The sequence below is a fragment of the Leucopleurus acutus genome, assembly GCF_964270905.1.
Source record: "Leucopleurus acutus genome assembly, chromosome: 1".
Taxonomy (NCBI): Eukaryota; Metazoa; Chordata; class Mammalia; order Artiodactyla; family Delphinidae; genus Leucopleurus; species Leucopleurus acutus.
In genome coordinates this window covers 181,955,950-182,028,038 of record NC_139142.1, presented here as the reverse complement: position 1 = coordinate 182,028,038, position 72,089 = coordinate 181,955,950, and positions in this window count along the sequence as shown.

Sequence of the window (72,089 nt, the reverse complement as noted above, 5' to 3'; positions counted from 1 at the left end):
CACATGCACTGCAGGCCAGAGGTGCCAGGGAACTGGGAATAGCCAGTTCCCACATACCCTGGGAATAGCCCTCAATTAACCACTAATGGGAATTGCTATATAAACTCCCAGCTCACACACCTATGAGTATATATCCAAAGAAAATGAAAACAACTAGAAATGACATATATATATATATATATATCCCTTGCTCAATGCAGCACTATTTACAATAGCTAAGATATGGAAAAAACTAAGTGTCCATTGATGGATGAGAGGAAAAGGATCAAGAAGATGTGATTATATTTATACAGAGACACACATATACATAAAGAATGAAATAGGGCTTCCCTGGTGGTGCAGTGGTTGAGAGTCTGCCTGCCGACCCACGGGACACAGGTTCGTGCCCCGGACTGGGAAGATTCCACATTCCGCGGAGCAGCTGGCCCGTGAGCCATGGCCGCTGAGCCTGCACGTCCGGAGCCTGTGCTCTGCAACGGGAGAGGCCACAACAGTGAGAGGCCTGCAAACGCCCGCCAAAAAATGAATGAAATAGATTAAATTAAAAAATAGTAAATAAAATTAATAATAATACTCATAAAGCATTTGGTAAAAAGAATAATTAAGTCCAAATGAAGCAGAAGAAAAAATAATAAAAATTAAAGCTAAAATGATTGAAACTGAAAATCAATAAAACTTTTAAAAACTTAAAGCTGATTTTTTGAAAAGATCAATAAAATATATAAGCCTGTAGTCATGCTAAGAAAAATAGAAGACACAAAATACTAATACCAGAAATGAAAGAGGGACATCACTACAGATGCCAGGGACATGAAAAGAATAAGGGAATATTATGAAAAACATTTTGCCCACAAATTTGATCACCTAGGAGAAATGGACCAATTCCTTGAAGGACACAATTTCCCTAAACTCGCACAAGAAAAAATAATCTAAAGAGACATTTATCCTTTAAAGAAACTGAATCAATAATTCAATAAATAATAACCTTCCAAGATAGAAAGCAGCAGGCCTAGATGCATTCACCAGAGAATTGTACCAAACTTTTATGGAAGAAACTCTATTGATTCTCTAAAATCTCTTTCATAAAATAGAATTAGAGGAAATCTCACCTAACTCATTCTGTGAGGCCAGGATTACCCTAATAACAAAACCAGACATAGACATTAGAAGAAAACTACAGACTAATATCCTTCATGAACATATATACAAAAATCCACAGAAGAAATGAGCAACTTGAATCCAAAAAGATATACAAAGAATCATACTCAACAATCAAGTGAGATTTATCACAGGTACACAGGCTGGTTCAACACTGTAAAACCAATTAATGCAATCCATCACATCAACAGATTAAAAAGGAAAAATGGCATGATCTTAAGTGGTATATTTATTGACTGAGAAGGAAGAAATAAATTATTTTTGTTCATATTTACAAATCCATGAATAAAACCTTAAAGAGTTGACAAAAAGAAATGCCTAGAACTAATAAGCAATTATAACAAGGTTGCAGGATAAAAGGTTAATATAAAAAAGTCAATCATTTTACTATACAGCAGCAATGAACAAGTGGAATTTGAGATTAAAAACACAACACCGTTTACTTTGGCATCTCCAAAATTAAATGACTAGCTATAAATCTAACAAAATGTGTACAAGAGCTTTTTGAGAAGAACTACAAAACTCTGATGAAAGGTATCAAAATCGAACCAAATAAATGGAGAAATATTCCATGTTTATGGATTGGGAGACTCAGGACTGTCAAGATATCAGTTCTTCCCAACTCAGTCTATAGATTCAATGCAATTCCAGTTTGAATTCCACCAAGTTATTTTGTGGCAATTGAGAATTCTAAAGTTTGTAAGGAGAGATGAAAAACCCAGAATAGGCAACCCAATATTGAAGGAGAAGAACAAAATCAGAGGACTGACACTACCTGACTTTAAGACTGACTATAAAGCTTCAGTAATAAGACAGCGTGGTATTGGGAAAAGAATAGGTAAGTCCACCTATGGAACAAAGTACAGAACTCAGAAATAACCCATATAAATATAGTCAACTCATCCTTGACAAAGGAACAAAAGCAATTCAATGGAGAAATGAAGACTGTATTTTCAATAAATGGCGCTTAAACAACTGGACATCAACATGCAAAAAAAGAAAGAAAGAAAGAAAGAAAGAAAGAATCTAGACACAGACCTTATACCCTTTATAAAAATTAACTCAAATTAAATCATAATGTAAAATGCAGAACTATAAAACTCATAGTAGATAACATAAGAGAAAATCTAGATGACATTGGGTATGGTGAAGATTTTTTAGATACAACACCAAAAACAAAGTTCAAGAAAGACATAGTTGATAAGCTGGACTTATTAAAATAAAGAATTCTGCTCTGTGAAAGACAATATTAAGAGAATGAGACAAGGACAAACTATAAGATGGGAGGAAATATTTGCAAAAGACACATCTAATAAAGGACTGTTATCCACAATATACAAAGAACTCTTAAAACTCAACAATAAGGGGGACCTTCAAGATGGCAGAGGAGTAAGACGTGGATATCACCTTCCTCCCCAAAAATACATCAAAATTACGTCTACATGTGGAACAACTCCTAAAGAACATCTACTGAACGCTGGCAGAAGACCTCAGACTTCCCAAAAGGCAAGAAAATCCCCACGTAACTGGGTACGACAAAAGAAAAAGACAAAACAGAGACAAAAGAGTAGAGATGGGACCTGCTCCTCGGGGAGGTAGCTGAGAAGGAGGAAAAGTTTCCACAAACTAGGAAGCTTCACTGGCAGAGACAGGGGTGGCGTGGGGGCGGGGGCGGGGGAGCTTCGGAGCCACAGAGGAGAGTGCAGCAACAGGGGTGCAGAGGGCAAAGTGGAGAGATTCCCACACAGCGGATCCATGCAGACCAGGATTCACCAGTCCCAGAGGCTTCTCTGCTCACCCGCTGGCCAGGACATGTGGGGGATGGGACCTGAGGCTCCGGCTTCATCGGAGGTCACATCCCACAGAGACGACTGGGGTTGGCTGCGTGAACACAGCCTAAAGGGGGGTAATGCACCACAGCTAGCCAGGAGGGAGTCCGGGAAAAAGTCTGGACCTGCCTAAAAGGCAAGAGACCTTTGTTTCAGAGTGCACGAGGAGAGGGGATTCAGAGCACCGCCTAAAGGAGTTCCAGAGATGGGCGTGAGCCGTGGGTATCAGCGCAGACACCAGAGACGGGCATGAGACGCTAAGGCTGCTGCTGCAGCCACCAAGAAGCTTGTGTACAAGCACAGGTCACTATCCACACCTCTCCTCCTGGGAGGCTGTGCAGCCCGCCACTGCCAGGGTCCCGTGATCCAGGCACAACTTCCCCAGGAGAACACACAGTGCACCTCAGGCTGTTGCAACGTCACTTTGGCCTATGCCACTGCAGGCTCGCCCTGCATTCTGTACCCCTCCCTGCCGCCAGCCTGAGTGATCCAGAGCCCCCTAATAAGCTGCTCCTTCAACTCCGTACTATCTGAGTGAAAAAGAGATGACCTCAGGTGACCTACATGCAGGGGCGGGGCCAAATCCAAAGCTGAACCCCAGGAGCTGGGCGAACAAAGAAGAGAAAGGGAAATCTCTCCAACCAGCCTAAGGAGCAGCTGATTAAACCTCCCCAATCAACTTGATGTACCCTGCATCTATATAATACCTCAATAGACAATGAATCATCCCAAAATTTGGGAGCAACAATATATGTTTTTTTCCTTTTTCTCTTTTTGTGAGTGTGTATGCGTATGCTTCTTTGTGTGATTTTGTCTCTATAGCTTTGCTTTTACTATTTGTACTAAGGTTCTGTCTGAACTATAGTTTTTAGTGCTTGGTATTTGGTATGATTGGTGGATTTGCTTTTTGATTTGGTTGCTCTCTTCTTCCTATCTTTTTTAAATTACTTTTCAATTTTTTTTATTTTTAATAATAATTTTTTTTATTTTAATAACTCTCTTCCTTCCTCCCTCCCTCCATCCCTCTCTCTCTCTTTCTTTCTTTCTTTCTTTCTCCCTTATCTTCTAAGCCATGTGGCTGACAGGGTCTTGGTGCTCCGGCCGAGTGTCAGGCCTGTGCCTCTGAGGTGGGAGAGCCGAATTCAGGACAATGATCAAACAAAGACCTCCCAGCTCCACATTAAATGGCGAAAGCTCTCCCAGAGGTCTCCATCTCAACACTAAGACGCATCACCACTCCACGACGAGCAAGCTATAGTTCTGGACACCCTATGACAAACAACTAGCAAGACAGGAACACAACACGACCCATTAGCAGAGAGGCTGCCTAAATTCATAATAAGATCACAGACAGCCCAAAACATCAGAAAGAAAAGATCCAGCCTCATCCACCAGAACACAGGCACTAGTCCCCTCCACCAGGAACCCTACACAACCCACTGAACCAAATTTAGGCACTGGTGGCAGACACGAAAAACAATGGGAACTACGAACCTACAGCCTGCGAAAAGCGGACCACAAAAACAGTAAATTAAGCACAATGAGAAAACAGAGAAACACACAGGAGATGAAGGAGCAAGGTAAAAATCCACCAGACCAAACAAATGAAGAGGAAAGAGGCAGTCTCCCTGAAAAAGAATTCAGAGTAATGACAGAAAAGATGATCCAAAATCTTGGAAATAGAATGGAGAAAATATAAGAAACGTTTAATAAGGACCTAGAAGAAATAAATAGAAAACAAACAATGATGAACAACACCATAAATGAAATTTAAAATTCTCTAGAAGGAATCAATAGCAGAATAACTGAGGCAGAAGAACGGATAAGTGAAGATATAAAAGTGGAAATAACTGCTGCAGAGCAGAATAAAGAAAAAAGAATGAAAAGAATTGAAGATAGTCTCAGAGACCTCTGGGACAATATTAAATACACCAGCATTCGTATTATAGAGGTCCCAGAAGAAGAAGAGAAAAAGAAAGGGACTGAGAAAATATTTGAAGAGATTATAGTTGAAAACTTCCCTAATGTGGGAAAGGAAAGAGTTAAGCAAGTCCAGGAAGCGCAAGAGTCCCATACAGGATAAACCCAAGGAGAAATATGCCAAGACACATGTTAAACTATCAGAAATTAAATACAAAGAAAAAATATTAAAAGCAGCAAGGGAAATACAACAAATAACACACAAGGGAACCCCCATAAGGTTAACAGCGGATCTTTCAGCAGAAGCTCTGCAAGCCAGAAGGGAGTGGCAGGCCATATGTAAAGTGACGAAAGGGAAAACCCTACAATGAAGATTACTCTACCCACCAAGGATCTCATTCAGATTCAATGGAGATATTAAAACCTTTACAGACAAGCAAAAGCTAAGAGAATTCAGCACCACCAAACAAGCTTTACAACAACTGCTAAAGGAACTTCTCTAGGCAGGAAACACAAGAGAAGGAAAAGACCTACAATAGCAAACCCAAAACAATTAAGAAAATGGTAATAGGAACATACCTATCAATAATTACTTTAAATGTAAATGGATTAAATGCTCCCACCAAAAGACGCAGACTGGCTGAATGGATACAAAAACAATACCCATATATATGCTGTCTGCAGGAGTCCCACCTCAGACATGGGATACGTACAGACTGAAAGTGAGGGGACGGAAAAAAATACCCCATGCAAATGGAAATCAAAGGAAAGCTGGAGTAGCAATTCTCGTATCAGACAAAACAGACTTTAAAATAAAGACTATTACAAAAGAAAGGACACTACATAATGATCAAGGGATCAATCCAAGAAGAAGATATAACAATTGTAAATATTTATGCACCCAACACAGGAGCACCTCAGGACATAAGGCAAATGCTAACAGCCATAAAAGGGGAAATCAACAGTAACACAATAATAGGAGGGGATTTTAACACCCCACGTTCACCAATGGACAGATCATCCAAAATAAAAATAAATAACACAAGCTTTAAAGGATACATGAAACAAGATGGACTTAATTGATATTTATAGGACATTCCATCCAAAAACAACAGAATACACTTTCTTCTCAAGTGGTCATAGAACACTCTCCAGGATAGATCATATCGTGGGTCACAAATCAAGCCTTGGTAAATTTAAGAAAATTGAAATCATATCAAGTATCTTTCCAAACACAATGCTATCAGACTAGATATCATTAACAGGAAAAAAATCTGTAAAAAATACAAACACATGGAGGATAAATAATATACTACTTAATAACCAAGAGATCACTGAAGAAATCAAAGAGGAAATCAGAAAATTCCTAGAAACAAATGACAATGAAAACACGACAACCCAAAACCTACAGGATGCAGCAAAAGCAGTTCTAAGAGGCAAGTTTACAGCAATACAATCCTACCTCAAGAAACAAGAAAAATCTCAAGTAAACAATCTAAACTTACACCTAAAAGAACCAGAGAAAGAAGAACAAACAAAACCCAAAGTTAGCAGGAGGAAAAAAATCATAAAGATCAGAGCAGAAATAAATGAAATAGAAACACAGAAAACAATAGCAAAGATCAATAAAACTAAAAGCTGTTTTTTTGAGAAGATACACAAAATTGATAAACCACTAGTGAGACTCATCAAGAAAAAAATGGAGAAGACACAAATCAATAGAAATGAAAAAGAAGTAACAATGGACACTGCAGAAATACAAAGGATCATGAGAGATTACTGCAAGCAACTATATGCCAATAAAATGGACAACTGGGAGAAATGGACAAATTCTTAGAAAAGCACAACCTTCCAAGACTGAAACAGGAAGAAATAGAAAATATGAACAGACCAATCACAAGCACTGAAACTGAAACTGTGATTAAAAATCTTCCAACAAACAAAAGCCCAAGACCAGATGCCTTCACAGCTGAATTCTATCAAACATTTAGAGAAGAGCTAACACCTATCCTTCTCAACTCTTCCAAAATATAGCAGAGGGAGGAACACTCCCAGACTCATTCTACGAGACCACCATCACCATGATACCAAAACCAGACAAAGTTGTCACAAAAAAAGAAAACTACAGGCTAACATCACTGATGAATACAGATGCAAAAACCTTCATCAAAATACTAGCAAACAGAATCTAACAGCACATTAAAAGGATCATATACCGGGGCTTCCCTGGTGGCGCAGTAGTTGAGAGTCCACCTGCTGATGCAGGGGACATGGGTTCATGCCCCGGTCCGGGAAGATCCCACGTGCCACGGAGAGGCTGGGCCCATGAGCCACGGCTGCTGAGCCTGCGCGTCCAGAGCCTGTGCTCCACAACAGGAGAGGCCACACCAGTGAGAGGCCCGCGTACAGCAAAAAAAAAAAAAAAAAAGGATCATATACCATGATCAAGTAGGGTTTATCCCAGCAATGCAAGGATTCTTTAATAGAGTCAAATCAATCAATGTGATACACCATATTAACAAACTGAAGGATAGAAACCATATGATCATCTCAATAAATGCATGAAAAGCTTTTGACAAAATTCAGTCCCCTTAATGATAAAAACCCTCCAGAAAGTAGGCATAGAGGGAATTTACCTCAATATAATAAACACCATATATGACAAACCCACAGACAACACCATTCTCAATGGTGAAAAACTAAAACCATTTTCACTAAGATCAGAAACAAGATAAGGCTGTTCACTCTCATTACTATTATTCAACGTAGTTTTGGAAGTTTTAGTCAGAGCAATCAGAGAAGAAAAAGGAATCCAAATCGGAAAAGAAGAAGTAAAGCTGTCACTGTTTGCAGATGATAAGATACTATACATAGAGAATCGTAAAGATGCTACCAGAAACTACTAGCACTAATCAATGAATTTGGTAAAGTAGCAGGATACAAAATTAATACAAAGAAATCTCTTGCATTCCTATACACTAATGATGAAAAATCTGAAAGAGAAATTAAGGAAACACTCCCATTTACCATTGCAACAAAAAGAATAAAATACCTAGGAATAATCCTACCTAAGGAGACAAAAGACCTGTATGCAGAAAACTATAAGACACTGATGAAAGAAATTAAAAATGATACAAACAAATGGAGAGATACACCATGTTCTTGGATTGGAAGAATCGACATCGTGAAAATGAATATACTACCCAAAGCAATCTACAGATTCAGTGAAATCCCTATCAAACTACCAATGGCATTTTTCACAAAAGTAAAATAAAAAATTTCACAACTTGTATGGAAACACAAAGGACCCCAAATAGCCAAAGCAATCTTGAGAAAGAAAAACGGAGCCGGAGGAATCAAGCTCCCAGACTTCAGAGTATACAACAAAGCTACAGTAATCAATACAGTATGGTACTGGCACAAAAATATAAATAGAGATCAATGTAACAGGATAGAAAGTCCAGAGATAAACCCACTCAAATTTGGTTACCTTATCTTTGATAAAGGAAGCAAGAATACACAATGGAGAAAAGACCATCTCTTCAATAAATGGTGCTGGGAAAACTGGACAGCTACATGTAAAAGAATGAAATTAGAATACTACCCAACACCATATACAGAAATAAACCCCAAATGGATTAAAAACCTAAATGTAAGTTCAGACACTATAAAACTCTTCGAGGAAAACATAGGAAGAACACTCAATGAAATAAATCACAGCAAGATCCTTTTTGACCACCTCCTACAGAAATGGAGATAAAAAAAAACAAATGGGACCTAATGAAACTTAAAAGCTTTTGCACAGCAAAGGAAACCATAAACAAGACAAAAAGACAACCCTCAGAATGGGTGAAAATATTGCAAATGAAGCAACTGACAAAGGATTAATCTCCAAAATATACAAGCAGCTCATGCAGCTCAATATCAAAAAAACAAACAACCCAACCCATGGGCAGAAGACCTAAATAGACATTTCATCAAAGAAGATACACAGACTGCTAACAAACACATGAAAAGATGTTCAACATCACTCATCATTAGAGAAATGCATATCAAAACTAAAATGAGGTATCACCTCACACTGGTCAGAATGGCCATTACCAAAATATCTACAAACAATAAATGCTGGAGAGGGTGATGGAGAAAAGGGAACCCTCTTGCACTGTTGGTGGGAATGTACATTGATATAGCCACTACGGAGAACAGGATGGAGGTTCCTTAAAAAATTAAAAATAGAATTACCATGTCATGAAGAACCTAGGGGTAAGATGGGAATAAAGACACAGACCTACTAGAGAATGGACTTGAGGATATGGGGAGGGGGAAGGGTAAGCTGTGACAAAGTGAGAGAGTGGCATGGTCATATATACACTACCAAATGTAAAATAGATAGCTAGTGGGAAGCAGCCACATAGCACAGGGAGATCAGCTCGGTGATTTGTGACCACCTAGAGGGGTGAGATAGGGAGGGTGGAAGGGAGGGAGATGCAAGAGGGAAGAGATATGGGAACATATGTATATGTATAACTGAGTCACTTTGTTATAAAGGAGAAACTAACACACCATTTTGAAGAAATTATACTCCAATAAAGATGTAAAAAAATAAAGAAATAAAGAAAAATTAAAAAAAAAAAGAATTACCATATGACCCAGCAGCCTACAACTGGGCATATACTCTGAGAAAACCATAATTCAAAAATACTCATGTACCACAATGTTCATTGCAGCACTATTTACAATAGCCAGGACATGGAAGCAACCTATTGTCCATCAACAGATAAATGGATAAAGAAGATGTGGCACATATACACAGTGGAATATTACTCAGCCATAAACAGAAACGAAATTGAGTTATTGGTAGTGAGGTGGATAGACCTAGAGTCTGTCATACAGAGTGAAGTAAGTCAGAAAAAGAAAAAGAAATACCGTATGCTAACACATATATATGGAATCTAAAAAAAAAAAAATGGTTCTGAAGAACCTAGGGGCAGGACAGGAATAAAGATGCAGATGTAGAGAATAGACTTGAGGACATGGGAAGGGGGAAAGTCAAGCTGGGACGAAGTGAGAGAGTAGCACTGACGTATATACACTACCAAATGTAAAACAGATTGCTAGTGGGAAGCAGGTGCATCACACAGGGAGATCAGCTCAGTGCTTTATGACCACTTAGAGGTGTGGGGGGATAGGGAGGGTGGGAGGGAGAAGCAAGAGAGAGGGGATATGGAGATATATGTATACATATAGCTGATTCACTTTGTTATAAAGCAGAAACTAACACAACATTGTAAAGCAGTTATACTCCAATAAAGATGTTAAAATAAAAAACGCATCCATAAGAACACAACCTAAAAAATGGACAGAAGTGCTGAAAAGACACCTCACCACAGAAGATACAGAGATGGAAGTAAGCATATAAAGATATGTTCAACACCATAGGTCATTAGGGAACTGCAAATCAAAACAATAATGAGATACCACTATATATGTATTAGAATTGCCCAAATCCAAAAACTACCACCACCAAATGCTGTTGAGGAATCAGAACAACAGGAACTCTCATTTACTACTGGTGGGAATGTAAAATGGTACAGCTACTTTGGATGACAGTTTGGTGGTTTCTTATAAAACTAAGCATACTCTTACTATATGATCTAGCAACCATCCTCCTTTGTATTTACTCAAGTGAGTTGAAAACAAAAAACCTGAACACAGATGTTTATAGCAGCTTTATTTATCTTTGCTAAACTTGGAAGCAATCAAGAGGTCCCTTGGTAGGTGAATGGATAAATAAACTGTGGTATGTTCATACAAGAGAATATTATTTAGCGCTAAAAAGAAATGAACTTTCAAGCCATAAAAATACATGGAAGACATTTAAATGAATACGGTAATTGAAAGAAGCTAATTTGGAAAGCTAAATACTGTACGATTCAACTATTTGACATTCTGGAAAAGGCAAAACTATGGGGACATTACAAAGGTTATAAGTTGCCAATATTTAGGAGGGAAAGGAGGATAAACAGACAGAGCACAGAGGATTTTTGGGGCAGTGAAACTATTTTATACAACAATGGTGACAGTGTGTCATTATACATTTGTCAAAACCCGTAGAATACACAACACTAAGAGAGAACCCTAATGCAAACTATGGACTTTGGGTGATTATGATGTATCACTGTAGGTTCACTGATTATAACAAATGTACTACTCTGGTGTGGGATGTTGATAATGAGGGAAGTTGTGCATGTGTGGTGGACAGGGCATATTATGGAAACTCTATACCTCCCAATCAATTTTACCATGACCTTCCTTAAAACTGCTCTATTATATTAATTTAAAAAAACATTCTTACATACAAAATTATTGCCATTAGTGATGAAACTAATTCCTTTGGTTTAAGTCTTTATACCTTCAAAATCTCTTAATAAAATGAAAACATATTTTCTGAGGTAAAAGTTACATCATAAAACAAACAACCTTCAACCTATAAACATATATATTTTTTATTACAGCATATGATTTAACTCCTAGATTTAAAATATTAGGGATAATAACCAATAAAAAAATGAACTCTAGTTTCTCCAACTGACAGAAGGAAGAACAGATAACAATTATAAGATTGCAATACAAGGCTGTCCAAACTTAAATTAGTAGTATTAACTAAAATTTTAAAAGTTATATAGAAAGTTTATGAAAATCCATAAATTCTCCATATTTAGAATTCTATGTATCTCTTAGAGAGTGGGTGCTTTTAGTCTGATTATACACTGTTAAGTGACACGTCATGGTTTTAAATGTTACATATTTTAGCACAAGTCACTGAATAAAGGTGTTCGGAATCCACACTTCATATTTTCAAGTGTTAAAATGAGTTATTGTCTTAGTTGTTCCAACAGTTCTATTAGGCTTCTTTTACATCAAAGGAGTGGAATTAGTTAAAATCAAAAATGGTTTCTAAGAAAAAGTCGTTCTTCTTCTACAGCTTAACTGGGATTGGACAATGGAATGATTCAAAGCAAATTTTTAAAATAAATGCTTTCATTTAAAATTTTCATTTCAGTGTGTGGTAGATTCACAGCTTCTTTAAAGTATGCATTTTCAGATGACCCTGCTTATAGGTATATACCTAATATGTATATCAGGTATAATTTTTTATGTGTACACTAAAATAGTATGATATTTTAAATGTGTTCAAATATTCAGTAAACAGATAAGCCTGTGCTGCTTTTATTATGTATAATTTTTTTTATTATTCAAAGAATGCTGAACATAATTCACAGTTGTGGGTTTAAAGGACTGAAAAGTATGCCAGCAAAGAAATATTACTTTTAGAGTAGTATTTAAAAGGTTACCACCTGAGAAATCCCATGATATTTACATTGTCTAATACTGAAAATAAAGAATCCATTTCATTTCTCATCCAGCGAAAATTTAAGCTATACTATTGACCAAAAGGGCAGAATTTTTTCAAGATAACTTGACACATCAACATATCCTCTTTACTGATAACATGTTAGTGACTGAAAAAGTGAAGCTGTTTACTTAATTAGTGGAAGAAACAGAGGTGTTAGACGTAAGTCCAAAAAGTGTTGAAAGCCTGAGAAAACACATTCTTTTGAGGGAAAAATCAAAGTATGAGAAATCTGGTATGCAAAGGAGTCGAAAATAAAGTGGAAGAATACTAGAACATGATAAAAATAGTAAAGAAAGCAAAAAAAAAAAAAAAAAGTCTAAGATGCTACAAAGAACCTGACCCCAATTTCCTCTCAAATTACTGAATTGGTTCTTCCCTGGTGCAGCAGTGGTTAAGAATCCGCTTGCCAGTGCAGGGGACATGGGTTTGATCCCTGGTTCGGGAAGATCCCACATACCGCAGAGCAACCAAGCCCGTGTGCCACAGCTGCTAAGCCTGCACTCTAGAGCCTGTGAGCCACAACTACTGAGCCCGCATGCCACAACTACTGAAGCCCGTGCTCCATAACAACAGAAGCCACCGCAATGAGAAGCCTGTGCACCACAACGAAGAGTAGCCCCCGCTCTCTGCAACTAGACAAAGCCTGCGTGCAGCAATGAAGACCCAATGCAGCCAAAAATAAATAAATAAAATATAAATTTATTTTTAAAAAATAAAACAAATTTTAAAAAATTACTGAATTGTATCATTTCTGTAGCTCTGGATGACATACCCTAGGGTGTTAAGGGATTAAATAATGAAGTTACTGGAACACCAGCAATTGTTTCTGAGAAGTCTTCCAGAATTGGGAAGGTGATATGTTGAAGGACTACACAAAAAATAGAAGCGATTTTATTTCTGGTATTCAGAAAGCACAAAAGCAATAATCCATAAACTCACTGGCTAGTTAGTCCAACCTCAATCTTATATATAAAAAAGAAACAAAGAAAAACCTTCCACCATGTATATTATTCTGCAACTTAAAAAAGAAAAACAAATTCTGACAGTCAGCAATCTGGGTTCATGCAAGGAATTTTGTTTCCAAGTAAAAAGATAAGAACTTAATGATGTCAGAGTAGGGTCATGGGGAGGGATACTGAGCAGATGATATTTTATTATTATAATTTAAGGAGGATCTGGTGTCTTGACAGTATTGAAGTATTTAGAGTTCACATGTGTTTAGGTATGATCCTTGCTTCATGAGTCTAGAATTGGCAAGGCGTTTAGGATAAAGAAACATTATAAATGACATGACATCATTTCAAGTGGGGAGGGACCAGAGGGACTGTAAAGTTTGGTGTGAGGTCTTCTAGAATGTGATATATTTTCAAATGATCCAACAGTGTGTAGAAGCCAAATATCAATAACATCTGCAGATAATATATGAGAGGAAGGTGTTATAAACCCCAGTCAGAACTAAGGCAAAATAATAATTCTTTTAAGGACCACAGAGAATTGGAAAATAGGCAGGATATAACTAATGAGGTCCAACTTGGAAAATATGAGCTGATATATCAGGGGGAAAATATTCTTAAGCAGATACCTGCAGGAAGAAGTTAGAGTCAGAGCTATAGAAAGGTATTTCCTCTAAAGAACATTTTAAAAAGCTACATAGTTAGCTTCTAGTTAGCCCAGTGGGAAAATCCCACTTTGTGTGCAGCCCATCTTATTCAAAACTTGACATTTTAACAGTTATTTCCAGAAGGGTTAAGAGGAAAGAGGTTAATCTTCATATTAAAGGTGAAGGTATTGTGCACAAATAATTGAATTGTTTGTTTTAGGGTTTGACCCCTCCCTTTCTGTTACCTGAAAGATGCCCTATGCTGTTAAGAACAATACATAACTAAAGAGTGGATGAGGTAACCCATCCAACACATAGCTAATGGAGTACATGTTATGTGACATGCACCATTCTAGTTGCTGACGACAGTAGATTACAACACAGTCCCTAACCACGACAGCTAAACAATCTACTAGTATGTAGTGGGAATGAGGATGGAAGTAGAGGGCAGATATCAGAGACATTCATCAACCTATAGCATCTCTTTGCCAATTGGTGGCTGACTCTTCAAACTTAGATCCATGAATATGAAAGATCCTTACTGTATAGATGCATGAGTCAATTTATGCAATCTGTGAGCATGGAGTTAACTAAATACACAGTCCAAATTTAAACCAAAGCAGATAGTTCCATGTGACAATAAAACAGGTTAGGGTGAATATGTGCAGATCAGTCAAGGTAAAAAAAAAAAAAACGGGCTTTATTCCCAACTCCAAGTACCTTTAAAGTTTCTACAAATAGTTTCTACATATGATCACGAGTACCTTGGAAAGAATCATTATATATTCAATTTTCTTAAAACGGATTAAATGAAGAGGAAGTATTCAAAGCTCTACTCCTTGATAAGCTGTTGAGTAGTGAAAAGACAGGCAGACACCGTAAGAGTCTTGTGTTTGAAGTTAAGAGGTTCCCTATGCAAAAGGGAGTCACTTGTGTTCATTTTTCCAGGCTCATGATTCTTCCTCTGCAAATAATTCTTGGGAATTTCCTGGAGGCAAAATCGCAAACTCTGGAAATCTGGCATTATCCAAACTATAGCAGACAAAAAGGGTATCCCTTATTTTGTCAGCAAACTCCCCTTCCTTCTCAGGTCTGTTGAAACATATGTTTAGGTGGTGAATTTCTGCTTTCATTAAATTAACTCCTGACCATTTGGAAGTCAGGGTCAGATGACTCCATGGGGCAACCAGGCATTTTCCAGCAGTCAGCTGGGAACATTTCATGTGCTCAATCAAGCACAGAATGGATTTTGTATGTGTAAGTGTTCCTCGATTTCTGTACTATTAACAGAAGACATTGTGGGGAAACAGGTGTGAAGGGAATTAAGCCTTGGATATGTGTAGAGCCAGTATAATATGGTGTGTATGAAATCAGAATGGTTAAGTACTGAACTTATGTCTCAACACTAGCAATGGTATGTTCAGTTTTCATGGATGTTATCAATTTGACTATTTTGACAAATGGTCAATTGACAATTAAACCATGTGCATTGTGGGACTACTTTATTGTGTTGACATATATCTTTGAGGGTATCATTGTGAAAGCAGCTCTGTGTTAGGATGGAGAGGAAAAAATTGAAGACAAATAGAAACAGTCTATTTCTTAAGCTCTTCATGCAGTGGGTAAGGTAGGCATTACAAATAACAACAAGAGTAATAATAATAATAGTAATAACCATATTTCTCTTAAGATGCATGACAGCTATTAGCAAAGTGTTACAGGTATACAGAGGAAGCAGGAATGCATCCAGCTGTGGATGCTGGAAGTGGAAGCATCTTAGCTGGACCCTTTCAGTAGTCAGGGTCCAAACAGGAGACAGAGACTGCTTATTATCTGAAAAGGAAAAGTTTAGTATAAAGAAATATTAAGTATAAAGAAATACAATAATAATATTATATATATTAAATATATATAAATAATATAGTAAAAAAAGAAATATTATCTAAGGCATAAAGAAAAATCCGAAGAATACGGGAATAACACATATAGGGAGCAGTCATTATCTCTGGGGCTCCAACAAATTACCTAAGACCGGAAGGAACACATCTATGAGAACCCCTCCCCCTGCCTTCCTTGTTGCCCCTGGACTGAGATACAGACCTTCTTCAAGAGGGTGCAGCTGTGGCCCTATGGGTGGCAGAGAAGTTCCCTGAGGTGCCACACGAGCAGGGATCATTGAAAAGCTGCCTCATGGAGTGCCAGGGTAAGCCATCCATGGGGAGATGCTGTGCATTGGATGTCATGGGAAAGCTGAAATGGATCTGAAATGCTACCACTGTTTCTATGTACAGAATGTAATCATAATGAAACTAGCACAGGGTTTGAAGTCACATTCACTCCCTAGTGACAAGAAGATGTTGCGTCCCCATTTACTAGCCCTTCTGTTCATTTCAGGAAGATCTCACTGCTTCCTGACTCGCTTCTCGCCCACCTCAGGGAGCCTCACACAGACTGTACAGCCACACCTGAGAAGTGGATCAATATTTCCCTGAGCTACATCCAATCTGAGAAGAAGCTCACAGCGGGTACTGGTCCTCCCATATGAGCAATAGTAGCTAGCATTTATTCAGCACTCACTACGTGTCATGAACTCTTATCTGTATTCTCTGTTTTTACAGATTTAATAATCACAAGAACCCTTGAAGAGAAGTATCACAGTCAGATTTGACTTCAGAGACCATGGCCTTCAACTGCCCCCAAACATGTCTCTCACATCCACTGTGAACCTGGCATACTCTCACTGACCTGTTTGCCTGTATCCTTGAACCTTGGACAGTTTTCTTGAGACATCCCCCAGCCCGTTAAAGCCAGACAATAGCTGACTACCTCCACAGGAGAAGTCACTCCATGCTGAGAGACTTGAATTTGTGCAGAGGTCAAACCTACGCCAGGAAGCCTCACTGTCCCCTACAAAACTTGAGGGCTATTTCTACAGTTCCAGTCTCCCAGGGACTTGATGTGATTGGGTATATCTTTAAGAGTGTTAAGTACAGCATGCCAGCATCTTTGTACTCTGGCCCAGTACATAAGGCAGCAACCCAGGATCCTCTGCCCAATCTCAAATTATTATCTCCACTGTGTTGTGTGTTTCTCCTCAATTCACTCAAACCTCCACTATTCTTCTCCCTTTCCAGCTTTTCTTCTCCTGTGTTACATGGAATCTTCACTACATTCAATACATTCCTTTCCATCCTCTCTGCAAAGGGAGATTTTATATATATATATATATATATTTATATATATCTGAAGGTCTGGCTTAAGGATTTCTCCCTTTCTGCCTCCATTTCCAGATCATGTCTCCTCAATCCTCATGTAAAATTCCCTGCTCCTTTTCAGTACACATCTTTGATCCACGGTCCCCCATCCCTTTTGACTGCTACAATTTGAAGACTTTGGGCAATATTCCTGATTTTTAAAGACTTTGGTACCGGACTCTGGTTTCCCTTCTACCCTAAAGACTATCATTATCCCAAGACTGTCCAATGTCTATCCAATGCTTAGGGTCTTCAACAATGATCTCTTGCATTTGCTGTGGCCACTCTCTCCTACGGCCACATCTGCACTCACCTGAACGCAGTCATTACCTAGTACAGCCACATCTCCCAAGTCAGTGATTACTTCCACTGTGGAATGCTTAGCATCAAACATGAAAAGAAAAATAACTTCGGCACAATAGAACAGATGTTTCTTTCTTTGGAAGAAAGAAAATCTAATTGTCAAATAAAGGGTTACTAGAACATAGAAAGCTTTTCCCTTCTACCCAGTAACTTACTGGGAAGAGATTAAAGGAGTAGCATAATTATACCATTATACTGTCCCTTAAACAGGAAATTCAAAACAGCAACAACTTCTTACACTTACCAGGTTAAGTTTAAGCCTGCTTAGAAACATAGGCTTTCTAGAGCAAGCGCTCTCAAAGAATGGGAGATAACTTAAGATTCCATGTTTATGGGTATTATGCACAATGACCATGCCTTTTTCATTTAATCTGGGACAATTCTGAAACAGGGAGAGGATGCTAAGGATAGTTAATCTTCGACTACAGGTGTAAACTGGGAGTGTCCTAAAAAAATTGGGATATAAGGGCTAGGTGATTTTTTTTAAACGATAATAGTTTATATATGATGTCCCTGAAACGTCCCAAGGTGTGCACCCCTCCCAATTGGGCCTCACTGGGACTGTGAACTTTGAAAATTTCTGTCACAATTGATTGGTCCATCTGAAAAATGCTCACATTATTCCCTTACTACAAATCAATCATGTTACTGCTTTCTTTAAAATCTTTCAATAGTTTCTCATTATCCCAGTAGTTAACATGGCTTACAAGGCCCCTCCCTAAATCCTAGGATTTATTAATATTATTATTATTATTACCCACAGCTTGACATACTCTACTCAATCCATACTAAACAGCCTTAATTTCTACAACCTTTATTCTCCTCTTTACCTCTTAGTTTATTTTCCATGTTTTTCCATCTACTTGGGACTCTCATAATTTCATCTTCTTCACTTGGTCAATTCACTATCTACCCAATCTCACGGTAAACATCCTTTCTGCCAGGAACTGCTCCTAGACCCCCATGTGAACTGCCCATTGCCCTGTCAATCATCCCCCCTACCCCCAGCACTGTGTGTCTTCTCTCAGAGAACCCAGAACTCTTTATTGATATTGCATACTTAAGGTTTTGTTGTCTTCTTCATTACAAAGAAAACTCCATTAGCTAAAGTTTGTTTCTCCAGCACCAGGTACCAGGAGGCGGCTAGTGACAGACTGATTATGTAGATGGAACATACATTAGCTGAGCATTTACTATGTGTCAGGCATTTAATCCTCTAACTGGCTCAATAAAAGAAGTACTCTTATTATACCTATTTTAGAAGTGAGGAAATTAGAGTCAGAGTAATTTTTTAAAAATTACCCAACTTCACACAGCTAGTAAGCAGCAGAGCCAAAATTCAAACCCCAGAATGTCTTCAAATATTTGAGGGTTTCTATGTGCACTGAAGGTTTCTATGTGCATATGTATGTATTGCCTTAAATTGTGTCTGAAGAGGTTTAATTAGAACTCTAAGATACAACCAGTTTGGTGAGAGGCATAAGTAAACTAAGTTCAGTATAAAGCAGAATTTTCAAAAGGCTGATTGAAAAAGATTACTTGCCTTGTGAAGTAGTGAGCTCCCCATTACTTGGAAGAGTTTAAACAAAGACTGGTTAGCCTTTGTCAGGGATATTTAGAAGGCATTCCAGCACTTGTTAGAAAGACAGCAAGTTGACCTGGTAGGACTCTAAGAGTCCATGAAAATAACTCTGTGACACTTAAAGGGCAATTGAATGGCTACTCAGCTCAGAGATAAAGCCATCTCAGAGATGACCTGCAATTTTAGCACTTATCAAGAAATCTTCAGCCACTGTAAATCCTACCCAATCGACTGGCATCATAGAACTTCTTCCCAGTTAGTTTTGCCGACATCCAAACTTAATTGGACCCTAAATGTTTTCCCTGCAGAGCTCTTATCTTGTGAACCAACTGCTTAATCTATTTTGGCAGATTCAGGATTCATAGCTCTTCAGGGAGCTGTAAAATATCTTTTTCAAAAAAGTCAGCCTAGTCCAGTGGGACAGCCAAGTGACAGACTTCATTTTCTATTCTGAATTTTTCCTCTTGCATGGTTATTATATTATCGGGCAATACTTTATGTCTTGCAGTTTTAATGCCATTTTACGATGTTTGAATACTCAGGATATTTTGGTAATTGTCTAATTAGTCCAATCAACAAAGAGAGTATTAATGGCTCTTAAAAACTATACAATATAATACAACTGTAATTTTTTTTCAAATGAGATGAAAAATGTTAAGCCTTCAGCCTTGTGGGCTAATGGTAAAATTCCAGAGTGAGAAAAGACTTTCCTTAAATCTCACTTCCTGTCACAGATTCATTGGCTGGAAAGAAATTCTTGGCAGGCCAAAGACTCTGTACTCTTCAGTGTGCCAGGACTGATTTCGCTAGAAATAACTTATTGCTCATCTGATAACATTTCTGCTTAGATTTAGTACTTTTTGTAAAGGAAGAGTTGTTTTTGTTATTCTTTGAGTTATGACTTTGGGATAGGAAACATATTCTTCTCTCCAGGTACTTAAATCTGTAGGGAGAGTATCATTCAGAGTTGAGTAGCTTTCGCTTTCAGAAAGAAACCACAAAAAGTTCAAACCTATGGGCAGGAAGTATGGAAAGTAACAAGAATTTGACACAAAACAAATGAAATAAGATGAATTTTTTTAAAGGTTAGAAATTATACATATTTTTCTTGCTTTATTTATAAAAGCACTCATAAATTAGGAGTATGGAATTAACAGATACAAACTATTATATACAAAATAGATAAGCAACAAGGATTTACTGAATAGTACAGGGAACTATATTCAACATCTTATAATAACCTATAACAGAAAATAATCTGAAAAAATGTATATAAAACTGAATCACTTTGGTGTTCTCCTAAAACTAACACAGTATTGTAAATCAACTATACTTCAATTTAAAAAATAATTTTTTTTAAAGAAGCACTTCATGATATGACTAAATGTGTGGTATTGATAAATAGTATAAACTATATCTGAAATGCTAAGTTCATATAGCAAAATTATGATATAATCTACATTAAATACTTCTAATTAACCCTAGATTGGATCATACTTTACTGTTTACTAGTACTTCAGAAATAATTGGTGAATGAACAAATGATTGTCCTGTGTACTGAACATCAATCCCTTTGCTTTCGTCAGCATCTCAGATTTTAAAGATAGTAGTGCTTAAGCATAATATAAATGTATTCCATAAAACAAAATATATGCAATTTTTATAAAATTTAGTGGTCACATATAGTTTCCAAAATAATTCCTCTGTTCTTCCTATTAGCATTGCTTATAAGAATAAGTTAAGGAGATAACTGAATAATGAAAAATAACTAAATATGGGGGAAAAGTATAATAGAATAAAAGTTGAATCAAGCATATTCTTACTATAATTATTAGTTAAAAAGAAAAACAGAGAAAAGTAATTAATCTGGACTCAGAGGTTTGTTCCTCCCAGCATCCAAACACAAACAAAAAAAAAATGTGCTATTTGAATCCCAGGAGAGAAGTTCATATATTTATTTTCTCTCATTCTCCCAAACCTGACGTCTGCTAAAGAATCACTTTATTGGAGAGAACCACAGAAGTGGGATTTAGGGACAGGTCATAAAATCCCATCCTAAAGGGAAAACAAGATAATCACAAAGTGTTCAAAATTTCAGTCAGGATAACATATTTCAAAATCTAGAGACCACTGAGGGGGAGTAATAAAATAACAACTAGGATTTATAGCATCCCATAGCTCATGTCTGCTTCTTTCCTGTAAATGTTGTAGACTGACTATCTTTTCTGGACTCTTATCCAGAGTTTTATACACGAGCATTGGAAACAATTCCTTTACTGCAGAGCCATTTTTAAGCAATAATAAATCCATTTATTTGTACAATCAGCCAACATCAGGCTGAAAATTTTTAGCCTCCCAACTTCTATGAGTCTCTGTTATGCAATCTATTGTGCGTAATGAAAATAAATAGTATTCTGCTAAAATTAAAAGGAAAGATCTTCTTTTAATTAGTATGGAAAAAATAAACCAGACTCTTTTACATACTTCATTTTGGGTTTTAATGTAATGAATACTTGCTGTAAATACCTCCAAATCTTAAAATAGTTCAGAATTAAAAGAATTTTACGTAGGTATTCTTCAATCATCATGCAACACATGCTTTTATTTCCTGTGAACTTTCCTGTTGCCCTCAGAAGAACAAAGTCACAGAAATTAAGAAAGAACTATTTGCCTAATTATTAGAAGAGTTTAAAAGTCAACAATTCTTGCTTTAAATATTATTTATTACTTCTGTATATTTGTTGGGCTCAACATAGATGCCACTGATAACAGGAGCAGCCAACCTCCTTAAAAACACTTCTGGGTAGAGCTGTTACTTTTATTTTACAGCTTACAAAGTGAACAAAGTGAATTGCACAATTCTTAAGCAAACAAAGTGAATATCGTAATTATCACAGCAATGACTCCAAAGGTCTACATTCTTATTATGATGCATTTTTACTTGGTCCCTATAGATCTTCACTAATTTAGTTGTGAAAATATTGTAGCCTGTCTCCTGTGAAGTGGTCCTCAACCACAGTGATTCAGATATGCCTTAGACTTGTGGGGTAGATTAAATATGCCTGGTTTGCCTGTCTATAGTGCCCAGGTTCCTTTCCACCTATGACTTTCCTAGGTACTAGAACAGTTCTGAACACGTAATTGTCCACCTCCCTCCTTTCTTACATAGTTATATGTGTGAAAACATGTAAGACATGGTTCTATTTTGTGTTTTTATGAAATTTAACTTCTAGGGGCTTAATTTTCTTCTAGTTTGGCAAGAAATAGCATGGGTTGGAGGAGTGAAATGGTGCAAGAGAGGAGCCCTAATTTTGGCCCTTCACCAAATCATCTGTGGAAGAATTCATGTAGGATCAGTTTTTTTCCATTATTATCAGAAATAGATGATACCAGGAAAGAATTGAGAGGCCTCCGTTCTGCTTTCCGGCATATTTTAATGACCTCCAGATCTGACAGTTCCAGATTTCACTGCTCAGGGCCACACTACAGTTAGTGGGATGCTCTGAGGGAGGAACCATAAACACACAATTCTAGGGAATAAAACAGTTTGTCTGACTTGCAGTCCATAGGATTTCAAGAAAGCACTAAAGTTGCCTTAAAGGCAGATGGAGGTACAGTGGGTGAGAGGAATCCAAACACTTGTTATCTTAGAAAGCAACTGGAGGGAACCTATGATACAGTATAAACGAATTTCATGTAAATACTATGCAAATATCTCTATAGAAGCTCCAAATCCTCTACTCATGCTACTAAACAAACAAACGAAAAAACAAAAATATAACATTCACTGCTTCCCATGTTGCTTGCCTAACCTAATTAGTCATAGTGCCCAGAGATCTGCCATTGATGAATCATCCCACTGGATTCTGAAAGACAGAAAAACGGGGCCATGGCAGTGGGTGTAAATTGTAGTTGTTTACATTCCAACTTGTTTTGTTGACTATGATTAATAAATTAATGTTTAATGAGACTGAATGACAAATTTATCTTTGAAGGAACTGGAAGACGTTTATAGGGTAGAATTGATAGAAATGGCTGCTGAATACATGGGATGAGACAGAGGGAGATGTCAAATCTAAATACATCTTTCCAAAGTTGGGCATTTGGGTGAATGGTGATTGCACATAGGAGAGAAAGTGATGTACTGACTTCAACAACATAGTAAGAACTTCAAGCCTTCCTGAGACTAGTCAATTTTTACCTGGTTCTCCTATCACGAAAGTTAGCCATAGTTGAGACATTTTATCACCTACTAAAAAGAAACTTTCCAAAATGTTAAGGAACACTCAGCATCTCCATTCCAGTGACTAGAAATTACTTATTAGTAATGACCTTTCACTGTATGTTGAGTGACCTTTCGCCTTATAGCCACTGTTATGGTCAAGTTTAGGTATAAAATGCCAGCCAGTCCTATTGCTTACTACCTGAGCTGTCACTGTTCTCACCATGCACGTGATCTGAGTAGCAAAAGAGTATCACTGATTAAAGCTAAACCCAAATGAGTAGGAATAACAATGAGACTCTATCTGCTACTAAATTAACCAGAAATTCCACTAGTGCCTTTATGGTCATGCTTTTATTATATATACTGAAAACACTTCATTTGGGGGACTCCAATCTGTTAGGTTTAACCTGCAATTATGGCACTGTATATTAACCCTGGAAATCTTGTTTAGTTACTCAGAATTGTCCAAATACTCCTTAAGAACATTAACCACGGCATTCTACCCAGTGCCTGTAACACTGGCCTCCAGTTTACATTTCTTTGCTGCAGGAATTTAGTTGTAGTTTTTCTGTTTCTTGTATGCAATTCTGTAAACCTCCAAAACTCCTTTGTGGGATTTAAAAAAAGTGTATAAGTAAACGAATATAAATTAACCCTTACTTTTGTCTTTGAGACCAAACTCAGAGCTAGAAACACAGCAAATATCTTCATCTTCATAATAAGATTTTTCTTTTCATTTTGAGTCCTCATGTGAAAACTTTATGCCCAGACAACAAACAGATGCTAAAACATCTGGAACCACTAGTTCTACTGGAAGATTTGATATTTGAAAGCCTCCCTACCTTAACCTACTACTGTAGGTGATTCCATCTCAATGTTGGAATTGTTATGAAGACTAGACTAAGATCACAAAGGAAATGTGGAAGGTGTTTCCAGTCCAGATTTGACTGATATAAATAAATTCCTGTACACTCTGTCAATGTGTCATTTGTTCATGAAGAATACAGTTTTAGGAGAAATTATACTGTTATTATAGAAGACAGAAATTGTATTGCTTTGCCATACTATATAGAACATACCTAGAAATGTCTACATGGAAACACTGACTTGATGCTTTCACATGTGTATATTAGGAATATATTATGCAAATAAACACACACACAGAGGAATATAACACTAACCATCTATTTAGCATAAATTTCTGAAGTTACCTAATTTTTAACAGGAAGACTTGAAAAACAACATATTTCAGAATAACTCCAAAGGAAAGGATTATTTTAGTTGTTTTCTTCTAAAATGTCTAAATGATCCTTTGTTAAATTAGTTCATTCAACAATTACACTCCTATTAGTTGTGCAAAATTAAATGGCAGCCATTTTTATAACGAATCTGTATTTACTTAAGTTTTAAAAATTTTTATGACGAAACACCTTATTTAAGCTCTCGCTATAGCCTCAAATAAACAGCCAATTTGAAATGAAGATAGAGATTATCAAGGATAAACATTAGTCACTTCTTTAGAAAATTAGACTACCCATATTTCTTATTACAGTCCATTGTTCCTGCCTAAACATAGGAATCAGGGCCTCTGTATAGTGCAATTCCAAGAAGCATCATTTATACTTCTGGCTAAGTGAATGGCACTCCCAGAAGTTGTGCAGTTCACAGCCTGAACAACCATACAGGGCTGTTCTGAAAGGAATCACTGCTGCTGAAGGAGATCTCTGAACTTTTCTCAAAAATGCCTATTCAAATGTCCGTATCTTTTATTATAATAAAAATTTTAAAATACAAAATCTATTTATTATATACTTTTGGTTAATTGTAGCTTAGGAGTCTGCTAAAGCCATAAAACTAAACTATCATGGATTCTTGGGGTTTGGGGATCAGAGGACAGATGGGCCAGTCAGGTATGCTCCGATTGACTAAGTGTCTCCCTCTTATGGGAAGTAAAATCATCAAAATTATGAAAAAAAAAAAAAAAAAACTTCTTTACAGCTATTTAGCATATACTCCTTTGACAATAACACCTGAGGTCATAAAGGAGATACAAAGTAAAGAAATCAATAATTCTGCTCTGGCAATTCTTAGAGTCACCTGACAGGGTTAATATAGGGGTTCTCAAACTGTGCATTTCAAAGAAATTTCCAGATAACACTGATGCTGTCAGTCTGGAGACGATACTTTGAGAAAGACTGCACTAGGATAATATAGAAATCATCTAACCAAAGGGAGAATGCATGTGTACCAAAATGTCTTAAACAACACTCACGTTAATATAGTAACACAGATAGGATAAAAGTTTTATGCAAGATACATTCCCAAACTTGTAATAACGTGAACATTACTGATGGAATAAAGATTGCTTGAAATGCATAAAGATGTTAATTTTTTTTTTTTTTTTCCCCCTGAGGTACGCGGGCCTCTCACTGCCGTGGCCTCTCCCATTGCGGAGCCCAGGCTCCAGACGCGCAGGCTCAGCAGCCATGGCTCACGGGCCCAGCCGCTCCACGGCATGTGGGATCCTCCCGGACCGGGGCACGAACCCGTGTCCCCTGCATCGGCAGGCGGACTCTCAACCACTGCGCCACCAGGGAAGCCCAAAGATATTAATTTTATGGTTGTTGATATGGAGTCCCAAACAAACACTTCCCCAACAGAAATGGCCCTCAATGTAAGGCACACGTCAGAACCAACTGACAAAATGCCCAAATGACACTCAGTGCTCACATACGGTCCTCAAAGTCAGACAAATGTCAGAACCACCTGGCAAAATGCCCAAATAGCACTTCGTGCTCAAAAGGGAAGTTTGCCCGGGAAACACCGGTGGACTTACTCGGTCTCGGAGCTCGTCAGGTCGTCCAGATGCATATTTCTGTTCCACTGAGGAATAAGCGTAATTCGGCAGCCAGTGCCCAGCAGGGGAGAAACAGGGAGGATTCCCCCAAACAAATGGTTTTGGCAGCTGCTAGGAACGTCCCCCCAAAACCCCCTCTTGGGGACTACAAGCCAGGAGCAACAGCTCCTCACAGCCACGCCTGCGAGTTTTCATGGCCGCGGCTCTGCTCTCGGAAAACCCCGGGAGCCAGATGTCGCGAGAGCGCAGCAGCCTCACATTGGACGCCAAAAGACTGACTGCAGTGGGGTTCTGGCTGCTCGCCGCTCTAAAGCCAATAACGAGGCAAGGCTGGCGGAAAGGAATGTTTGGTTTATTTCAGAGGCCGGCAACCTGGTATGGGGGGAGGGGACTCCTGTCCAAAGGCCGACCCACCCACTATCCCCGCCCCGACAATCAGTGGGCAAGAGCTTTTACAGGCAGAGGGAGGGGGCTACATGCAGAAACAGCACAGTCAGCTCTGACCGTCATCTTGAAATTGGTCCTGCAGTGGTCTGACCAGTGTCATCTTGATTATTTTAAGTACACTTAGTCTTCAGTGCCAGGGTCGGTTTTTTTCCCATTTCTTTGAGGCCATTTCTCAGAATTGTGCAGCTTATGTCATGGCTACAGTCTGGTCAACATGTAGTTAACTTCTTCCACCTGGTGGGGATTTCAGTATCTACAAGACAGCTCATAGGATAATGGCTCAGAATGTGATCTATAGGCCTTGAGGAGGAACTAAAGGTCCTTGAATCTGCTTAATGACTATACTATTATTGTTTTGTCCTGTTTGCTTTCCTTTGTTTCTGCATTTTCTCACTTCTCTGATTAAACTTATTCTTTGGCTAAAGTTTTTCTACAGGCAAAAGGCAGGCGGAAGACTTCAGGGTTGGGGGGTGGGGTGGAAGGAACAGAGAGTCCTGCTCCGTTTTAATAATTTTCACTCAACTGACAGCTAATTCTGTCCTATCTTTAGACTTTCATCCATGTGCACCAGCCTTGGTTTACTCATCATTCCCTAAAGGAATTTTGAGGTATTCTAGCTCATTGCTTTTGTCCATATCATCATCCTCCCATAACATAGTCTTTCCTTCCTCTTCCCCATCTACAAATACTATCCAGCCTCAATACATATTGAAAAATATATCCATTTATAACAACCCAACCAGAAGTACTCGAAAGATTTCTTCCTACAAATTGCACATGAAACCTGTCATGTAAACTGTTTATCAAATTGTTCACCCCTTTGTGGAACCTAAAAATTGATTATAGTTTAGATGTTTTTAAAATGTATTTTACATTTAAAATGTAATTGCTTTTTTCTTACACTCACTTTGGTCACAAAGTAATTACTGTCATTTCATACATTTGATTGTCCTTTAAGTCATTCTCCCCCTTGAGGTGACTCCCAGGTAAGAGGAATTGGTAATTCCCTGTCCACTTCGGGAGACTCTATGCAGAATGGTTTGAGATAGGAGGCCCCTTTAATCTTCCCATTATTTTCTAAAGCTATCCCTAATTTTACATGTTTATAGAGCTGGGAACAGTATATATATATTATTATAATAAATTTTTAAAAATCACATTTATTATACATCATAGGAGTCAGCTAAAACCATGTAACCAAACTATAATGGGTTCTGCGGGTCTGGGGATAAGAGCACAGATGGAAGAGAAAAGGTATTGTACAAGTGTCTTCTTTTCAGAGAAAAATACGAAATAACAAAAATATGAAAGGTACCTTCATCACAGCTCTATCAAACTGTGGGTTGGCTTCTTCATGGTCCTTCCCCTCAGTGTATAATCTCCTAGACATTCAACTCATGTCAGGGTCTTTAGAAAATTGCAAGTGGCACCTTTTGCTCAAATACCCCAAATGGTGAGATGTTGAAAATCAAAATGCTTAAAATCAAAATGCTTAAGCAGTCTTCTTCATGGATTAACTAGGGAGCCCTAAAGAAGAAAATTCACAGTATTCTATCTGGCTAAAATTTGAGTCCATTCAGAGCACCCTGAATTAAGGGTGAGTTTTCACCACTTCGTTGGGACTTCACATAGTGTAAAGGTAGAGAAATTGCATCACTGCTTTCCTATAATGTCAACAAGTATTTATGCTGAGTAATAGGAAAAAGACTTTGCTCTCAGATTTATAATTAACACAATCACACAGGGCTAAAACCAAGAACACTTCTCCACTCTTGCCCTGACTCTGCCACTCCCTACTTGAATGACTTAAGCTCTCTCTCTTATGTTCTAAAATTAATGAGTTGCCCAGAGCAGTGGCTCCCAAATCTTCCTACCAGGGAAGCCCAACTTTTGGAAATTAGATTTGAGGGGATCACTGGTTCATATGATTTCTAGAGCCCCTTCAAAAATCTAAAAAATTTTTTGTGTTTCCACCCCCTCCATTTCCCAGCCATAATGAAAAATCCATTGTATGCACGAAGATGGTTATAGCACCTTTATTCATAATTGCCAAAACCTGGAAGTAACCAAGCTGTTCTTCAGTAAGTGAGGGGACAAACTGTGGTACATCCAGGCAATGGAATATTATCCAGCATCAAAAATAAATGTTATCAAGCCATCAAAAGACATGGGGGAAACTTAAATGCATATTACTAAGTGAAAAAAGCTAATCTCAAGGGGCTACATATTGTATAATTCCAAGAATATGACATGCTGGAAAAGGCAAAACTATGGTGACAGTAAAAAGACCAGTGGTTGCCAGAGGTTGGAGGGAGGAAGGGACAAATAGGTGGAGCACAGAGGACTTTTAGGGCAGTGAAACTAGTGCGTATGATACCATATCTTGTGTACATGTCATTATACATTTGTCCAAACCCAAAGAATGTACGACACCAAGAGTGAACCCTAATGTAAACTATGGACCTTGGTTTATAATGAGGTGTCAGTGCTGGTTCATCATTTGTAAAAAATATACCATTCTTGTGGGGGATGCAGATTATAGGAGTGGCTGTGCATATCTAGGGGATGAGGGTTGAGGAGAAATCTCTTCACTTCCTGCTCAATTTTGTTGTAGACCTAAAACTGCTCTGAAAAAATATGGTCTATTAAAAATGCACTGTATGATACAATAGGAGTCAATTAATAGCCATTAATATTTCATTTTTTTTTTAGGAAAATAAAAATGATATTGTAGGCAAAACCTTGGGTTTTATTTTTTCCATCATCAGTGTCAAAGTTAGGTTCTTCCCTTAATTTAGAGATAATAAATGTAGGGTTAAGGCAGTTGACTATGCCATTCTCTTCAATATAATGAAATCATTCCTTAATATTCTAAAATAATCAGCACACAATTTAAGGAAAGCTTTCAGTAGCTCAGGCAATATGAATGTGAGACAGAGGAAGAATAGAACTTCTTTTTCTTGAGTCAGTTTGTTTGTCACTGTAAAATTTAGGTGAAGGATGCTCACTGAGTACTCTACCATTCTCAATAGAAATCACATATATTACTCTTAATCAGTATGTAGAGAGAAAACACATCTCCCAAACTATGATATTTAAATTGTTCTTTTCTTAAAATGATGCTTTTTCAGTCACCTTGGAAATATGTGCAAATGCAAATCTAAATCCCACATGCAGTAATGATTTGGTTGAAACAAATACTATTCCCTCAAGCTATGTTGGTTTGGGGGAAAAAACTACTCTTCTAATAGGAAGATTGCAATGGCTCTGCTCCTAAGGGAAAAAGAGAGAAAAAAAAGCCATACAGATAAGATGCTCTTATTTATAACATGTAACAAGATACGTTGCAAGACACAAACATCTTTCTGATGACTTATCCTGCTGATCAGAGTACAAGAGAGTTTATTTTCATAATTACAACAGATGGAAAACAATAAAATTCTACTTTAGGCTAATGCACTCTCACCCTTATTATCTTTTTTTTTGTATGTGTGTCTCCCCTGAAGCTATTTTATAACAATATAAAAATTGCAGAAATATGGCACCGCAGAAGCCTGACCAGATTTCCTAATTATCTGTCATGACTCAAGACTGCAGTGAGAAATTAGCTCTCCTGGGAAAGAAAAAAATTGACGGAACTTAAAATAATAGAAAGAAACTTATGATGTCTCTCCTCAATAAGTTGAGAAAGAAATCTAACCATTTTTAGTAGGATTGCCTAACTAACTTTCTCATTTCATATATATATATATATTTCAATATATAATTTCTGCTACAAAAAGGTGCATTAGTCATATTTCTTAAAATATGACATTGTCATGGGAAGATTCACTCTTGTTTCATTAATTAAATTATATTCACCACCCAATTCCAATCCATTCTTGTTTTCTTAATTAATGTACATAACAAATACAATAAATTAATATAAAAATGGATAAGATATATGCACTTGGAGGATTTATCTCTATATTTATCTGTAACAGCATCTGTATCTATATCTATATATTTATCTATAACTGTATCTACATTTATATTTATCAGCATACTCACTTCCTTTACCTCCATATTTCCCAGCCTCCCTTATACTTAGATGTACCCATTGAGTGAATTCTGGCCAATAGAATGCAGGCAGAAGTAATATGCACCTGTCCCCAAACAGCTTCCATGTGTTAATTTTTTCTCTTTTTTGTCATCCTCTGGATGAATAGCAACACTCATGATGGCTAAAAAAGCCGCACTTTGAAGGTGACAAAACCTTCATCAGACTGGGTCCTTCAATGACTATGTGGATCTTAAAACTCATCATCCAATACATACCAATGATTTTACCCTTACAGGAGTAAGGAAAAGACTTCTAGTTTATTAAGCCACTGCAATTTTAAAGTTTATCTGTATTCCACTGAGGTCATCATTTATTTCACTAGAAGGAACCATCTTTTGAGATTCACACGGTCTTTAGGTTGTCAAATCTTTCCTTCAATACTTGTCTTTTGTAATTCAAAGTGTCTAGAAAGCCAATCTATAGGGAAGATGACAATACGCCAACTGATTTCTCCTCTTACCCTGGCTCACTGTGACAGGGTTGGATGCTAGACTTCTTGGGCAGCTAGATATCATGTTTATCACTCAACCATCAACTCCATGGTCAGAGCATGGCACCTGCTTTAGTAGCTTAAGGCAAACTACCTTAACCAAACTAAATTGCGTCAATGTGGTGAGATCATGTGTTTTGAGTACACGGACAGTCATTAGGTAAAAACATTTGACAAGTACCTGTTTCAGCAGATTAAACGGCACCTTGTTATTTGCAAAAAAACCCAAAAACCATCTCTAATAAAAAATATGCCCTCTATCACACTAAGTCACAAAGGTTTCTGTCAGAGTACATCTACCCTACCCTAAATCCACAAATTGTGCCTGAGGACTCCTAGATCCATAGATGGTTTAGGAATGCGCAGAAATATTGGGCATGGTGGTATGAGGGTTCTCCATGACCTGGGCTGATAGGGTATTTATTTTTTAAATTTTTAATAAACTTTATTTATTTATTTATTTATTTGACTTTATTTATTTTTTGGTCACGCCATGCAGCTTGCGAGATCCTAGTTCCCCCGACCAGGGATTAAGCCTGGGCTCCCAGCAGCAAAAGCCCAGAATCCTAACCACTGGCCACCAGGGAATTCCCTAATAGACTTTATTTTTTAGAGCAGTTTTAGGTTTATACAAAAATTGAGCAGAAAGCATAGTGAGTTTCCATGAACCCCTTTCCCCCATATCTCCAGTTTTCCCTATTATTAACATCTTGCGTTCCTGTGGTACATTTGTTACAATTGGTGAACCAATACTGATACATTATTATTAACTAAAGAGCATAGTTTACATTTGGGTTCACTGTGTTGTACGTTTCTGTGGGCTTTGCCAAATGTCATGGATAGCGTATCCACCATTACCGTATCTAACAAAATAGTTTCATTGCCCTAAAAATGCCCTGTGCTTCACTCATTCATCCCTAACCCCGAACTCCTAGCAAACACTGATATATTTACCTCCTGTATACTTCTGTCTTTTCCAAAATCTCATATAGTGAGAATCATAGGGTATATAGCCTTTCAGGCTTCCTTCCTAATTTCATTTAGCAACATGCAATTAAGTTTCCTCCATGTCTTTTTGTGGCTTGATAGACCATTTCTTTTTTTTTGGTAACATCTTTTTTTTTTTTTCGGTACGCGGGCCTCTCACTGCTGTGGCCTCTCCCGTTTCGGATCACAGGCTCCGGACGCGCAGGCTCAGCGGCCACGGCTCACGGGCCCAGCTGCTCCGCGGCACGTGGGATCTTCCCGGACCAGGGCACGAACCTGTGTCCCCTGCATCGGCAGGCAGACTCTCAACCACCAGGGAAGCCCTGTAACATCTTTATTGGAGCATAATTGCTTTACAATGGTGTGTTAGTGTCTGCTTTATAGCAAAGTGAATCAGCTATACATATACATATATCCCTATATATATCCCTATATCTTATCACTGGATGATTTTCCCTTGTAGGCATGTACTATTATTTGTTTATCCATTCACCTATTGAAGGATATCTAGATGGTTTCCAAGTTTTGGCAATTATGAAAAAAGCTGCTATAAGTATTGTGCATATTTTTCTATGGACATGTTTTCAACTCATTTGGGTAAATACTGAGGAGCACAGTTGCTGGATAGTGTGGTAAAATTATCTTAGTTTTGTAAGAAACTCTCATACAGTTTTCCATTAGTGGCTGTACCATTTGGCTTTCCTACCAGCAGTGAATGACACGGCTTCTGTTGCCCCACATTCTCACCAGCACTTGATGTTGTCAGTGCTGTGGTATCTCATTGCTTTAATTTGTAATCACTAATAACAAATGATGTTGAGCATCTTTTCATATGCTTATTTAGCATCTGTTCATCTTTATGAGTTCAGAGATTTGCCCATCTTTTATTTTAAATTTTTTAAAGATTCTTTTTTTGATGTGCACTATTTTTAAAGTCTTTATTAAATTTGTTACACTATTGCTTCTGTTTTATGTTTTGGTTTTTGGCTGCGAGGCATGTGGGATCTTAGCTCCCTGACCAGGGATTGAACCTGAACCCCCTGTAATGGAAGGCGAAGTCTCAACCACTGAACCGTCAGGGAAGTTCCTGCCCATCTTTTAATTAGGTGGTTTTCTTATTGTTGAGTTTTAAGAGCTTTGTATATTTTGAAATAAAATTCACTTATCAGATATAAGTTTTTCAAATATCTTCTCCCAGTCTGTGGCTTGTTTTTATTTTTTTCACAGTGTCTTTCACAGACCAGATGTTTTTTATCTTAATGAAGTCCAAACTATCAATTTTTTTTTCATGGAGTATGGTTTTGGTATTGTAAGGAAAAAGTCATTGCCAAATCCAAGATCATGTACATACTCTCTTTTGGTATTTATTTTTAATCTTAAAAAAATATATACTTTTCATACCATTGGGGGGAAATAGAGCCATGAGTTTATGAGTTACTTACCAGACTTCATGCAATTTTGATTGGTTCATCGCAGTTCTAACATATACAGTATTTCCCTACTCTGAGAAATCATGATATATTTGTGGAGGAAGGATGCATGTTTTCTCTTGCTAGCCTAAATTTGTAATCTTTTTCTGAGTCCTTAAGTTCCCAAGAGGACATTTGTACTCTTAGGAAGAAAGGGATGAGTGTGCCTTGGAACCATGACATTGGTCACTATATTCCTACGAAGCCATGGCCATTATATACCTCATTTATTGAAAGCTTCCTTTTATAGGAGGGAAACATATTCTACCTGAATCAATTATTGACACCAGCTATGAATAAACTGCTGACACTTTCCCCAAGGAATAACTCAAAGACTATCAGCTAAAGCTGAAGAAAAGCAGGGTATACTTCTTCTCCAATATGACTCAAGAGAGGAAACAGATCAAGTTAAAGAGAGTGCTAACCCCTCTAGTGACAAAGTGGATTTTTAAAGAGCAGGTATTAGCAATTGGAAATTTTCAATTCCTGACAATTTTATGTTTATCTTTGAAAGTTGTGACTATATAATATGGCATAATAAGCTTAATTTTTTTGATTGTAGCATTCTGAAAGAATACTTATTTGTCTTAAAGATGCTGTCCTTGCTCAAGACACTCTCAGAACTATTCCTTGGAATTATGCTTTTCAAGGCATTTATAAGAAGTAGAAGAAAAACAATTCAACTTGCTTTTTAATCATGTGTCAAAATAATGATTATTGGAAAACAAAATAATTAATAAGTTGCTATTAAAAAATAAAACCAACATTTAACTCGACCTTTTCAGATTCAAAAAAGAATCAAAGAATCTATAAATTTACAACAGCAAGAGCGAACTGTAACGTAAACTATGGACTCTGGGTGATGATGATGTGTCCATGTGGGTTCATCAGTTGTAACAAATGTACCTTCTGGTGGTGACGTTGTAATGGGGGACACTACACACGTATGGGGGCAAGAGGCACCCATTTGGAAAATTTCTGACCTTCCACTCAATTTGGCTGTGAAATTCAAACTGTTGTAAAAAATAAGGTCAATAAATTTTTTTTAAAAAAGGACCCATGTACAACAATATGACATGATCAGTGTTTAAAGAAATTAAGTTATTGCAAATATACATAAGAAAGTACCATTAATAGGTTTATTGAGTCTTACTCCTCACCAAATGAAATGATACATGAATTTTTCCTCTTGGTTCCTCATACCTAGTACCTCATTCACTTAAATTTTCCTTTTTCACTAAAACTGACAAAACACTTTCACCTCACCAGTAACTGCTGTATAGGATAACATTTCTGGGCCTTATCCCTCCCTTAAATAATTACAAACAATCCAACATTCTGTGCAGTTACTTACTTTCATTACAACACTAAGCTATTCTCTCCTGATGGAGTCATTGCTATCAGAACTCATTTCCCTGAGGTTTATTTCTTGTTTTTACTTTTTCAGCAGAGTCTTAGTCTCCCTTTCTGATTTAGATTATAAACTCAGTGGAAGGGACTGTGTCTTACCCTATATCAACTAGGTGTTCAATAAACATTATTAATTATTATTATTAAAATTCATAATGATGTCAGGCTTGGCCTAATCAATTTTAATTCAGCTTAATCTAGTTCAATTAAGTTTAATTTAGGAGGTGCTGCCCTGATATTTTTTTTTTAACCTAGATTTGCAGTTTAGCTCTGCAATAAGTTCCTCATTAATTTTTTTTTTTTTTTGGCCTCATACATTTCTTCTATAGGCAAGAAGTTTTCTTTATGCTATTGCTAAGATGCATTTTATCTGACAAACGCTTTTAAAATATTCTGATTTCCTTGCTCATTCAGAAATATTACCCACAGCTTTTCATGTTAAAGCTGATTTTTCTCCCAGTGAATTGAAAGAAAATAACTAAAACAAACTCACCTCTGGGAGTCACAGTGAATGTTAGGAAAGTGGGAAGAAGAGCAGGGTACGACCTAATTGTTTCTGTGCTTTTGAGAAAGCTCTCCTGTAGCATATGGTAGAAGATGGATTGAGCTGAGCAAGGGTGGAGACAAGATGCATCAGGAGACCACTGAATTTCTCCAAGTTAGTGATGATAAGGGATTTTGCTAAGCTCTGACAGTAAAGACATAGAGATTTGGGTGTAGACATTGAGAGGCGTAAGAAAAAGAGCAATTGATGATGGGCAGGAAGTGGACCTGAAGTTGAGAGAGGGGTCAAGGATGACCAAATGGCACATGGTTGTAGTAGGTGATACAAGAGGGGCAGCAAGTCTGGTGGGTGTGAGGGTGTGAGCAGTGAGTATGATCAATGCAAGCAATGAAGGTTTGCAAGAGTTGGGAGCCACCTCTCCTTAGGAAATGACAGTAGCTCTGAAAAGGCGGAGGGTGAGTAGAATACAAAATGAAGAGGGTAGAGGTTGGGAATATAGAAAATGCCAATACTTGTGGAGACAAAGAAATACAAATCAAAGAAGTATACTGAGTGGGAGCAAACAGAAAAATAGGACAATGAGGAAAACATCAGGTTAGATAAACCATCTGTTATTTCATCATCAGAGGCCCTTGAAAAGGAGAACAGCACATGATTTTGACCCTCTGGGATGTGCTCTCTCTGAAGAGCCAGCCTAACTTACATGGCACTGTAAACAGAGATGACATGCAGCTGAGGGGGGTTATTTGGCTGCTAGGCACTGATACATGTCTATAGAAGTTTGAGGGTAGTATCTTTTCTGATAACTTAGCCTGTACAGTGTTCAACGTTTAGAATATCACCTAAAGTAGCTTTCTCTGCTTCCTCATATCTGTCTGTGCTACACTGAGTATTTCATTGTTCACTCCTTCATCCGTTTCAGCCGTTGTCTTCTTCCTCTTTAGGCAAATATACAGTGATGGCTCAACTGATGAAGTGTTGAAATAAACATCTGCTCAAACACATCCTGTTGAAATACAGACTAAAGCCTCAAGCATTTTTAGCTGACAAGTTCTCTGTACATATGCAGCACTTTACACTTACCAAGAAGAATTCTATGTGCTAAAAGCAGGCAAAAATGTGATCTTTTACACTATAATGTATAAAGATTTTCCTTTGGGTCCTATAATTTCCATGATATTGTAACTATGTTTAGCTATGATGTTATCATCTAAATTATAAGGCTTTTGATCTTAACGTGATGGTCAAGATGAAGTTATTTTGATTTATTTTGAATATAGGAAAAAACAAAAATCTATGATTTCCAGACGTGCTAAATCTTCAGTTGGAGATGGAGTGGATGAGAAAACTCATAAAAGAAAATTTCAGACTAAGGATCCCACCAGGCTCATCTACAACAGATATGATGAGAGGTTGCACGCAATAGTGAATAGAGAACTAGATTGGTATTAAGAGTCACCGTGCTTTTCTCCTGACTCATGTGTAAAAAGTTGAATTAATGCTCTTGACTCCACTATCAATATCTCTACAATGTGGGTGCTTGTTATAAGAGCTCTAAAAGGAAGTCACCTAGAGACACATGGGCCATAAGAGGTAGGCGACAAATCCTAGCTGCCCATCTCAAATTATAATCTTAACATGCTATGATTTTAAAGCCGTTAGTCACATGAAAATGTGTTTTGGTCAACTCTACTAAAATGCATTTAAATAGCAACTTCATAGTAAATTGAACAGTTAACTCTTTACCCTCATTCCTTACCTAGTGTCTTTCATGGTAATAACTCTTCGAATGTAATGTTTTAGCTATGAGGGAAATGATCATATTATCTAAAGCCAGGTCAAGCTTTTCTTTCCCCCCATAACGTTGTGAGAAATAACAGTGTAGATGGTCTAATCAATAGTTTCCATACTGCAACCCACAAACACTTCAGGTCCATTATTAAATACTATAAAATATAAAGCAAACAACTACAAAATCATGCCCATACATTCATTTACACTTATGTTATGAGGACATATAATGTGTGAACTTTTGAGTAAGACAAAAGCTAGGCATAGAGTTTAAAAATGGCCTTCAAACAATGGCTGGCACAGGCTTTGTGTATGGCATAAACACCTGCTGTATTGAATTGGTTGAGATCAATTGAAATCACAGAACCAAGTCCTAGTACAACAGGCAGTAGAAAGTTTGGGTTGATGAGCCCATTATACCTTTAAAGTTCAAAGGGAGATGGTGGGTGAATGCGTTAAGGTTGATTGGTGGAGCAAAGCTGCAAGTCAGTCAACAAAGAAAAAAAGAAAACTTAATAACAACTGAAAAGTTAAATCAAAGGTAATGCCTTGACCTCAGCTTACAAAAGCCGGGAAACTCAGCAATGATGTTTTTCACTTCATCCATAACACACGCTGTTCTTCTCTGGTCCCGAAAATAGCATGTGACCTATGAAGCATCCTATTAGCTGTTTCAGGAAAGCACATTTTCTTCTGAAAAGAAGTCGGTTTAAGAATCAAAGAAACAAGTACAAACACAAAGCCAACACACTGGGGTCCACGTTGGGCACCCATTCAAAATGTCATGTCATTTGAACATGTCTCCCATTTTTAATGGTGCTTCACCTGGGTCTAATCACATTCAAACCCTGCTGGGTTGCATGCCATTAGATGCTTTAAAAATGTATAGCCAAGACACAACTAAAATAAAAAGCTCACACAAGCCAGCAGCTGAAGCACAGAAAGAAAAGTCCTCTGGGATTTTATTTCATCTGGTGCAACCGACTTACAAGGTCATCTCTGACTTGTTACCCACCTGTGCTCCATTCCCCCATTGTTAAAATAAGAGTGATCATTAGAAATGATTGATGACCTTGGGCTGTCATACTTATTTTCTTTAAATTACATTTAGGAGACTGTTTTAGGAAACCATACCAACAGCTCTTACCATCTTGTTTCCTTTCCCATTACGACATGAATGTCATTGGGAAGACATTCCCAAACATACATTTCTACCAAAACACGAGCCGTGCTACTTCTATGTTTTCCAGGAAGGCCATTGTTTGGAGACGTTTCACATGAAAGGATGATCTAAAACTTTCTTCCCAAATATTTCAAATGGTGAATTTTCTTGTTCTGATCATTTTAGCTTTTCAGAAGGTCATATTAAATTGTATGTGCACATCAAACGATATTATGTATCTTTAGGGAGGTACGTAGGAATAACTGGTCCTTTGATTATTTTCCCCTGAAGTTTGAACATTTGCTCATGAAGTTTTTGCTGTGTTTTTTACTTTTTTATTGTTGACATTCAAATGGAATTGAACCAAGAGTTTTCTGGTCAGAAGAAGAAAAAAGATTAAACTGATAGAAGCCAAAGGAGCTTGTGAGAGTGTGTGACAATCTCCCAATGTGGCTGCTTCCCCGTCCCAGCTGTCAGAGTGATGCAATCAGAAACAAAGTGCATTTTATGATAAATGCCTTGGGATAAATGTAGCTCACAAAAGAGATTACACTTTTCCTCTCTTTGCTTCTTCAAAAAATATCTGTCTTGAATTGCCTTAATATTAGCTGGTTCTCAGAAAAGAAAACATATACACACCTATGCTCATCAAGTTTGGCTGATGTAGCTAAGAGGTGACTGCATTATGTTTTATTTTCCTAATCCCAGAACAACTACGCATTAACATGTTTTGCCCTGGATGTGACCAGAAATACGAAAGAACATATTGGAGGTGCAGGCAGCTCTTCCCAAAGTAAATTAAAATGACATAGGTTTAAAAAACACTCTTGGAGGAGGCTGCATTTCACCTGCAGAACTCGATCTGTGCCACTGACAAAATCATCAGACATCAAGAACAAAACCCTGGCCCAGTGAGTGAGCTGGAGGCTGGAGTCCAGAGGTGTTGGGCTGAGTAGGTGGGGAGGCTAAGGGGACACCGCGGATCTGTGGGCACCAGATGGGCAGCTTGGGCACTTGTGGGAGCCGATAAGAGACTGCGTGGGAGTGACAGCATTTCAGCAGATCAAAGGGGCCTCTGTGGCCATAGTAGTGCTGCTGAAGGGGTGGACACTGAGATGAGCAGTGTTGGGGTCACAACCAACACAGTGAATGGACATCATTCTCCGGCCTCGGTCCAAAGTGGGAAGCCCATCAGGTGGCAACAAACACCCCCCAATCAGACCAACAACCATTAAACAACATCTTTTCAACATCCTAAGCAGCACCTTAAAACCACAGAGTGACGTGACGTGTAATGGCAGGGCCACCTGACTGTCTTCTCCCAGCCAAAGCCTCCCTTCCCCAGGTGAATTCCAGGTTCAGGTGAGAGCCCAACAGGACTGGGCTGTTAGTTATAAAGCTATGTGAATAAAGTACTGATGACTAGATATGAAGGTAAGGTGACATCTGCTTGAAGACCCAACTCAAAGAGAGCAAGGGTGATCAGACTGTACTTTACAAACTAACATTTAGTACCATGTTTAAATATTTTTTTCCCAAATACCAGGGACTAGGGTCAGTGGTGAAGCATAAGTCCTGGCACCAAATGATCTCTAACCTTTACACAATCCTACCTTCTCACACAGAGGTGTCCTGCCCCAAGGGCTGCTGAGCTGTTCATCCCCATTCCCATCCACCTCTGCTGTCCCTTTCTGACCCTAGAATAATTCTTCTTATTTAACTACCTCTACTGTGGCATTAGCAGTGTGAGATCGAAAGACTGAAGCACACTCCTTACATGAGCGTTTCTCACCTGGAGCAGGCGTCACAATCCCCTGGAGGGTGTCTGAAAACTCAGTGCTGGGCTCCATCCACACCGTGTCTGAGTCTGTATGTCTGGGTGGGGCCAGGGCATGTGCATTTCTAACAAGTCCCAGGTAATGCTAATGCCTCTGCCTTACACGATCAGCACTCAGACTATAGTTGTCTCCTGCACTCCTCTATTAGGCAAAAATAAAATTCCAGAGCTGAGAAGATTGTAGAAAATATCTAGTTCAAATATCTCCTTTTAGAGGAAACTGAGTCCCAGACAGGTTAAAGGGTATGACCAACGCCACAACCCAGGGTGCCTGACTTCCAGTTCAGAGATGCTTTCGTGGTATTATCCTACCTCACAGCTTTTAATGTTTTCAGTGAGCTTTAAAAGGGCTGCAAAGTTCTCCTTAATTTATATTGGTTGCATAGAACATTATGAGAGGCTTTAAAAAGGGAGTATGACTCCTCCATGCTAAGCACCAAATTAAGGATCAAACTCTTCTATTTATAATGATCATCTTTAGATGAATTTTTGAAAGGAAGTTCTTCACTTTTATATGAATTGGACTATTCTTGAGTCTTTAGTAGAGACCAAAACCTTTGAATTTGCTGGGTCTGCTGGAATAAGGTTTACAATTTTGTTTTTTTGGTCAGCAGCCTGTATGTTCAATTTCAATATGAAAAACAGCTAATACCTTTCTGAATAAAACTCTGAGACAACACATTTCTCTCTGCCAATGGTGAATTTCCAGTATGTTTTTGTGACATCTCTGAGTCATTCTGTGTGTGTTTGTGTGGTAGAGGTCGCCGAGGGGCCAGAGGGATGCGGCAACACTGTCTCTTTTGTGGCTTCATTTTCGTTTTACAGTTGACTACTCTTGACAGACATTATTTCAAAACTATTTCAATTTTTCCAAGATGGAACTAGTTCTTTGGTTGTATTTGCAAACAAAATTTGAGCAAGACTCATGTGATAGTGGACAATGGATCACTTATAAAAATACAAACTCAAATTGCAGGGACAAACGTCTAGTGACCATCACCTACCTGAAACCAAGGTACAGGTAGGGACAGTCTCCCACGTCCTATTCCAGATGACTGAGAAGGACTTCCATGGAACCGTTCTTGGGAAGATATGAGTTTTCAAGGAAAACGTTTGAAATCATGAATTTTTGCTTGGTTTTACTGTATTGCTTTTTGTTATTCTTACTGCCAAATCCTCCAAAGATGGATCTGTCCCCATGGTAACAGAGAAATAGGACACAAACATCTTACCACTCTAAGTGAATACCTGGGACAGGAGATGTGAGAAAGGCAGGCAACAGGAATTCTTCAGAAAACACACTTCTCCTGGAACAGTGGCAGGTGTTTCTTCCAGGATCTTAAGTACTTCCTTAGAGTTGCCAATTATTTTCAGTCCATCCAAACTACCGGCATCCTCAGTTACCTGGCAGCTGTGAATAGTATTCCTGGGAGGTTACCTACAGTTACAGGGATGCAGATGCTAATTCCTGAAGCTTCAATACCTCTCTTACAAGAAAATTTTTAAAAGAAGCAGCATGAGGACTTCACATGGTTTGTGATGTTACGGATTTTTAAATTTGGGCTTCTAAGAGACAAAGGGCTACAAATACTCTTCTTTACAGTGGAATCTCAGTGTGCAATTCAGTGTGAATGACCTTGACCACCAAAGACAAAAATCTATAGTCAGTTAGATTTCACATCTCTGAAATTGTCGGTGGGAACACAGCTTTGGAATAATGGAAAGCTGTGTTCCATTGATATATCATCTGGTTACAGACACCTTGGCTTATGAAAATAATATTTAAATAATCTGGGACAAATGTCCATTTTCTTTTTGAAAGATTATAAAAAGAATCGGTTCTGAGTTAGTTCTCTTTTAAAAACTAACAAAAGGAATATATCAGATGCACATTGACCCTTGTGCCAGGAAGCGTATCATTTAGTAGGAGAAACAGCCATGTAACTAACTATTAATTTAAAGTAGAGGTAATAATTAAATAAATATCCCAGTATAAATAAAGTCAAAATGCTGTGGAAGAACAAAGGTAGGAATGAGTAAATTTACCTAGGTACCACTGGAGGAAGGTGTCAGTAGAAGGTAGCATTTAAGCTGAATCTTTAAGGATGAAACCAACTTTGGTAGGTAAGGAGAGTTCTGGCAAAGTTTCCAAGAGCTAGGACAGGTTTGTCTGGGAAAATGGTGAACGTAACTAGAGTGGAGAACTAGGCAGGGTGAAGAAGTGAGACTAAATGTATTGGAAAGTCCAGGTGGTACAAGACTTTGAACGCCACGTTAAAGAATCTGAAATTTATTCTTCAGGCAATTTCAACCCACTGAAGGCTTTGAGCAGAGGTGCACCTGCCCTTTAGGTGATTGTGTTGGTGCTAACGAGCTGCCTGAACCCGTCTCTTGCTACTTGCTCTCATTGCACTCTCCTTCCATGAGCTTCCCTGCTGTTCCACGAACCCGCCAAGGCTGCTCTTACCTCTGGGCCTTTGAACTTGCTGTTCCTTCCTCCAGGAAATGTCTTTTCCCAGGTATTCACATGGCCCGCTCCTAACCCCGTCCTATCCTTCATTTCTCTGTGCAAATGCCGTTTTGGTGATCAGGCCTCCCTTCCTGACTCTAACAGTGTGCCCCCCCACCACCCCTCTGAATTCCCACCTTTCCTTTTTGCTACATTTTTTTTTTCCTATCGGGCATGTCACCGTCTAGCATACATTATATAACACCTCCCTACTCTACTCAACATGAGGACAGGATTTTTGTTTTGCTTCCTGCTTTGTTTACCGCCTAGCACACGGCTTGGAGCACACTTGAGGCTCAACAAATTCTTGTTAAGTGAATGGAAACAAGATAGAGAAGGAGCATGGCTTAGTCAGCTCTGGCTGCCATAACAAATACTAAAGACTGAGCAGCTGAAAAAACAGAAATGTATTTCCTCATAGTTCTGGAGGCTGGAATCTGAGCTGTGCCTGCCAGCGTCCACAGGCTCTGGTGAGAGCTCTCTGCCTGGCTTGCAGATGGCTGTCCTCTTGCAGCGTCCTCAGGGGACACAGAGACGGGGGAGAGAGAAGCTCTCTCACATCTCCTCCTAAAAGGACTCTAATCCCACTCGCATGACCTCATGTGAAGTTACTTCCCAAGGTCTCTCCTCCAAATACCACCACCTGGGGGTTAGGACTTCAGTGTATGAATTTGGTGGGGACACAAACATTCATTCCACAACAGAGCAATTAGAGAACAAAGAGGGGAAATGAATGGGATGCTCTCTGATTTCAAGGGAGGAAATACTTCTGGGCAGCAATTAGCAGCCCACCCCCACCCTCAGCCCCTAGCTGTCTGGCAACTGACAGTCCCAGAGGAAAAGTGGGAATGACTATAACACAGGGATGACTGTAACAGGTCAGAAATTAAAATGCCTTTTTTTTTTTTTTTTTGCGGTACGTGGGCCTCTCATTGTTGTGGCCTCTCCCGTTGTGGAGCACAGGCTCCGGATGCGCAGGCTCAGCGGCCATGGCTCACGGGCCCAGCCGCTCCGCGGCATGTGGGATCTTCCCAGACCGGGGCAGGAACCCGTGTCGCCTGCATCGGCAGGCAGACTCTCAACCACTGCGCCACCAGGGAAGCCCCTAAAATGCCTTTTAGATGGAGTAAAGATGGGAATGTAATGAAAGAGGTACAGAGGGCCAACAGGAAATAAATAGAGGTAACGGAGACAAAATCCCTACACTGTTCAAACACCACTACTTTGGAAGGATGAGAGACAGTGAGATAAGGGAGACAAGAAACTCTGTGCAAGAATGCACTGCTGGAAGGCCTGGCCAAGCTTCCTTCACCACCATGCACTAGATAGAGAGCACAGCCATCGGCATGATTCCTAGTGGGGGAGGTGACATTGCAGGCAGGGGGTCTGTAGGATGTCCCTCAGGACCAGGTGAGAATTTGGCACAAAGGTCAGAAAGGAGAGTACAGACTAGAGAGAATTCTTTTTTCTGGGAATAGTCTACTTTGAACAAAAACTAGTCCAGCTGTGCTTCCCACTACATGGAAAAACAGTAAATACCTATAAAACTATACAACTTTTATAGTATAAAAATGTAACTGGGTCAAAACGAAGGGGCCATCTTTCTAAACAAGAGGAGTTCAGCTCTCTGAGACACACCAGATAGGGCAGAAAATACAGATTAATTCAGAGGAGAGTTCTAAAGAAACCTGAGAAAATACATCAATCCAACTGCTTCCTCATCTTAAAGAAAAAAAATTAAGATTTGTAAGAGAAGAGAAATAGGACTGCCAAATTGTAAAATGGGAAGGATACTACCACAGACAAAAGATCGAGGGAGGAAATGATTATTGATGTAGATGATACCAAGAACTCACAGGAAAAAGATAAAATGTGAGAGACATGGGAAATAAAGCAGATCCAATTTATATATAAAAGAATTTATGGAGTTATAAAAATGTTACTTTAAAAGGAATGGAAGGTATACAATAAATAACTAAAGGGATGCATGTGCATACACAGTAGAGACACGAATTATATGTGGGTCATAGTGTACCACAACGCATACCCCAACACCGTTCCCTGCCCAGCACCCCAACTGCCACCATCTTGCCCTTTGACCTCCTCTTTCTTTGGAGACTTGCTCCTAGCCACTCATCTCAGAGTCTCTGACTCCTCATTCCTTCTCCTACAGGAACTGTATTTTATCTCACGGGATGTTCAAATGTGCACAGCCTCACTGATGAAATAAGACAGAAGATGTGCAATGTTTTATTACCCTAGATTTATTATTTACATGTTAAACTAAAAATTAAGAGCTGTAGGTGTGCTTATTTTATATACATACATATATATATATATATATAAAAAACCAATGCTACCTTTCATTCAGTGTTTTGAAAAGTGACCTTGACTTTAAATAGAACTAGAAACTGCTCTTTGTCTAATGAAAATGACTCTGGGACACTAATGAGACTCCATGTCCTTCAGCCTGTGGGACAATGATCTGGGAGGCTTGATCACTGTGTTCAAAGTATTTTTGGATTTAGTCACTTTTATTTTCTCTCCTAAGTTTCACTTTTCACCACCTGTCTGACTTAAGTAACTTTTAGACTTTGAAAAATGATATTGTGATCCTTGGATTAGAGACTACGACAGAAACAAGAAAAAGTGGTAATTCTCGAATGCATAAAGAAGGTCATATTTCAGGGCCATCCTGGACTTTGAGTACAGATGTCGACTTGACCTCTGACAGTCAGCGATGGGCCCTCGCCCAGCTCTGGGAAGAAGCTCTGTAGAACCCAGCTGCTGCCTATCCCTGTGATGACGCCAGAATGCTTTGGAGCCACAGAAGCCATCACGTCATTTGCATTCCTTGTTTCTCAAATGACTTGTATAGTTTATATTTATGGATCCTGTTATAATGGTACTAAATCTCTGATAAAACAAAACCACTATAGACAAGAGAAAACGTTCAAATGTACACCTAAGTGCAAGATGCGTGAAGGACCATCACGCTCCCTGGAAGAGCTCACCCAGCCCAGCCCAGCCCAACATCTCGAGGCTAACTGGGCCCAGCACAGCTGTCTTCTGTCGAACTGAAATGCAACATTCCACTCTACCTGGAGCATGGGCAATCTTCTGTAAACTGCAAAGGGATTCCCATGGGCACCCTAACAGTCACTTCTTTGTTAAGAGAGATTCTTGTTGAGATAAGAATTTATCTATTTATATTTGCTCCAACATTCAGTGATCAGCTATTTATGGAATTTTAGTATATATTCTTTGGTTTTGTTATTCTCATATTTTCCCTTTTTATCCTGCAAAAGAGGAGTGGATTAATACAGTGAACTTTTCTTAAGACCCCCCAAGCTGCATCTGTCAAAGGGAAAGTCAAAAGGAAGTCTCCATCCAGCAAATGTTAAGTCTTGACAGAGTCTATTACATAGTAAGTGATATATACAGGGTCATGGAATAGGGGAAGTATTCAATGCATGGGACCAGAGGAATCATACTGATCCAGTGTCCTTCTATCTGGTTTTACTAAAAAGGACATAAATGTGGTTAATATTTGCTTTTTCCTTTGGACTTCATTTTAGCATTATCATTGATAAGTAATACATATTGTATTTCCATACATAATCCCTTTAGGTCTCTGAAACAGCCAAGGGCATTAATCACTTATAACTACAGTGATTTCTTCTTAAATTAATAAACCAATTTAAAGTACTCTTTTATTCAAACAAAAAACTTAAGAATTGCCCTCTCCCCTCCCCCCCCAAAAGATGATGAAGACAAAGAGAAGAATAGAAGGAACTAAACATAAAAGTCTCTCTGATTTTTACCTAGTGTCCTATATCTTTTGACTTCTGATTTCCTGGAAAACACAGGTGAAATCAAACAGCTGTTTGGAGTGAATCCTTTTAACATTTTCTAAACTTTGTTCTTTAGAATGAAAATGCATCTTGAAACATTAATGGATGTATTGTGAAAAAGAATGTTTCATGTCCCAATACATTTTGGAAATGTTTTATGCTATACCTCCTCTTGGAGGGAGAGTGTATTAAAAGCTCTGAGAAGTCCGAAAGAAATATGCTTTTGTTTGTTTAACCCAGAGTTACCGACTTGTATTTTACCATGGAAATACCCTCCCTCTTCAAATCAAGGTCTGGATTACGTGAATGAGTACAAATCCAATTGAAAGAGGTAATTTAACAAATTCCTTTAAACTGTTGCTTATGATTTCTACATGTAATAAAATTTCCAACTGGATGAAAGTAAAACAACCACACATGACCAACTCCCTTAAAGTAGGAATACTCCTTATCTGCTTATTTACGTCAAACTCAGGGCTGAAGTGATGATTTCACAACAGTAAATTTTTCTGCTGCAGTGCTGATAAAGTTTAAAGATAAGCCTTTTTCCCTAATAGCATCTCTAGTGGTATTTTTATTTTCCCTGTGCTTCCCTGGTTCCCAGAATATGACCTTTGTCTATTTCTGTCTTTTGATGATTATGGGCATAAAGAGACTTAGATAAGGAGGGGAAAAGATAATTGCCCTGGGCCAAACAAATAAGGAGTGACTAAGTGTATAGAGAAGATTATACATCTTGAAATCTAGTTTCCCCTGGAGCAATCATGACTGCTGCCATGTCCACCCCATGAGGTAAGGGAGCTCACTTATTTCTGAAACTAGTTAATAACAAAACAAAGCTCAAAGAAAAAAAAAAAAAAAAACTAAATAACATACAAAACCCTACCCCATCCACCTTATTCTTTTCCTGGCTAAATACATTTGACACTACCAATTTGCACTCATTATATTTGAGTTTTACACCTATGCCCAATCATCCAAATGTAACCTACTTAAGAACTTTGCCTACAGCAAAACAGTTAGATTTCATGCCCACAGCATCACTGTAGCCAGGGGTGACTTGGGTTCTGATAATGTCAACATACCTAAAATAGCATTGACTGTATTATAGGCAAGTCCAAATACCACAAAGACAAAATACAGAAGAGAGAAATAACTTGAGAATGGTTGATAGTTTTTGCTTATTTCTTTGTTTGTTCACATATGTTAATGTTTTGTTTTGATGGTAAGACTGTGTTGGAACAAGAAGTCTATACTTTTCAGAGATCAGCACTTGAGGAGACTGGATATTGGGGGATGCGTTTTGCTCCCTTGTGAAGAAAATTGAATATTTTCAACTTCCTTTGCTTAATCAATATTTATCTGGCACATAGTTTGTTGTTGTTGTTTTTTTTTAAATTAGTGTAAATAAGCTGGCAAATACCCTATGAGGTGCAGCCCAAGCAAAAGCTGGAGACCCTTCACACTAAATATTATGGAGGGTGTGGAATGAGACAGGTTGGCCACAAGAGGTGGGAGGCATTAGGATAGTAGAATTCTCTTCCTCTGAAGCAAAGCAATATATATTTTGGGGAGCTGACATCTAGTATGTATTTGCCTCGAAGCTTCCCAATCTCTCCTCTTACTTCTGATCTATTGATACACTGGAAGCATGTCTTCTCAGGAAATAGTGATTACACGTTTCCTACATTCCTGATCCAATCCCATGCAGGAGTGGCTCTTGGCTGGTTTATCAATGGTCATTTGTTTACAAGGACTACTGTCCTTGTAGCCCACACCTCTCAGGCAAAATTTTTTCTTGTTTTGTTGGGTTTTGCTTCTTTGGGGCTGGGTCTTCAGGAGCTCTTTCCTGGGTTTTCTGACTTACTACTAGCTAAATCTGTAGACTTAGTCTAGGGAGAGCTGAAGACCTTCAGTAGACAAACACAAACACTTTTATTCAGCCATGGCAGCAGGAGGCTTACAAGTCACCTTGAACTTTAAGACTCCAGCCTAGCCTCCAAGTCCAGGAAAGCCAAGAAAAACAAAAACAAAATAAAATAAATAAAAACAGAAAAAAAACAATAAACCTGAATACTTGAATTCACTGGCATAGTGTCTGGCATTGAGTAAACATCTGTGAACAAAAGGAAAATGCACAGACCAGTTTTAGAGCTGCTCCAAATCCTTCCAAACAGTTTCCTTAAGAAAACAGAAGTGGCACTCACATAAATACATGCACAAATTGAGTCACTTTGATTCATCATAGTGAAGTAAAAAGGCCCTCCCAGACGATTTCCAATAAAGAGAATTCCATTTATTTTGATGGGTTATTTTTTAAACACCTCTTCCCTTTTAAAGAAATAACCCTATTTAGTCGCAAACTGTATGAAATTAATTAGCTACCCCTTAGGTAGCATTCTGCTTGTTTATTTATAGATCTCCCACATAGTGATCCATGTCTTAAATAGTTTACTCTCTGGGTAAGTTCCAGGATTGTTACCATGGCTATACTTTTATATCATTTAAGGAGAGGAGAACAAGAAAAGGTCTGAAAAGTGAAATTCTAAATTATACCATGTGTTGAGGAGAAAGAAATCAACTAGTAGTTTCCAAAGCAGTGAAAGGAGAATGATCTTAAGAATGGCAGCATAAAGCTCTGGATTGGTTTCCAAGGTCTTCTGGTTGGAATCTTTAGAAGTAGCAAGGGGGAAGTGAAAAACAGTTGATTAAAAGGAAGGAACAAGAGCCCAGTCCCCCACGTGGCTGGGTCAGTAAATATGTAGGAGCATCAGACTGAAGTGAATACCCATGGCTTTTGTACGTAGTCAATTGTGAATCACCAGCACCTGAAACTTGGAAGTGAGGAGGAAAACAAACACTCGTGAAATGCCCAAGTCAGTCCTGAAATGCCATGACTGTCCTTGGAGTTGCTCATGAACACTTCTAGGAAGATAAGGCCTTCATTCAAAAGAGCATTACTATATAATGGAGTCTAGTCAATTCTCGGCAGCAGCGTAAAGAACACAATATTAGCGCCATATCATTTTTTCCCATATTGTCTATGAAATATATGAAGTGGAAATTGTAAGGCCAACTGGCCCGAGGCAGGGGAACACAATCAGATTCACAGTTTGCATCAGAACGAAATTCTCCGGACCACCCAGTTCCAGGAACTGACCTGGGGACTTTGAAACCAGCCCAGCCTTCCCGCCTTTCGAGGGGCGGGACTAACGGTGCCCCAGGATACCGGAAAAGACCACCAAATAAGGAATACCCTGCGCCCTCCCAGATTCACCACACCCCTTTCCCTTCTTCCCCTATAAAATCTTGCCCAACCCTCGCCCGGGCGCGACTTCTCTGGCCCCTTTCTCTCGGACCAGTGAACCTCGCCCGGGAGCGCTCCCTAATAAAGCTCACTTGAAGCTTTCCTCTGTTTCACGGTGCCGCCGTTTGTTAAGATCCGACCTTACAGAAATGGCTTCTTTCAACACCAGAGACCGTATGGGAAATGACCTGTTCAGCAGATGTGTTGACAGGCATAGTGGGGAATTTCATTACACCTTAGAATTTGAGTGGCACGAACAGCTCACTCTGGGCCCTCCCTAACCTCTGGCAAGCGCTTGGAATTGAATCTGTAAATGTTAATCAATATTTCAGGCCTATTAAGTAAAGAAAGGCATTGTGAAAATCACAGGACTAATGGCCAGTAGGGCTCTGTGAAGGTCTGTTCAGCTGTCAAAAGCATAATATCCAGCAATGGAGAATATACTTTAAAAAAATTCTTTCAAATTTATATAAAACTCAATGTCTTCGTTCTACCACAATACATATAATATCACTACCTCAGAATATTCAAACATCTTAAACAGGAGTATACGTATCTTTCCAAAAACAGTGGGAACTAACATCTTTTAAGAATAAAATACTGTCTAGAGGTAATCTTTGAATCATTTAAAATTTTAGGAAAGAAACCATATTATTACTATTCATATGCCAACTCCCCCCAGAAACAACAACATCCAGGCATATGTGAGAGTTAAATGTAAAACACAAAAGCATAAAAGCATTAAAAGAAAATATATCCCTGGAGCTGGGGATTCTTTCTTAAGGAAGATACAAAATTGAATCTATGAAGGAAGGAAAAAAAATCTGAATAAATAAAAATCAGAAAGAAGCTGTCATAAAACTAAAATCATGCATTATTATGGAATAAAACATTTACAAATTTTGGGTACAAAGTATACCCAGAGATATGTAAGCAGTTCTAATAAATTAAAATAAATAAAACTACCTGTAAATTTTTTAAAAAGGCAAAGAAGCAATTAATATAATATAGAGAAATGAATTAAAATATACATATAAGAAATTATTTCCTCATAAGTAATCAAAAATTTATTTCAACAAACATCACTTATATTAATTAAAAGAATTGATAATATCCATTATTGGCAAGGATATGAAGAAATAAACACTCATAACTATCGATGCAAATGTAATTGACATTGAACTGGAGGACCATCGGACTTCAAAATGCCCATACTTTTCCTATTAATAATTTCACTACTGGGAATCAATTTTACAGACAAATGCACACATTTGAACAAAATTCGAGCATTAGAGAAATATTTATTGAATGAAAGCTATGGGCTAGGCATGTTTCTAGAGGATATAGACACAGAAGAGATATAGCAGAAATAAATCAGACATAAATCTCTGTCCCTGCCTAGATGGAACAGGCAATAAACAAGGCAAATAAGACAGACATATATATTATATACGATTTATAAAGTAGTAAGTGCTCAGGAGAAAACTAAGGATGCAGGGATTGAGGTCACAAATGATTGGGGACATGTGTTGCAGTTTTAGAGAAGATGGCCAAGGAAGGCCTCACCTTGACACCATTTGAGAAAAGCTTCCGGAGGAAGAGAAAAAAAAGCCATGTACATATCAGATGACTGAGCATACCAGACAGAAAGCCTTACGGGTAAAGATGCTGAGGCTGGAACATGCCTGCAGTGATGACTGAACATCAAAAACACCACTACAGCTGAGTGAGGAGAAGGAAAGAAGGAGAGGAGGTCAGAGAGGCAATGCAAGTCCAGACAGTGCAGGGGCTGCCAGCCATCATCTCAGTGATGCAGGAAGTCTGTGCTCAGATAAGGCCCTTGCAGGGTCACCTGACTACTGCATTACAGAGGCCTGCGGGTCAAGGGCAGACTCGGGGAGCCTAGTCAGGAAGAGTGTACAGCATCTTTGCATATCTAATGCAACACTGTAGCAGAGAAAGGAAAAAAAAAAAAACATCTAAACCCATCAGTACTGTCTTACAGATTTAGCTGAATTACAATTCTATAGAATATTATGTAGCCATTAAAAAGAATGAGGTAGGGCTTCCCTGGTGGCACAGTGGTTGAAAGTCCGCGTGCCGACGCAGGGCACACGGGTTCATGCCCCGGTCCGGGAAGATCCCACATGCTGCGGAGCGGCTGGGCCCGTGAGCCATGGCCGCTGAGCCTGCGCGTCCGGAGCCTGTGCTCTGCAACGGGAGAGGCCACAACAGCGAGAGGCCCGCGCACAGAAAAGAAAAAAAAAAAAAAAAAAAAGAATGAGGTAGACTTAGGGTAACTCACAAACTAAATCCCCAAGACATATTATTTTTTTTATTGGTACGCGGGCCTCTCACTGTTGTGGCCTCTCCCGTTGTGGAGCACAGGCTCTGGATGCGCAGGCTCAGCGGCCATGGCTCACGGGCCCAGCTGCTCCGTAGCTTGTGGGATCTTCCCAGACCGGGGCACGAACCCATGTCCCCTGCGTCGGCAGGCGGACTCTCAACCACTGCGCCACCAGGGAAGCCCCCCCAAGACATATTATTGAACAAAAAAATATATTCACATTGATCTCATTCATGTAAAACAAAACAAAACAAAACCTCAATTAGTCATGAAGAACTTTCCAGTTACATATACAACCAAAGGCGGGGGGCGGGGGGTGAGTGGGTGAGAGAGTGGCCTTTTACATTCCACTCTATGCACAATCATAATCATTGCATCTTATACGAGCATTTATTATTATTATATAAAATATCATACCTTTTGAAGAGAATAGAGGAAATCGTGAATGCAACATGTCTTTCCAAGTGTGACTGCTACAAATACGCCATTTACATTGTACCCTTGAAATGATAATCTCTTTATTTGTCCCATGACAGGGGAAATACTCTTAAAAACATGTTCTCTTTTTGTTATGATTTGGCTACTAAAAAAGGTAAGCTAAAGGAGACATGTGATCTCTAAAAGGACCAAGATTCTAAATATAATCAATTTTGGACACCCTTGTATATATTCTAAATTGCTAATAGATAACCAGAGCAGAAAGAGAATATTCCAGGCAGCATGTTTCTTTAAACAGATGGGCAACTACAATCTAGGTCAACTATCTAGGTGTGGTTTTTTTTGAAGGGAAGTAATTTCAGTACTTCAATTGGGCTAAGAGAAGAAAAAGATTGTGAAGGAATATAAAGGCTGTACATTAAGAGTCAACTTTTCTTTAGTGGGAACTTCCAAAAGCATAAGTACATTCTCCACTTGAACACAGAAAAATCCAAAGTGACAATTCAGCTCAGCATTTGTCATCATCTTTTAGACATTTCAAATAGAAGTTCAAAAATACGTAGTATTTGAATACTGGTTAAGCATTCATGGGAAAAAAATATATATAAGTAAGATTTCTGTCTCATACTTTGGAAGAATAAATACAAGTTGGATTCAAAATTCAAAAGACAAAAATAAAGTATTAAAATTATTAGGATAAGATATATGTGAATATTTGTATAATTTCTATGTAGGAAAAATGTTTCTTAGCTTGGCACCAAAATCAGAGACTAAAAAGGACAGAATGGATAGTCTTGGTTAAATGACATTTTAGGATTCACACAATATAAACAATACATGACAAAAAGTTTAAAAAAAGTAATATGAATAAATATAAACAAGTAGGTTTTATATATAATGTGTTGTCACAAAACAATAAGAAAACATGAGTGCTCCAATAGAAAAAATACACAAAGGACATTATCAGGCAGCTTATACCCCAAAAAAGTAAAGCAAATGGGTAATGGTATATTAAAAAGATTCAACTAAATGAGTAATAAAATGCAATTTCAATCAAGGTACCTTTTTGCATCATCAGAATTAATATGTGCGTGTGTGTGAAAGGAACAGAGAGAGAGCGACAGAGGGAGAGACAGAGAGAGAAAGGGAGAGAGAGAGAGATACAGAATGTAAAATTTCACGGGGTCCATGGTCCTTAACTCTCCCTCTAAATGCGATCAACATGCTTACTCCTCCAAAATGAATGAATGAATGAACAAATGAATGAATGAATCTCCCTCTCCTGCTACTACCCTATTCTATTTTCTCCATCATTTGATATATTTCTTGAAAAGTCTTCATCTTACTGGACATTTTTCTTCCCTTGAATTTCCAGGCACCACACACTCCTGTTTTTTTTTTTCCCCACATCTCTGGCAACGTGCCCTCTCTCCTTTGCTGGCTTGTCACTGTTATGTGGCTGCTAAATGTGGGAATTCATCTAGACTCAATCCTGAGTCCTTTTTATCTTCGTCCTTTAAATTCTCTCTCTAGGCCAACTCAGTTTCATGGCAACCAAATTCCAGGTGACTCCTGAATATACACATTCACTCTCCAAACATGCAGAGCGCTCAGCTTGTAAATCAAAACTGCATGCTTAATATCTGTATCTGAACCTCTCAAAGACATTGCAACACCACTAGATCAAAACTAAATTCCACTATTATCTATTTCAGTGCGTGACAGCCGCAACCATCCAGTTATGAGAGCCAGAGATACAGGAGTCATCCTTTTTTCCTGTCTTCTCTAAACATCCATATCCAATCCATCACAAAGTCCTGTGGTTAAAGGATGAGTCACAAAAACTTCTCTAATACGTACCTTTCTATCTTCCTCACTACGACTATAGTCCAAGTTACCATCAGCCCTTAACCCAGAGTGTTACAATAGCCTCCTGATTTCTAGTACTGTCATTCATGTGCCATGCTAGTACTGGAATGAAGTGGAATGATACCACATCATATCAGCTAAAAGCACTTTAGTACTTCCCACCGCTTTTAAAAATTTATTTATCTATCTATCTATCTATCTATTTATTTATGGCTGTGACGTGCAGCATGCAGGATCTTAGTTCCTTAACCAGGGATCGAACCTGTGCTCCCCGCATTGGGAGCAGGGAGTCTTAACCACTGGACCACCAGGGAAGTCCCCTTCCCACTGCTTTTAGAATGAAGAACTGATTTCTGAACATACCTGCTAAAGCTTTAAGTGGTGTTGTTCTTATTAAACCTCATGCCACAACATGTTTCCTCTAGATCAGTGGTTTCCTAAGTATGATTTCTAGACCAGCAGCATAGGCATCACGAGGGAACTTGTTAGAAATGCAAATTATCAAGCCACACCTTGAACCTACTGAATCAGAACCTCTGGTGGAAGACCCACAGTGTGTGTTTAACCAAGTCCTCCAGGAAATTCTGATGCATGATAGTTTGACAACCACTACTTCAGATGCCTGTGTTCCACCCACAGTGACCTTTTCTGCTCCTGGAATTGGCCATGTTCCCTCGTACCCCCATTTTTCACATGTTCTTTCCACTGTCTGACATTCTTTTTTCTCTGCCCTTTTCAATAGCTATCTCCTGTTCTTCTTCCAGATCACAGCACACTTGTCCTTCTCCACCAGTCAAATGCCCCTTTGTACTCTTTCATAGCATGTCTCTTTTTCATGACATTCATGACAATTTTAATGTTAGGTATATTTTTAGGTGATTGTGTGATTATTTTCTGCCTCTCCCAATAAAATGTTGCCTAGCGATGGCCAGAGTGTCTGCTAATGCTCACCATTGTACCCAAAGCATTTTCTACATGGCTTGGCACAAACTTAAATATTAACAAATATTTTGAATGATTGATTGACATGCCTATGGACTTAAATGTTCTTGGTATTATTCCAGGTGACTGGATTATTATCTTCTTTATACTTTTCTGTATTTATGTTAAGTGAGCATAAATACGTTTTATAAACAAGAAACAGACATATTCAAAGGGGAAAAAAGAAAACAAAACATTATAGATATATGCTAAATGTTCATAAAATTTAGACCCTCAGTTAATTTCTAGTTATAAAGAGAATGCCCATTTTTAACAGGAAATTTTCCTCACTGTGATGGTTAATGTTATGTGTCAACTTGACTGGGTCATGGGATGCCCGGATATCGGGTTAAACATTATTTCTGCATGTGTTTGTGAGGGTGACTTCAGAAGAGATGAGCATTTGAATTGTTGAACTGAGTAAAGCAGAGGATCCTCCCCAGTGTGGGTGGACATCATCCTATTTGCAGCTGAGGGCTCGAGTAGAGCAGAAAGGCCAGGAAGGCTGAATTCACTCTTTGCCTAACTACTGACTGAGATATCCATCTTCTCCTGCCCTCAGCACCGTGAGCTTTCCTGCCTCCACCTGCAGACAGCAGACTGTGGAATCTCTCATTCTCTAGAATCACGTGAGCCAGTTCCTTATAATAAACCTCATCCTACAGTATAGATATCCTATTGGTTCTGTTTCTTTGGAGAACCCTAACTTACCCACAGTTTGAATTTAATTTTCATGAAATGACTGTCAGCTACATATTTCTCAGCTGAATCTATTGTCTTCCCAGTGGCCACTAAAAGTTAAATGATTTAATAATACTTTGTAAAACTTTATTTTTATATTTATATATACACACATGTATATAATTAAGAATATATAATTAGGATCATATATTAAGTATGTAAAATGATATACATGTGTATATATAATTAAGGATATACATATTATATATTACACACACACACACACACACACACACACACACACACACACACACATAGCTATAACAGCACCAAAATAAAAGAACAAATTGTTACCAGCACCCGAGAAGATCCCTTCATGCTACTTCCAGTCAGTACCCACGGAGGATAACCACTATCCCTGATTTTTAACAGTGTAAATTGATTTTTCCTATTTTTGTATACTTTATATAAATGCAACCAAACATTATATGCCCTTTAGTGTCAAGTTTAAACAGATGTTTGTTAGATTCATTCATATTGTTGCATGCAATTGTAGGCCATTCACTCTCAATGCCAAATAATATTCCATTGTGTGAATGAACAGGATTTGTTTATCGATTCTACTGTTGTTGGGTATTTTGGGAACTTCCAGTTAGGACCTATTAAAACTGGTGTCTCGGGACTTCCCTGGTGGCGCAGTGGTTGAGAGTCCGCCTGCTGATGCAGGGGACACGGGTTCGTGCCCCGGTCCAGGAAGATCCCACATGCCATGGAGCGGCTGGGCCCATGAGCCATGGCCGCTGACAGGCCTGCGCGTCCGGAGCCTGCGCGTCCGGAACCTGTGCTCCGCAAGGGAGGGAGCCTGCGCGTCCGGAACCTGTGCTCCGCAAGGCGAGGGGCCGCAACAGTGAGAGGCCCGCATACTGCAAAAAATAAAAAACAAACAAACAAAAAAAACCCCTGCTGTCTCCTTGAACATTCTACACATGTTCTGATGAACATCTGCACTTATTTCTGTTGTGTGTAACTCTAGGATTTGAACTACGGAGTCATAGCATATACATATTCTAGTAGACCCCATCAAACAGTGTGGCAAAACAATTGTACCAATTTACACTATAGACTCACCAGCAATTTGAGTCCTGGCTACTCTACATCTTTGTCAACATTTATATTTTCCAATTTTTACATTTTGGCCACTGTTACAGTTAGTGGTACTATACTTCTGGTGTTTTTCTGATGGGTGATAAAGCCATGTATCTTTTCAACATTTAATAGGATTTTAAATACTGAACTTAGCTTTTCAAGGTCTAAATTTACAAGTGCAAACAATGAACTTAATACAAATAATAAAAATTCCTTAGATCAGTTATAAAAAAGTACTAATTCCTTAAATGTGTATATAGAGAAAATATTGCTAATCTGAATATCTGCATATATGCATGTATACATACAAGCGTGCACACACACACACACATTTGCTGGCATTTGAAAAATATCTTAAAATAGTCTATTTTTTAAACCAAAACCCCTTATGGTTCACCATTTCATTATTTCCAATAGTGTCAGGAGAGTATAATTATTTCCAACACTGAAATTCTCAATAACTTTGTCAATGACACTATCAGAAAAGACAGCATCTATTCATTTGAAAAATTCCCATAGAAAAGGAAAATCACTGCTGTCTTCTTGCTATAATTCTGGGAAGTCTGAGGTAGAGATTTCCTCTCATTTAGCCTTTTTTTAGACACCTCATCTTTAATGGCCCCTAGGCAAACTCCAAGATTACTTTTTTATTAGGCTACAGGAATTAAACTAATATTATAGGTTGGAATCATCTTCAAAATTATAATGGACACTAGTAAACCAAGGAGTACTGGATATTGAGAAAAACCAGGGCAGAACTATGTTTATATGACCCTAGGAACATCAGATTGGGGCTTAAGTTCATTCAGACTGGTTTCTTGGTTATCATTAAAATCTGTGCTTGGAGAATTACTATCTAGATGGGCTAGTTTTTCTAATCTCTCCATGAGAAAATCAGAGCTTTCAGTATTCTACTTATTAAACTCAGAGCTGCAAATCTGCTTGGAAATTTTTTTCCAACTGTACTGCCTTAAAGAATTCAGTCTCCATTACCACCATTGCAGTCGGAGCCCTTACTCTTACCTGGAAAAGATGCAGGAGCTTTCTAATAGGTCTCCTTACTTCTGGTTCCTCACAAGTCACATTTGCCCTACACATGTCTGCAAGATTAATTTTCTAGATCCACAATCCCTGTTTACACTCTTCGAGGAATTTTCCATATATTGCAGAATCAATATCTGTTCCTCAGTCTAGTCTCCAAATATGGCATCAATTGACTTTTCACTAATACTGTCAATTTTTCATTTGCTATTGGAAGATACTCTCAACGTCCCTCTGATGGTCAAGTTGAATCTTCCTTTAAGGACAATCTCTAATGTCATGTGTTCTAATAAACCTTACTGGACTCTTCCAAATGATTATACCTCACAATTTAAGTGGTATTGTGTATATTCCTCATGAAATTTATCATAATTAACTTAATGTCATGGTTATTTTCTAGAATCTTCAAGTTTCCTTAAAGCTCATGTATTCCAACCATGTTTTTATTGGTTCAATGCATTCTAATAATCTATAAAATCCTCATCAAGAGTCTAGTACATTTCAAGATATATCACTATCATAGGCTTCCTATTCATTCTCAATATAAATACCTTAGTTGGTATTCTTGTTACTTATTAAAATATTGGTTTTAATATTTGTACATACAAAGGAATATATGGAAGTCATAAAAGCATAGCAATAAAATGGGCACCTATGAACTTAACACACAGTTTAAAAATTAGAGTATTATCAGTATCTTTCTTTTCCTACGTGATTCTCTCATCTTATAACCTGCTTTTCTTCCAGAGGTAAACAATATCCTGGCTTTTGTAAAAAAGTCATTCTTTTGTTCCTATTTTCAATTTCTTAATCATGAATCTATGCTTAAATAATATGATATTTAGTCTTGACACTTTTTGAGCTTAATGAAAATGGAATCAAACTTTATAAATCCTTCTGCAAAATGCATGGACCACTTCTGGTTCATTGTTTCATTATTCCACTCTTGTTTGGACTTTGGGGTCATTCCTAGTTTTCTGAAACTATGATTGATGCTGGTATGAGCATTCATTCATGGATGTCTCTTGATGTACACACATAAAATTAATTCTAGGATGTACATCTACACATAAGAGTGGAATTACTGAGTTAGGGAGTAGTGAGTGTCCAAATTTAGAGGACATGCCAAATTGTTTTCACAAGTGGCTGTACCAAGTTTATTCTTGACCTGCTGTGTATATGAGTTCACACTGAACCCATGCCCTCTCTAAAATATGATATTATTAAATGTTTTACTTTTTGCCAATTTAGTGGGGTGTCTTTGTGGTTTGTATTTGCTTTTACCAGATTGCTTCAAATATTGCTTCGACTTTATTTTGTCTCTGTTATCTTTCTGACATCTATTATATGTTTGTTTATTGCTGTCTTTAGACCTAGAACAGCAGGATTTATGGTCTAAGTCTCATGCCTCAGGGAGCCCTGGGCTTTGGAATATCTTTCTTAAAATTTTCTAAATCCTTTCTGGCAGTGCTAACTGGGCAGAATGCCCTAAGCCTGGACTGGGACCTGCATGGACCCTGGACCTTGTTTCTTCCATTTGAAGCCCTCTCTGACCCTTTACACCACAGGTGGGTCAATCAGATCCCCCAAGTAGCTCCAGAACTTCTGCTTATAGACTTTTTCAGGGACCCTATGCCTGGACCTCAATTTCAGGAGGACAGCCGGGTGAATAGATTGCTCCTTCTGGCTGGGGCAGTATTTCTTTTATGGGATCATGCCATATGGTGCTGCCAGAATAGTACTGACATAACTTTGAGGATTTTTATTCACATCAGACACAATACAAGTTCAGGGTTCTGAGCTGCCAATGGTCCACTGCCTGTGTATGTGGCTGAGAGCATCAGCCTACATCTATGCATGTTCTAACTAGGCTGCTACTTCTGATCTACCCAAGGCGAGAGGGAGTATTGGCAGGCATACTCTACCCCGTGCACACGATACCACCATATCCACAGAAGTCACCCACGTCCTTCACAGGCTCTGTGGCATGTCCAGGCAGTCCTCTGGTGATGGCTGTTTCTATCTTCTCTGAGGGCTTGGAAGACCGTCACTGCACAAAACCAATGGGTCCTTTTGATCGCTCTCTCTCTTGCCTCTGACAGTTGTAGTGATACTGTACTTTCCTTGGTATCTGTTTAAGCCATTCTGGATAAGGAATGAATGTTCCCGTGTGAATGAGAGGACTCTTCCTGCTTTGTGCGTGGGCCCCTTGCCTGTCATCTCCACAGGGCAGCATGTGGAAGACAGGGGAGCAGTCAATATTTAGGGAAGGAATTTCTTGATTGTGACCTAGATTTTTGTATAAAATTCTGAACAGTAAATTTAACATAGCATAAAACAAATGATTGCTAACATTTCCTTCATATTCTGGGTAAGACTTGTGTTTGTAGTCATCATCAATGAAGCACAGTAATGAATTATGAGACAGTGAAAAATATTTATGGGAGGCATCATAAGTAATGAGTAATGATGCAACCAGCATTTAATAATTGGGATTAGAGAAATTTGGAGGCAAGAAAATCTGTATTGACTCAATACAATCAGTTTCCAAAGAGCCAAGACAAGTGAGTGTTACTAATGATTTCTCATAGTGGGAGATATAAAGTTAGCCAGGAACCACACATTTGATAAAAACAAACATTAGGGATGGTTCCCAGACCTGAATAGAAAGAGATGGTCCTGGGTGCTGTAAAACAACTTCACATATGCTGACTGGATGATAAATAAGTATGTAAGTGCCTCTTTTCTATTAGTTACTCTAAATATATATCAGTAACTCACTATGGACTCATCAATTCTTTATTAAAATTTTAATCAAATTGCTTATATAAACAGGAGCCTCACAAACATATTCTAGGTAAGGCCCTGTTTAAATTATAAGTTTTTGCTCTCTTATGTTTTTTGCTGTATATTTATGTCCCTCATCTTCTATTCTTCATTTTCCTTTATTTTTCTCACATGATTCTTTGTGGTTATTTTCTTCTTTGTTTCCAGATCGAGAATTCTCTTTTCAATGTGTTCAATCCGATGTGAACGCTTTTCTTTGATATTCTAAATTGGGTTATTTCATTTTTCAGTTCAAGCATCTATTTATTTTTAGGAATCTTCCATGTCATTTTTTTTTATAACGTTGAGCTTTTCTGAGATTCTCAACTTGCTTTTTTTTTTCTTAAGTATAGCAGACATATTATTTTATGAATGATTACATCTAATAATGACAAAATCTGGACCTGTATTGGTGTCTTTGTGCTATTTCTAGTTCATGGTTCACTTTGGTCAACTTTTCACGTACTTAGCTATTTTTCTTATTTTGACAGAACTCTTTACTTGAAACATTCACCTCTAGATATAATTTAAGGGTAATATTGGTAGATTTAGATTTACTACTCTCAGATGCTCGGGGGCACCAACAATTAGAGGTTACCCTCTCCACTTTTAGGAATGAACATTTCTGAAATTGGGTTGCAGTGCCTACTATTCTATTTCTGGTTTATTCTTTTTTCTACGGTGCAACTGTCAGGGTCCTAACACATAGTCCATGGGATTTATTATAACTTACACATTGACTAAATTTGTATTCAACGTTTCACTCTTGTAACACTGGGAATAAGTAAAAACAAAAACAAAACTTCTTAGGTGCTCAGAAACTCACTGATCTTTTCCAGATTGGCAAACATCCCCAGGAGAAAAATCATCCCCAAATGTCAGACTCACTTCTTTGGATCTCAAATGTCTTCTAGATCTTGGCACTGAAAACACTTCCTAGGTTTCTTTAGCAGGAAAATTGTTCCAAGTTATGGCCAGCCATTATAGGAAGTAGAAATCATTATTTACTTTCTAGAAAAAAGCTTGGGAAGTTGGTTTTATTCTTCCCAGCGCAATCAATCAAAAACTGAAATTCAGAACTTCTAAGTTACTTGCCTGAGATCACCCAGTGGTAAGTGGCAAAGCCATGACTCAGACCAAGTTTTCGGATATTTATTCTGTGTGCTTTTCTCTAAACCTGACTTATTTCCACAGTACTATAGCTGCTCCTTCCTTTAGTTGTATATGTACAACTTTACCACTAGACTTTTCTTGGTTTTTGAAATTGTAGTCACCCTATTACATATCTTTATTTCACATCTTATTTACCTTATTGCTTATTTGTTTACCCAATTTTTATTGTGTGACCATTGTGAGGCTGGTAATGTACAAAAATACATCTAGTAAAGTGATAGGTCCACAATAATGCCAATAAATATGTTTTGAATGAATATGTTATTAAATATAAGGGATATAATAAGATGATGGAATCATTACTTTAGAGAATTATTCTGATTTTATGGATGGTTTTCCCAGCTATATCAATGTTGGGAGATCAGGGAGGGGAGTTAAGCAAGACGGAGGATTGGCCAGGAGGGACAATAATTAAATAAATTTATCTTAATCTCTCGATTTGTGAAATGACAAATTATAATGGAATACTTATTCCCATAGGTCTTATGAAGGATGGGAAAATTAATAAACTGATAAGACTAGATTACATATTCAGAAATTGTGTCAAATGATGTCAAATGGATTGGTTGATTCCTTCAGCTCTATCAACACGACTTATACCTCATAATAGACTGATTTACTTATTTTTTGTCTGCATTACTTCCAGCACCTGCTTTGTACTTATGTGTTCAGAACTAAACTCTGTGTAATGTTCATAAGTGTATCCAATTTAAAAAATATATACAGAACATGAATTTTTAACATTCAACTTTCACTAATTTTTATACTTTGTAAGATAAAACTTATGGGAAAATATATTTAAGCCAAATTTTTGTCATAAGACTCTTCCCTAACTTTCTTTTCCTGGTGAATTTTAACACTTTTCCCCCAAGGCATTTCAGAGGAATGTGTACTGTGTTAAGAATCAAGTTTTATCTAACTGCAGCTTTTTTTTTTTTTTTTTTACATTATTTCAGTTTGGTATTGTTTTCTGTTCCACTCTTGTCTCTAACTTTTTTTTTTCTTTTTTAATCACACATTTTTCCTTCCAAGATTTACTTGCCAACACATTACTGCTTAATTCTTTATGTGTTCTTTGTTGTTTTATTGGACATTTTCACTAGTAGTTTCTTTCTAAGACAAAAATCAGAAATCCAGAAAGCTCTAAGAAGAAAGGATTTAAAATTTTACTATATGAGAGGTAGCAGCTTGTATATAGAGGTGATGAATTTCTCAATTAAGGGATACTCTATTTTTAGGAAATGCTAAAAATAGGAATAATTCATTTAAAAAAACACTTCCTGGTTTTATGGTAAATTTAGACAAAGCTTTGAACGACCCAGATTTATATGACTTCTTATTTATCCATCTTTTCCACATTACTTGCAGTGAAGATATTCGAAGTGGAGGGTATTCGTCCTGGTGTGCATACAAGGTGAGTCATTGGTGTGCAGAAGGCAAACATGAGAACATCTTTTCATATTTTTATCTTTCATCTCATCCTTTAAACTTTTGTATTTTCTCTATATTGAATACCAGTGAGTACTTTGTTCAATAGATTAAAAAACCCAAATATCATGAAAACCATTTCACTTGGGTAACCTTCAGAATGAAGGGGCCATTGTAGAATATTAATATATTTGGTGAAATTGTTTAAACACTGCAAGAGGTTTTGTGCTTATGTAGAAAGAATTTTTTTTTTGACTTCAAAAAGCTGTCAGTGGAACTCTGATAATGACACTTACTGTCAAACTTATCATGCCTCAATTATGTTAACACCTTCTTTCGAAGTTTCCTTTTTAACATGAAAAACACAATTTATTATAAAAGGTCTCTGCATAAGCTGAAAGAATTCAAAGGCCTCCAATAGGCTGCTCTTAAGAGAACTGTAGGCAGGGAAAACTTTATATTCATACTGTGAGCAACTTAGTTTCACTTTGCTGTGAGAATAAATCACAAGAAAAAGTGCAACTTGAAGTAGGTGCAGCCATCATGTAAGAATTTTATAGCATCAGAACAAATCCTTCTGAGGCTCCTTGAGAGTCCCTTCAAAATCTCCAACAGGGGACTTCCCTGGCGGTCCAGTAGTTAGGACTCAGCGCTTTCACTGCAGGGGCCTGAGTTCGATCCCTGGTTGGGGAACTAAGATCCTCCAAGCCATGCAGTGCAGACCATCCCCCCCCAAAATATCTCCAACAGAAGGTTCTCCCAGCTCCCCAGGCATGGGGTCACCATGCTGCTGTAGCTGTTTCACTTGTGTCTTCTCTGTTTTACATGTACCTAATCTTTGTTTTTCTATCTTTCTATTGCCACATACCATTTGCTCTTTTTGTTCTCCAAGACATCAGCCAGATGTTGATGAATACAGACTCTTTTACCATTGCTGGATTTTAAAGTTTCTTTCTCCTCTGAATATTGATGGCCAAGAGGCTGAGACTGTTGGGTCCATTTAGGTCAGTGCATTTTCTGCGAATTATGTTCATCTGTAACCATTAATTACCCATGAGCCATGTTTTTTTCACCAGTCACTGCTGCTCATCTTATGTACCTATTTGGTATGGAGTGAATTCACATGTGTGTGTTTGCACATTTTGTTACCCTTTTCTCAATGTAACCATGCTGAACAAGAAGATTGCATGCACTACCTTCCGTGCCTTTGCCCCCAACTATGATCCTACTTCCTATTCCTTAGACCACATTTATTATCATGCATGTTTCTTCCCTATGAAGCCTGTTTTCAATTTCTCTGGCAATTCTGTATTGTCCGCTTTGTTATCTGACTTTAAAAGAATGCAAATATATTCACTATAAGGAGATATTCCTCAATCAAAGAGCGTTATCCTCCTCATATTCTCCAAGTTTAGAGAACAAATATTGACAAAGAACACTGTATCATATATAACTGTGTTTATGCTACAGATCACAGAAATATGTTTGTCCTCCTGGTCCAATGTTTTCTGATATTCTCATTTTGAGTCGGGCGTTAAGTGAATGTACGCTACTCTTCAAATTCAACTAAAGAGTATCACACTTTACAAATCTTCCCTTTGCCAGATCAAAATAATTAAAATTCCTGATACTCCAATAAGCAAGCATTTATAAAACATTTTCCTATTAGAATATCCATTCTTCCTGTTGGTTAACCCCATTAACTTCTTGCAATTGATGACTTCTGTTTTCTATATGCCTAATTCAGGTGTTACTCTTATGGAACAGAAGTGAAAAATTCTTAGCACAGTTATCCCTCTTGTATCTATTGTAGACTCTTTCACACTAGCAAAGATAGGTCTACAACACAATCTTGCTGAAGCCACGATCCACTTATGAGAGTGGCATGTAAATTAAAATGTATTTGCGATCTTCGTCATAGACACTATATTTTCCAAAAATGCATCTCCTAAAATATATATTTACTAAATGCTAAAATATTATTTACATATTTGGGTAAGGACAACTTATATACCATATTAAGACTTTTTATTATTTTATGTTTTTGAAAATATGTTTTATATTCTAGGTTTGTAAGTAAGTAGAAAAGAGGAATCAAGAGTATAGTCTGGGCTTGCTTTACTCCTCATAGCCTTTTCTAAACTTTGTATCAGACTAGTTTGAGAAGATGCAAGATCTTTTTTTTTTTAATTTTCCAACAGCAATTAGACCAGGGAGTGGACCACCAAGCCTGATTTTCATTTCAATTAATGCAATAATAAACAGAAAAAGAGTAAGCAGAGCATTGGATCTTTTCTTCTCAGTGTTCTTTTTTCCCCCTATTCCTCTTCCTTCTTCCATGTATTCATTAATAAACAAAACAACAAAACTATAAAAATAATTTGACAGTCAGATATGAGTTTATGGTGACAAATGCTAATACTGTGTCAATTCTTTTCTCCAAAGTAGGTGTATTTACTTTAGGTTGTACAGCTAAGAAACTTAAAATACAGGAACATCTGATGGAAAAGGGTTACTACTGTGTCATCTGGGAATGCTTTTATTTCAGCTTTCAGGATAAATTATATTAGAGGAGACTAGAGAAATCCTTTAACTTCTGGTTTTCCCTTTTAGCGAGAGCAATCATGGAGAAAATTATTATCATTATCAAGGACACTCATTTAGATAACACAACTGCAGGAAGCAGCTCTGTGGCACATATTTTGCCTGAGAAAGAAAGGGCCAGGAGTATCTACCATGCAACACTTTATTCTCCTTCCAAAGAGAAACACAGACAATTAAAAAGATTTTCACAAGAAATTAAAGAAGTGGGGTCAGACTGACCCCAAAGGCCTTCAGAATGTGTCTGAGGCTTGAAGTGTGCCTGGAAAATTTTTTTCTCTCAGTTCTTCAAAATGGAGAAATGGGAGAGATTTTTGTTACGAATAAATCACCTAAGAACCATGATTATAGGCATAAACCATCCAAAAGTACAATTGATTTCCACCTTGTAAGGTTTCATGTTGTGTTTTCTTGTTGCTTTGCAACTTACTCGTACTTGGTGGTGTTTGCAGCTTAGAAGGTAAGCAGTTATGTTCCTAACTGTCTTTGGAAGACCAATCTTGGGGACCAGCATCCTGAAAATATTCTTCCACGTGGGATTTGTTGGTGGTCTGTATCCGTTACCTATTGGTATGTAAAAACCCCAAAGCTCAGTGGCTTAAAACGAGATTTTTTTTTTCTTACGATTCTGTGGGATAGGAATTTGGGTAGGCTTCAGCTTCACACTACTTATGCCCCAGCTGTTGTCAGCTATGATCACTTACTCTGATACTTTCTACCTGGAAAGCTCTTTAACCAGATTCTCATGTTCCTTAGGTATATATTTTTTTATTTTTATTTTCTATGTTACTGCAGGGGTATGTCCTTTCTCTAACCTCCAAGAGAAATTTCCTCACTGTATTCCAATCCCACTAACAATCTCCTCACTTGTCCTCAGGCTCTTACCCTCCTTCCTACAAAGTCATTAGCGCATATTTTAGGATTTTCTTACGGTGACAACCTATTTCTGGTATCCATTTTTGTTTCAGTTATCTAATTCTGGGTAAAAAATAACCCCCAAACTTGGTGGTTTAAACAATACAACGATTTGTTATTTCTTACGAATCTTTGGGTTAGGAACTCAGGTAGGGTCTGCTGGGTGTTTCTCCAGCTTCACCTGACAATGGCTGAGGGCCCTTCACCAGCTGCATTTAGATGCTGGTTGATCTAGGCTGGAAGATCCAAGATGGCTTTATTCATATGCCTGATGCCTCAGTGCTTCTCCACGTGGGTTCTCCTTCTGTCTGCTTGCAGGTTCAACATTTAATAGTCTAGCTCAAGCTCCTTTACATCACGGCCACCCACTTCACCAAGAGTGCAAAAGCAGAAGCTGCCACACCACTTAAAAGCAAGGCACGGTGCCGAAGCAGGTCACAATTCCAGTCTGTGTTCAAGGGGAGGGAAATAGACTCCACTTCTTGATGGGAAGAGAGGCAGCAGGCATGTGCATACAGGGAAGGGAGGAATTGTTATGCCATATTCAGAATCTATCTACTGCATGATAAACTGTATTGTAAATTCTGTGTAAAAGACTCTAATTTCATGTCTTTTCAACTGAGAGACTAAATCCCTGTTAATTTACCCTATCAAAGAAAGGGAATATCTTTGGAAATCAATAGGACTGCCCAATATAGCAGATTTTCTAGCATCTAAATATTTCCATAGATCTGGATAGTTTATGTGCAGAAGTATATCTGCATATTGTATATAAATTATATATATGGTATGTTAATTAGAATATCATCCTATTTTAGAATTCCATTTCTTACAAAAGAGTTTGGCTTATATTTCCTTCTGAGTCAGTCCAATTTCAAGCCACACTGTTCTAGCTTGAATGATAGCTTTCAACTCAATGTTAAGGATTTTTTTTATTTAACTATTGGTCACCAACTCAAATTCTTGGAACACTGCCATTCTCCCTTCAGTATTCTAAGTACCATTAACACTAGACTTCTAGTAAAGAAGGCTTAAGGGTAAAACAACAGTTAAAGATATCGGTAATTAAATTCCAATCTTACTGATGCTACAATTAAACCTGTTATTTGTTGCCACAAGAAATTTCTCACTAGCCATGTCCCATTTTTAAGCCCTAACCTCTAGACACATTATCAATGAACATACTTTCTCTTCACAGAGACCCTACTTTTTCTTTTTTCTCAGGTTCACCACCTACGGTGACTCTGCAAACTTAAGTCCTGCTACTCTTTCTTTTTACAATAAAATCATACTTTTTAAGTTCTCTACAATGAGGAAAATGTTGTAGGGATAATGTTTTTTTTTTTAATAGATAAATTTCCTCTTCTTTTCTCGTTTCTTTCATCTATGTTTGTCAAGGGCCTCCTACATTAAAAAAAAAAAGTTCATAAGTGGGTTCTCTGAAATAAGAATCAATCTTCCACAGTGGCTGCTTTTAATACTTCTGTCTTCTGTGATCTGCATATTCATCCCTCTCCATGCCCCTAAACCCTGGAAATTGAACTTTTTATTTTCCCCATAGTTGTGCCTTTTCCAGAGTGTCATATAATTGGGATCATTCAGCATGTTGGCTTCTTCTACTTGGTAATAATGCATTTAAGACTCTTTCATGTCTTTTCACATCTTGAAAGCTCATTTATTTTTAGCACTGAATAATATTCTATTGTCTACATGCAATGCAGTTTATTCATTTATCTACTGGTGAACATATTGGTTGCCTCCAAGTTTTTATAATTATGAATAAAGCTGCTATAAATATCTGTGTGCAGGTTTTTTTTTTTTTTTTTTTTTTGGCATTACGTGGGCCTCTCACTGTTGTGGCCTCTCCCGTTGTGAAGCACAGGCTCCGGACACGCAGGCTCAGCGGCCATGGCTCACAGGCCTAGCCGCTCCGCGGCATGTGGGATCTTCCTAGACCGAGGCATGAACTCGTGTCCCCTGTATTGGCAGGCGGACTCTCAACCACTGCACCACCAGGGAAGCCCTGTGTGCAGGTTTTTGTATGAATATAGTTTTCAGCTCCTTTGGGTAAGTACCAAGGACCATGACGGCTGGATCATATGGGAAGAGTAAGTTGAGTTTTTTAAGAAATTGCCAAGCTGTCTTGCAAAGTGGCTGCACCATTTTGCATTCTTATCAGTAATGAATGAGAATTCCCATTTCTCCACATCCTCACCAGCATTTGGTGTTGTCAATGTTTCCAGATTTTGGCCTTTCTAATAGGGGTACAGTTGTAGCTTATTAATTTTTAATTTGCATTTCCCCATAACATATGATGTGGATCATCTTTTCATGTTTATTTGCCATCTGTACTTATATTTTCTTTGCTGGGGTGTTTGGTAAGGTCTTTGGTCTATTTTTTAGTTGAGTTTTTTTCTTGTTGCTGAGTTTTAATAATTCTTGTATATTTTGAATAATCATGCTTTATTAGACGTGTCTTTTGCAGATATTTTCTCCCCGTCTAAGTCTTATCTTCTAATTCTCTTGACATTGTCTGTCATGGAGCAGAAGTTTTTTGTTTGTTTGTTTGTTTGTTTTTTAACAAATCTAGCTTATCAATGATTTCTTTCATGGACCCTGTCTTTGGTGCTATATCTAAAAAGGCATCACCATAGCCAAGGTCATATAGGTTTTCTTCTATGTTATCTTCTAGGAGTATTATAAGTGGAATCCCTTTTTTAAGAGTAAGACATTATAAATTTGATTGGCATTTCTGTGTGAGTGGTCAAGGCTTATTGATTGTTGGGTTTACTGTAGTGTGAAATGTGTGATCAGGTGGCTTTTTTAATGAGGATAAAACATAATTATTAATTATAAAAGTCCTTTTCTCTGGGGTGGTTTAGTTTCTCTAGTCCTCAGATGCTATGTTGTAGTTAAGATGAGGTATAATTCCAGCCAATTCCATTCTAGAAGTGGGTAGAGTAAGAGAGCTGAGTGCCCAACTGTCTATTTAGATTTTCACTTAATATTTATATTTAACATGTGTCTCTTCCTCTCCATGTTTTCTCCCATGTTTCCTCACTATCCTGTCATATCACCAAAGTCCCAGAATCTGTTTGCTCAGTTTTGCCAGTTTCCCACTAACGGAAGGGCTAGTTGTCTAGTCTAATCATTCCATATCCATATTTTCAACCAATTCCCATGTCTTCAATTTCACACCTGACCTACTGCTCCTGAGATAAAACGGGTCTCCAATTCCTAAGCACTGGCGATTCTATAGGGAAAGGTAGCTTTGCTTCTTTTTGGTATAAACCTCTGTAGTCACCTAAGTTATAACTTTCTCCTCCAATCAAGCATCTTATTTACAACCTGAAAATTATTAAAATCACTTGTCTGCTGTTATCTCTTCTCCTTTTCTCTTTGCCCTTGTGAATCTATGCCTTTATTATCTTACCGTCATTTTAATGAAATTTAGAGGAGAGTCAGTATGCTGTATTAAGAAGTCTTACATTGCTGCCATTTGCATCTATAAGAGTCACACTATTAAAGATGTTGTTAAAGATTACTATTGGGCCACTAAATAGTTGATACTATATGCTAAGTGAGGTTGATTAGCTGTGGTTTTCCTCACTTATCTGAACACCTCACTATATTTTCTCAATAGTCCATGCTTGAAACCATTGTACTTTAATCATATTTTAAACTATGTATTCCAAGCCTCATGAATCACATAATGTAATCATGGACAAATAATTGCATTTTACCTTCAAAGAACAAAGTGAACTTCAAATAGACACAGGTAGGATAGGACCATAATTCACTTAAGAATACATTTATTAAAATGAGGAAAGAAACACCATGATATGCTAATCGATTTAAAATTTTTCTTGGTTGTCATGAAGTATAATGAAGCATCACTAAAAACTTTTTTAGTTTTCATATTCATATTCATAACACATAAGGTGCCTATTCATATTCATAATACATAAGGTGCCTAAGCACACTCGTTTTAAATGATAGTTCATTGATTTGCACATAACCCTGTTTTTCCTACTTCTCACTAGCCTATGGATTCAAATGAGCCTATTTCAATTTTAAAACCCAGATCTTGCTGTTTGATTTCCCCTACTTACCTACTCAGGACTGAATCCCTCTTTAGACTAACTTGTCCCACTCCTTCACATACTGCTGGGCTATTTCAAGGAGCAGAATCATCTGTCCTTACTATTAATGGGAACAGAGGCTCCTTACCCCCCTTGCCACTGCTTCTCTTACAAATTATGCCTTCTGATTGAAGTTCAGTTTGGAATCACAGCTCACTTTGGTCATTTTAAGATCTGACCAGCCACTATTATTTCTATGTGCCTTAGAAACTTAGCTTTAGGTACCTTACGTCTTTATGTCTGTGTGTTAGTTGCGGTATCCCTGTGTCACTACTAGTGCTTGCTTCTGTAACTTCTGACTCACTGCTGATGATGACCACTGCTGTAACTGGTCCAAGGTTTGCCCTGAGCCACCACTCCCTTCTGCTGTCCTGACGATCCACTTCTGCTGACCACTGTGTCAACTGGAATTGTTCTCAGTCTGTG